The sequence below is a fragment of the Neltuma alba genome, unplaced genomic scaffold, assembly GCF_004799145.2.
Source record: "Neltuma alba isolate B1F8T4 unplaced genomic scaffold, ASM479914v2 tig00011916_pilon, whole genome shotgun sequence".
Classification (NCBI taxonomy): Eukaryota; Viridiplantae; Streptophyta; class Magnoliopsida; order Fabales; family Fabaceae; genus Neltuma; species Neltuma alba.
In genome coordinates this window covers 445,287-506,234 of record NW_021636509.1, presented here as the reverse complement: position 1 = coordinate 506,234, position 60,948 = coordinate 445,287, and the positions used below count along the sequence as shown (strand labels likewise).

At 32.1% G+C, this 60,948-nt stretch overlaps 5 protein-coding genes across 5 annotated transcripts; 4 read left to right on the top strand and 1 right to left on the bottom strand.

Annotated features, from left to right (window-relative positions):
* Positions 1–5,699: 5,699 nt before the first annotated feature.
* On the top strand, positions 5,700–9,170 carry LOC114719436 (monogalactosyldiacylglycerol synthase 2, chloroplastic). Its single transcript, XM_028904941.1, has 8 exons — positions 5,700–6,089; positions 6,530–6,702; positions 7,315–7,476; positions 7,557–7,698; positions 7,888–8,112; positions 8,211–8,273; positions 8,511–8,585; positions 8,760–9,170. The coding sequence occupies exons 1-8, from the start codon at positions 5,805–5,807 to the stop codon at positions 9,018–9,020; spliced, it is 1,386 nt and encodes a 461-aa protein (XP_028760774.1). The 5' UTR covers positions 5,700–5,804; the 3' UTR covers positions 9,021–9,170.
* A 10,607-nt stretch (positions 9,171–19,777) lies between these two features.
* Positions 19,778–24,222, top strand: LOC114719398 (ubiquitin C-terminal hydrolase 22-like). The gene is made up of 3 exons (XM_028904871.1): positions 19,778–20,771; positions 21,098–21,222; positions 23,115–24,222. The coding sequence occupies exons 1-3, from the start codon at positions 19,894–19,896 to the stop codon at positions 23,888–23,890; spliced, it is 1,779 nt and encodes a 592-aa protein (XP_028760704.1). The 5' UTR covers positions 19,778–19,893; the 3' UTR covers positions 23,891–24,222.
* Positions 24,223–26,125: 1,903 nt separating this feature from the next.
* Positions 26,126–26,761, bottom strand: LOC114719471 (ethylene-responsive transcription factor 13-like). Its single transcript, XM_028904983.1, has one exon. The coding sequence runs from the start codon at positions 26,759–26,761 to the stop codon at positions 26,126–26,128; it is 636 nt and encodes a 211-aa protein (XP_028760816.1).
* An 8,473-nt stretch (positions 26,762–35,234) lies between these two features.
* On the top strand, positions 35,235–36,026 carry LOC114719470 (uncharacterized). Its single transcript, XM_028904982.1, has one exon. It carries the CDS (start codon positions 35,235–35,237, stop codon positions 36,024–36,026), a length of 792 nt encoding a protein of 263 aa, XP_028760815.1.
* Positions 36,027–41,909: 5,883 nt separating this feature from the next.
* LOC114719469 (putative F-box protein At3g16210) lies at positions 41,910–43,115 on the top strand. Its single transcript, XM_028904981.1, has one exon. It carries the CDS (start codon positions 41,910–41,912, stop codon positions 43,113–43,115), a length of 1,206 nt encoding a protein of 401 aa, XP_028760814.1.
* Positions 43,116–60,948: the final 17,833 nt, after the last annotated feature.

Here is a 60,948-nt window from a genome sequence, read left to right as displayed (position 1 = left end):
TTTTTTCGATGACCATGTTTCATCTTTTCAATACTCATCTTCAATATTTTTAATACCTATCTTTGATATTTTAAAACCTTGTTCAAGTCAAGCCATAGTATTGCAAACAAAATCTATACATTAAATTAAAAAAAAAAATTCACTGTGTTTTTCTGTTCACTCTACACCTAACAAACACACAATTTTTTATGTGCATGATGGTACAAATATCCAAATTATTGTGAGGTCATAATCTAAGTTTGGACTTTACCAGTACGAATACCCATTTAAAGTTGAGGGCGATGTGAGACGTCTCCCCCACTGCCCAACTTTTTCTTACCTTCATATTGGGCTCCATCTTTGGCATAATCCCCCGCTCATTCGGCATCTTCCCTTGTTATTCTCTTCTCACTTCTAATTTTTTTCTTTTTTCAACAAGATCATACTACTTTCTGTTTTTAATATAAGATCTAGTTAACTAATTTAAAAAGATTAAAAAAATTAGTTAAGTTAGTTATTTGTAATAAATAGGTGTTATCTTTCTTAAAATACCCTTATTAATAATGTGTACTAACTAGAATTATCATTTGATAAAACTTTTAAAATGTGCAAACCACCAGGACTTCCTTAGAAAAAAAAAGATAAATGTGAAAGATAAAATGTACTAGGGTCTTATATTTAGGATTAAATTGAAAGTCAAACAAACTCTTATATTAAGGATCGGATGTAGTACTTAATTCATCATTTGTTTATGGTATTAAAAACCCCCCATTCAGATTAGTGAACCGATTCCCTGACTAATTAATCTGATCAAGAGTTTTGGATAGATTAAATGGATTATACATGAATATTCCATTTACTTGTCGATTAATATATTTTTAATTTAAACATGACTCTTTTTGCATGATTATATATAAATATTTTTCTTATTTTAATTAAATTATATTATTTTGATAATAATTTGGTTGACCCCAAATATGGAAGAAAAAACAGGATCGAACCGGCTTGTTTAATCGGAAAATTGGTGAACCGGCCAGTAGTTCGGTCTGGTTAAAGTGTTGAATCGGCCAAAAATCGAATCAGCATCAAAGCGGTGTAAACTGGTTATAAATTGATTTGAATGGTTATGTTGTTATTGGTTCTATTTTTTTTATCTAGCTTCTAATATCTCAGTTACTATCGATTTGAATGAATTTTAATGATAATTTTGATATCAATAATTATTAATTTTAGTTACTGAGGAATTGTAAAGATCAAAATTTTCAATGTTATTGTGCTTAGTTATTGTTACAATCAAATTATTATTGTATTTCTTTATATTTTGTCATTAGTGATTATTAATATTGTTATATTTATTCTTTTTCATTAAATTATATTATTTTAATATCATCAGTGATCTTGAGTTGACCTCAATCTGACTCATTGATCTTTAATGCACTATCTCAACCGAATTAGTATTTAGTTCGATTTTTTTGTTTCTTGACCCCAATTCAATCATAATTGCCTGACCTGTAAATCAATATCTTGAGTTTTGTACTGTGGTGGTTTTATATTTCTAATCAAATTAATTACTACTATTAGTTTAGTTACTTGCCAGTTCATATCCTCGTGACTAGGAATTAATTAATGTATCGTTATTTTGCAATCTCACACACATATGATCATTTGATGTAACGTTTTTTAATGTCAGATTTTTTTTTCCTTAAAAGAATCATTTGATCTTTAGTGATGAGAAATAATAAGTTGACCATTTTGCCCTGGGACAACAAAGAGCAATCAGGGCATCTTCAACTTTCCCTTTAGCCAATAATACATACGTGCGTAGGCGTTTTTAAATGCGTTCTTGGTTGTTAACACCATCCATGATTCCATTCCCCAAAAGCAAGAATTACTGATAATTAAAATTTTATTTTTTTAAATAAAGATGTTGAATAATAAAAAAAATTACTCCTAATTTATATTTGACATGATTAATCTGTAAGTCCTTACAGTTTTATGCAATTTTTAAATCAGGTTTCTATTTTTTTTATCGGGTCCCTATAGCATTTTTTTTCTTTTTTTATCTAGTCCTTTTATTTTTACCTAAGTTTTAATCAAATTCGCATAGTTTCAATTGAGTCATAAAAAATTACAGAGATCTACTTGAAAACAAATGAAACTATAAGGATCTTATAAAAGAAAAAAAAATTATAAGAATTTCATTAAAAATGAGTAAGGACCTGAGGAAAAAATTATAGAAACCTATTTTTTTTTAATAAGGGAAACAAAGTTAAAAATCAAATAAAATTATGAGGACTTAGAAACTAATTATTCTTTTATATTTTACTCGTGATAATTGAGATCATATGAATATATGTAAATTTATGCCATCATTTGCTGGGTAATCATGTGACGTGTGAAAGGGTGATATATTTTATTCCTTATATTTTTCTTTCTCTTTTACAATATCGTGTAATGTGTGTAAAATTAGAAAAAAATTCAATTTAAAACACATTTAGTGAAGTAGCTACCATTTTTTGATATTGATGAATTGTTTAAAATAATTTATATTGTGGACTGGAGGGTATCTCAAATCAAAGCATTAATTCGGAAACAAAATACACAAAATGGATTCAAACAAAATATATGTTTAAATTATTTGTGTTCATACAAGTAAACAATTATTGCCAGTAATTAACAATAAATAATTGACCCATAAATTCTTCGTCGTTATTGCTGATTAAAAAATTGGCCAACTTGGATCCCGGGGGGGGGGAGACCAACTCATTTCAGCTCGTCTACCCATTCCCACAAATATAATTGAAAATTTATTTTTCAATTAAAAAATGGATACTAATAATTAAAAACAAATTAACAATTATTTGATATTTTATTAGTAATAGTTGAGAATTATTATTTTATTATTATTTTTACCATAAAACGTCATACAGTCTTTTGTTCAGTTTCACTATTGATTCCTCCATTAATTTCTCCAAATAAATTTATAAACAGAAACTTAAATACGAACTAGTTTTTATGTAGTAGCAATCACAAGTCTAAGCCACAAAATTATTTAATTCTTCTCTTCAAAATTATTTTTCTTTTCTTTTTTCTATGGATGGCAAACCAGCCTTCAAGGAGATGCTTTCCCTATCAATGTCCTTTTCTTCGAATTAAAAGTCATTTTTATTAATCCTATCAAAGTTTTAATGGACTCACAAGCATAACATATCATTAGTTCCAAATAGCAGATGGAAATCAATGTTGAAATGATCTTTAATTTATTTTTTTAGGAAAAAATTTGCATTCATATTAATTTGTTAGTTGTTACTGTTTCAACGTGCTTAAATTTGTACTTAATAAATTCTTAGATTTTTATGAAAATTAGTCTAATTGTCGCAGTTATTATAGTTTATTTCTTAAAAATATTTATTTTTAACTTCTTTACTAAAAGTTATATACAACTTTTTATATTTTAAAAGAAATAAATTCATTGATTTTTAAAATAATTCTTTTACAAGTATTGCATGAATATATATTATCTCTCATCCTTGATATAAAAGCCAGTTAACTAATTTAAATAAATTAAGAAAATTAGTTAAGTTAGTTATTTATAATAAATAGGTGCTATCTTTCTTAAAATATCTTTGCTAATCAAATGTATTAGCTTATTACAAGGATTATCTTTAAAAAATAGATAAATATGAGAGACAAAATAGATTAAAATTTTATATTTAGGATCCAAATAAAAATCAAACAAGATCTTATATTAAGGATCAAATGTAGTAATTCTTTTAAAAACAGAAGTGTAAATAGAAAACTTTTATTATTGTGATATACTTAGTGTGGTTCTTCTTGTTTTTTTTAATGGAAATTAGTATTACAGTGAAAATTGTTATAAACTTTATATTCTTTTAGTTCTATTTATAAGGTAATTCTAACATATTTTATTAAAATAAAAAAATTAAATCTCATTATCTACCAATCAATTTTTAATTTCATCTTTATTTAATATATACACTATATTTAATGGCTTGTTCCTCATAAATAATAAATGAAGGGTATAATTACATATTAGTGTAAAAAATTTAATGATATCATTAAAAAATAAAAAAATCTCTTAACCTTATAAATAGAATCAAAAGAATACTAAATATTAAATTATTTTTGGTAAAAACAATAGATATTGTATTAATTGATATATGGTGCATTCATCGGATATATCATTTGTGGAAAAATTAAGAGAACAATATTAATATTTTCAAAGACTTTTCTAACTTTTTTAAGATTACATAAAGAATTTTCCAAAAATCTTATTTCCGGATTACGGAGAGATTTTTTTTTTGAAATTTTATTTTAGGATTACTTACCGTAACCATATGACTATTTCGAAATACTCTTGTCTTGTAGTGATGTGCAAATTGCAATTTCTTGAAGCATTACATCATTTTGCTTCTAAGTGATGATGTTGAGCATAATGATCCAAAACAGTGAAATGAAAAATTATTCCTTAAATCGACCTTTTAAAATTTTTAGTTAAAATCTCTTAAACATAATAACTATTTTCAAAGATTAAAAGTATTATGAATTTTCAATTAAATTTTATAAACACTAACTTTAAATTTATTTTTGTTAAAACATTTAAAATTGTATTTTCCTCAAGAGTTAATATACACCTTCTTATCTTACGCATGGAATTATCAATTTTTTTGAAAAAAGAATGAATGAAAATCGAGACATGCAAAGTATATAGAACAAAATTGATAGTAATTTTGGTTATTTTATTATAAAACCCATTAAAATAATTATAATAATGTCTAAGATTCTGTAAGAGTCTTTAAGGGCCTGTTTTGGTAATATGATGAAACCATAGTTTTGGGACCCAAATTTGCCAAACAAGAGGAATTAACAAACCGCGGTTTTGGGCTCAAAACCATGGTTTCAGAAGAAGTAAATCCATTCTGCTTCTGGCTCAAATTGGAGAGTATGATTGTGCCTGTCAAATAGATTTCAATGATAATATGACTTTAACACCCATCAATTATTTTTTATAAACATATTTAATCTTATATTTTATAAGTATATATATACATATTAATTATTTATTAATTACATTATCTTATATATTATTAATTATGTTGGTAAAAAATATATTATTAACAATTTTATTCCTTCAAATTAAAATATATTATAAAACCTATCTTTTACGTAATTATCATATTAATTTATGTCTTTTTTAGTAATTTATACATATAAAAAGTACTTTTGATAACAGCTATTCAAACACTATCACTTTATCAGAATCACTTTTTCATAAAATCTATTTTTTATAAGAATTTATTCTCCAAACCATAGTTTGGTTCCATCCAAACACTTTCTAAGTTTGGAGGCATGTTAATGAGTCCTTAAAACCTAACTCATATCAACTTTTATATACCCAAAAAAAAAATCAAAATACGAGCCCTTGCATGTAATTTGTCCCGACAACAACAATATCCTGCAACGTAAAGGCGCAAATGAGTCATTTCACCATGCGGCAGTAGATGCAAATAAGCAAAAGCACAAGGGCATCTCGGAAAAAACACAAAGTTACGAAGCAGAGAAGATTCGAATCTTAAAGTCCGAACATTCCAAAACCAAGGCGGATCTGACGGCTATAAGGCACCAAGACCACACCAGCCTGCAATAAAATTCCCAGCATAATTCTGTCTCCAAGCGAATATAACAGCCTCTGCTCTCTTGGCACAGACTGATTCATCATCACCACATTTTTCCACTTCATTTTCCTTTTCATTTTGCCGGAAAATTCACATTTGACTGTTAGGTGAGCCTCCAGGTTCTGCGAAATGGTGATTTCTGTGGCCTCGCCGCCGAATTCCATCGCTGAGAAGGTGTTTCAGAGAGTTGGAGCTTACTACCATGGAAGTAACAGCCAGAGGAGGTGCGTTAATTCCAAGGCTCCCAGCAGTAGTAGCAACGAGGATAGTGACACCGGGATGGAGCTTGTTCAGATTGGAGCTGAAACCACCAAGAACGTCTTGATTCTCATGAGCGACACCGGCGGTGGCCACCGAGCTTCCGCCGAGGCCATTCGTGACGCTTTTCAAATAGAATTTGGCGATGGTTATAGGGTAATTTCTTCTTGTTCTTGGATTAGCAGATTTTAGGAGTCAATGAAGTCGTTTCGTGTTCCATGCACCTATCAAATACTTCAAATCTCATTTCACCACTGTCGTTTTGGTCCTTTCTGCTTCCATCTTCTCTTGATCTGCCATGGTTGCTTTGTTTTATTCTCCAGTGAAGGTCCATTCAAATTATTGTAAAAGCATAGCTCTGTAATTTTCTTAAACCTATTTGGAGTTTTGATTTTCTGGCTCTTGCTTTTGTTTTCTTCCAGGAATTTCTGTGCTCTATTTGATGTCATCACTTTGTCGTTATATCTTTATTTTCTTTTGGGGACTCTTTGGTTTCCATTTTTTTGTTTGTTCTTTATTAATATCGAATCTGGCTTTGCTCCTTCAATTAGCAACTTGATTATCTTGCTCATCAGATGATCTCTTTCCATGTTCAGATATTCGTGAAAGATGTGTGTAAAGAGTACGCGGGGTGGCCATTGAACGACTTGGAGAGATCATATAAGTTTATGGTTAAGCATGTCCAGCTATGGAAAGTTGCATTTCACAGCACTTCTCCTAGATGGATTCACTCCATGTATCTAGCTGCCATGGCTGCCTATTATGCCAAGTATATTCCTTCTCTGTTACAAATCTAGACAATTTGCTAAAGGACAATTATGAACTACTTGTTGAATTACCTAACCTACTTTAGCCTAGTTTGGAATCACATTCGTAATTACTTATAAATATGTAAATCAAGACGAAATTTTTTGAAATAATTATATTTTATAAATTACTATTAAAAAGTTACTTATAAAGCATTTCAAACGAGTTTTTTATTATGATAAACTGTAAAAAGTAGTTTCATCGTAACCTAAAGCAACTTTTTCTTTAAATAATTTCATATACTTTTAACCTCATTACTTCTATTCATTCTTTCTTATGACGACTTTATGGACCGCTTATTACTCAATATCAATTATTTGTTGGGAATTGCAATTATGGTCTTTTACCTTTCTCGCTACAAGCCAATAATTTCTCTTAACTGGAAAACCTTATTAACAAGTTGGGGGCGACGCACTAATGATATTTTCAAAAAGTAGTTTCTTTTTTATTTATTTATTAATTTTCACAAAGTAGGCTCAGAATTTTGTAATGTTTGAGAATAGGAATTGATAACGGAACATGGGTAGGCATCGAAAGATGTTTTCTAAGCTGTATTGCCCTGTATCCTTGTCAGGGAAGTAGAGGCGGGACTGATGGAGTACAAACCAGATATTATAATCAGCGTCCATCCCTTGATGCAGCATATTCCATTATTGGTTCTCAGGTGGCAAGGTTTGCAAAAGAAAGTGATATTTGTCACTGTGATCACTGATCTTAATAGCTGCCATCGGACTTGGTAACTTCTCCAAAACATTTCAATTCTGAAACTTATTTGTATTCTCGTAATGTTAAATCTGACCTTGAAGCTATTCACAGGTTTCACCCTGGGGTCAATCGATGTTACTGCCCATCTCAGGAGGTTGCCAAGAGAGCTTTGCAAGATGGCCTTGAGGAGTCTCAAATCCGAGTTTATGGCTTACCCATTAGGCCTTCTTTTGCCCGTGCAGTCCTCTCAAAGGTATCTACGGATGCCAGAACTATGATTGTGGAGATATACTACAATTAATTAGCATATTTCCACATAATAAATGAGTAATAAAACAATATTAATTAATTAATTCTATCATATTTTCACAGGAAATTCGTCCTAATTGCTGTGTTGGAACTATGAAACTAAGTTTGTTTTTCTCCTAAATCTTGGCTTTAGGATCAAGTACGAGAAGAATTTGGGATGGATCTTAGCTTGCCAGCAGTTCTACTGATGGGAGGTGGTGAAGGAATGGGTCCTGTCAAGGAAACTGCACTGGCTCTGGGCGAGTCACTCTATGATGAAGAAGCCGATAAACCGATTGGGCAGTTGATAATCATTTGTGGGCGTAATAAGACCTTAGCATCCTCACTTCAATCTCTAGAATGGAAGATTCCAGTGAAGGTAATTAATTGAATTCACTCAAACCTCTTGTATCTGAAAAGCAGAGAGCAAAAGGATGGCAGCCATTAAAATTTATTTTTCTGTAACTTTTTGAGCAGGTTCGAGGATTTGAGACTCAGATGGAGAAATGGATGGGAGCCTGTGACTGCATAATAACAAAAGTAAGTCAAACCACTTGAGAAAGTGTTGAATAAACTCCTTGCACACAAAAGAACTTTCAATCAGCTGGTAGAAACTTGCCAAAATAGATGTTATATCGGGTGGTCCCGCCACCTAATGCATCTATTTTGGTAATTGGCGTTTTGATGACGTGCCTGAGAAGCGTACAAAACCAATTTTCCCTCAATAATTTACTTTGTGATTTAACAAAAAACTGATCGTTTCTATGGGATTTGCAGGCTGGACCTGGTACAATAGCAGAAGCATTGATCAGAGGGCTTCCCATAATACTGAATGACTATATTCCCGGACAGGTAAATCAGAGATAATGAATCGTCAATAAACATGTTTTATTTATAAATAATTAATTTAATAATTCAAGATAAAATTTTCTGAAAAGAAGTTTTCATCAAACTGTTATATGCTTTACCAATATGTGGTTCTTCTATTGCCTTAGCACTAATATATAGCTGTGATGGTGACTTCAGGAGAAAGGTAATGTACCTTATGTGGTGGACAATGGGGCTGGTGTTTTTACCAGAAGTCCCAAGGAAACAGCCAGAATTGTAACAGAATGGTTCAGTACAAATTCAGAAGAGCTCAAAAGGATATCTGATAATGCTCTCAAGTTAGCACAGCCAGAGGCAGTTTTTGACATAGTGAAGGACATCCATGAGCTTGCTCAGCAAAGAGGACCTCTGGCGAATTTCCCTTACAAGTTGACCTCATCATTCACTGGCCTATTCTAATTCTTATCTAGGGTTTGCTTCTTCTGGATTAGTTACCTCCCCTTCCTGTTAGAATTAACTTGTACAGTTAGCTTCACAGTTTCATTCTTTAGCCCATTTGCCTGGCTTGTTCACTGAGCTATAAAGTCTGATGAACAAGCTCTGGTATTAGGAAGAATGGGTTTATTTATAATGTGATAATGATATGTATTATCAGTTTCAGTCTGGCCTCTTCTTTACATCTTCCTTTGACCTTTTTTTCTTTTTTAATTTTTTCTTGGAGATGTAAATTAGCTTTGGAACAAAATTTTGGCTCTGTGGCTTTGTGATTTGGATGAGTACTTATTGTCTATGGTTATCTATGTTTTAACTTTTGGAAGCAAGCTGTGAAATTTTCTTGCTTTGAATAGCATCTTGTTACCAGTTTGCTTAAAGCTGAAAAGCAAGGTCACAATAAGGTGATAATTGCCATAATAAGGACAATGAAACTTGAAAGCATGACAAAAGCAATATGTTTCTAAGCAAGGAAATGAATGGTTAAAATGACACTTTGAAAATTATATTAATTAGAGGGATAAGGAAACATAAAAATCCTAGTTTTTATTGACATTCAAAAAATATCAATTAATCAAAATATTCCACTTCACAAAAAAAATACTTGTAGAATTTCTAACTTTTATATTCGGTAATTCATTTGAAAATTCTAGAACTTAAAATTGACAGAACAATAGAATATAAGCATGGCGCGCATATATACAACGCACATATGTTGAAAATTTTGGAATTCAGCTAGAATCATTTTCATTTAATTTTTTTTCATATTTATTCCTCAATTTTAGAAATTTTAAAATTTAAGTTTATGAAAAAAAAAAGATATACAAGTTGAAAATAATAATTATAATATAAAGTAAATAATAGTTTTAAAATAGTTTTCTTTCTCTTCTTACAATCAAATGTATAAACTTTGTTCTACTTCAGTTGACTCCGGAACCAAATTGCATTGTGCTTTTTCTCATCATTTTTTTCTTTTATTTATTTTTTTAATGATTAATTCCTAACCAGTCCATAAGAAGGGGCAAAAGTTGACAACACACAGTTTAATTTTCACTAGGATAAAATGTTTGCACAATTTCTTAAGTGTTTATTTATATTACTGAGTTTTTTTTGTTGAAAATAGAATGTAATTAATAACTGATTTTTAACTCAACATAATGATCAAGTCATTCATTTTTTTATCAATAGTAATTGAAATGAAAAAAAAAGTTGTTACTGCACAAAAAAATGACATTGATTTCTCTTACATTCAAAAAATTTATGTTTGTCTAAATTACACTTGAAATCATTCTTGTTTTAAAAATATCGCTTGACCTATGTCTGATGTATATTCGTCTTGGTCATGAAAAAAGGGACTATTAATTACATTGTTCTAATTGTACCCTTTCACAATTCTCTAAAGAGACTGCTTATGAGGGATAATATGTCTTTAAAAATGATGTATTTAATAAGAATAAATCAGTTTTGTTTTATTTTTAGACAATATCAATAATTTAATTATCCTCCTGGATTGCGGTAAGAAGTTAAAAATAACTTATTAATTTAAACAAACTTCTTACCCTTTATCATCTTTCACTAAATAAATTTATTCTTGACAAAATATAGGATTTGACTGAATTAAACCTGTTTTTCTTTTTGGTTTCAAAAATAGCATCTGCTTTCTTCAAATTGAATATATTTACGAAATGTGTCTTTTTTTATTTATAAATGAATAAGTTAATTTGTACTCCTCCGGTCCTCAATATAAGAATTATTTAACTAATTTGATTAGATTAAGAAAATTAGATAAATTAGATAATTATAAAAATATGACATGTTTTTTTCTAAGATACCATAATTATCTTTCTTAATATCCTTACTCCCTCTTCTATTTGATTATGGTTGAAAGAGTATCCATAGGGTAATTTAGAAAAAATTGATAAATATGAAAAATAAGTCTTATATTTAGGATAAAATCAATTCAATAATTAGATACTATATTAAGAACTGGAAGAGTATATAACATTAGATTTTGATTTTATTTTTATACAACAATCAATGTTTTTGAAACTGGCATAAAACCACGATAAGTTTAATGTCAAAGTAATTGATATGATTGTTAATACCTATGTAGAGTAGCCTAGAATGTTCACTTCACAATAATGAAACTCTCTTTTTCAAATGTGCATATAAATTAAAGGAAGTGTGAAGGAATAATGGATATAGAGACAACTTTAATTTTTCAGAAGATTCCATTTATATAATATGATTCGGATAGCCTTTATGTTTTTCCACAGAATTTGAATCTGAACCATGGTTCAATCATCTTATTCTATATTCTCTTGGGATTAATTATAGCTAGTCGGAATATTTTTTTTTCAACTGAGAATGAGAATAAAAATAAAGAATGTTTAGTTGTTAGAATGATTTTTATGAGAATGTGAAAAAGAAGGGAAATGAGTTTTAATCGAGTAAAATACATTATGTTTGATATGCTCTGAAAATGTATCTAACTATAAAATAATTTAAGAATGGAAAGAAAAATTTATTACATGATTGGATAAAGAAATATTTGCTGGTTAATGGAACAGAGTTTATAAGAACATGAATGCAACTGAAAATGATACTACCTCCTCTACTTAATATAAGAGTTAGTTGACTAATTTGAGTATATTAAAAAAATTTGTTAAGCTAATTATCTGTAATAAATAAGTGATATTTTTCTTAAAGTACCATTGTTACTCAGGTGTATTAGCTTTAACATTTGATAAAAATTTTAACACGTGTAATTACTATAAGAACTATTTTTAAAAAAATAAATATAAGAGACAAAATGGATTGAAAATTTATATTTTATACCAAAATTGAAAGTTAAATTAATTAAGAATAAATAATAAGTTTTGATATAATGAAATAATTATGTTTTTCTTGATAATAGAAAAATAAATACTTGTTGGCTATAAAAAGAATGGAATGGTAGTGTCAAACACGAAAAAGGTAAGAATGCAAATTCTAAAATCATCTCATTATAAACATTAACATTCTATTAAATTTGGACAGGAATATTGAAAATCGTTTTTTATTGGAATGATAAAAAGAAAAGTCACTATGTGGTTTTACGAAAAAAATAATTATTAAAAGGTGAAAGTATATGTTTAATCCTTTAAATTTATATTAATTTTTAGTTTTAGTTTTTTAAATTTATAAAATATATTTTTAGGCTCTTAATTTTAACGTAGTTAGTTTTAATTAAGGGAAAATGTTGACTAGACAAATTTAAACGGGGATTCTATAATTAAATACTGCCAAAGCATGTTTAAATTCTAAATTTTTTAATATAATTATTTTTATACGTAAAAGAAATTGATATTTTGGACAAAATATGTTATGGTACAAAATGCTTCAGAAAACTTATACGAGAATCCATTCAGCTTGATTCATCTTTTCGGTCTCTGATTCTTTTTTATGCCTAATTTAGTCACTGATTATTAAATTCAAGTATTACGATGACATTAGTTTTAAAAAAAATTCCCAAAAAATACTTTTAAATTTTTAAATTTTAAATCAGTTTTGTTCATTACACTTTGATAACAACTAATAACATTTGAAAAGTAAATGACAACATAATTTTGTAGTTATTTCTAATTTAAAATTTTAAAATTTTAGAGATACTTTTTAGATTTTACCCTAGTTTTATTCACTAGCTATCATATTCATGCCGTGGTTTCTAGTCATCAGTATTTTAAAACTTAGGCACCTTTATTAATATCTCAAGCAAGTGGTCGAATCTACCTTCTTTTTTTTTTTTTTAAACTTTCATTTGGTTTTTCTAGTAATTATATTTTTAAATAAGGTTAAGTTTAATCCAACATCTTTTTTTAGAAGTATTTAGCAACCTAAAGTATTTTATGGTTCACACTTTATTTAATATCTTGAAGTATTTTTTTCAATTATGTTTAACAACCTAAAATATTTTGTAGTATAATTTTGTCCTTAAAATATTAAGATGCTGCACGTATATGAAAAACTACTTCAAAATGCTAGATGTAATATAAAATATTTTAAGATGCATGCTAGAAATATTTGAGAATTAATCTAAATGCATCGCAAAATATTTTATGATATTATACATATCTAGAAAAATATTTCAAGATGTAGGATGAATTTTAACCCTTTTATACACACCTCACGTTCATTGCTACAAATATTATTGTTGTATTTGTAAAATCAAGTTTATCATTTGCTTGAAGTTTGTAGATGAAAAAAAAATGATGCTAGTTGAATTACCATTAATTAGATCTGTAAATACTCGAGTATGATTTAATATCAAACAAATGTAAAATGTATAAAAAGTTTATTAATGAAGACCAATATGTCATTATCAATATATACTCTATTAAACTTATAATTAGGGACAAATAATCCCAAATCATAAGCAAATAAAAAGTTTCCCTATTATATTGATGGGGTGAAAAGGGCAAATTAAGGACAATAAAGTTATATGGGTGAATTTAAAATTTTAGAGGTACTCTGAGTCTTAAAGGTTATAAAAATTATTTTGAAATAAATAAAATCCAAGGGTTATACATACTCTGATCTGAAAAAATAAAATAAAAATATCTTATAATATTATATATAAATATAAAGAGTCACCTATTATTAAATAATAAAATAAATAATAAATATTATATAACCTAATAATAAAAGAACCCTTTTCTCTACGCACATCAAATATCCCCTTAATTAATTTTTTCGAACAGATAAAATTCAAAAAAGCCATGAGAATCAAATTCCAAAGCCATATTTCATTATATATTTACAGAATCTGGTTCTCAATTATATGTTTGAACATTGTGGGATAACATATCATTTAGATGTTTATCATATAAATACATGGCTTTTACATATTTGTCAAACTTCCATGTCCCACTTATGTGACTTGAAAAAGATTCTTTATCACTATTTTTGTGAATGAATTGAATAAGACATTAAAAATTTTTGTACATTGAATTAATATTGGATAATAATAAATCAGTATTATTCCCTTTTTTTAAAATACTGTCAAGATAACATTGGATCACATAAAGCTTTCGAATACACGTAGTTCCTATGTAAAAAGTTTTGAAATAAATTTAAATCTTAACCCATTAAAGGTCAGATTTCTTTGAGAAATAAAAACAAGTGACGTACTCTTTATATAGGAGTTAAAGTTCAATACTAAATTTAATTACTTAGAGAGTGTTTGGGTAGAAATAAAACCATGGTTTTAAAAGTGTTTTTACGATATAGGAAGTAAATATGTGGAAAAGTTTGTCTTGATTTGTGGAAAAATACTTTTCAAAAGTACTTTTTAAAAGTATTTTTTGAGCAATCCAAATACCCCTTTAATCTATTCTTTACAACAAGAATGATTTTCAAGTTTGTAACTTCGAGGATATTTGGATGGAATCCAAACATAGTTTCAAAAGTGATTTTATAATATACAAAATAAATATATTAAGGGGGTGTTTGGATAGAAATCAAACCATGGTTTTAGAAGTGTTTTTACGGTTTACGAAATAAATATGTGGAAGAATTTGTCTCGTTTTACGAAAAAGTACTTCTGAAACTATGATTTGGAAGTTGTCAAATACCCCTTAAAAAGCTTGACTCGATTTACAGAAAAGTACTTTTTAAAATCACTTTTCTCCAATCACCCTCTTCGTATCAATTTCATCCATCATCCTAAAATGGTTGGTATTTTTTTTTTGCCAAATCAAATTTTGTCCTCGATATATGTTTCTTTCTTCAGGATTTGACTTCTCATCAATATTAATATAAAAATATAAATTACGCTATAAACTATTAATAATCAATGCGGCTTTCGACGTATTTCATTAGGCTCCATATATATTTTTATTCTCATTTTCCTCACATATTTAACAAAAGACTTTGATTAATCAATGAAAAAACATATTACAAAAACAAGAGAGGGAAAAAAAAAGAGCCTCCCTTTCATATCTAATGTGGTCTTTGATGAGGGTCCAAAATATGCAATCTATATGAAGGGCCATACAGACTAACAATTTGAGGCCTCAAGCATAAGATCACTACTCCCAGCCTCCTAGTTCTTATTTATAAGTTAGAGAGAAAAATAATTTTTTTTGGTATCAACGGGGTTAGGTCTAATAGAAAGGTTAGTTTTCCACAATGTAGTGAATCAAGATTCAAATCTTTGCTATAAGAGGTGTCCATATTTAGTATCTGACAGTACTTTAAATAAGATTACTTCTAATAAAAAAAATATCTGTACCTAATAAAAAAATAATATTTTTTGGGGTCATATTTATGCTACCTCCAATCCTATTTATAAAAGCTAGTTGACTAATTTGAGGAGATTAAGGAAAAAAGTTAATTTAGTTATTTGTAATAAATATGTGTTGTCTTTCCTAAAATATCCTTACTAATCAATTTATGTATTTTTTCTTAAAATAATCCTTCTAACAATAGTAGTTCTAGCTAATACACTTGATTAGTAAGGATATTTTAGGAAAGACAATACCTATTTGTTACAAATAACTAACTTAATTTTTTTTAATTTTCTCAAATTAGTCAACTAATTCTTATAACTGGGATCGGAGGAGGGAGTATATGCATATCAAATTTTGACAAATTATCTGCCCATATGACTAAGCAATAAAAGTAATAGCCCAACAAATTAAAAGGCCACGCTAATGCAGAACCCAATTCATAATGCAGCCTATAACTTCCAAGCTGAAGATACAAACAACGTGCTGGTATTGGGATGCTCTGAACCGGTCCAAAGTTCAGTTTGGGTCAAATTTAAAGATTTGTAATTGAACTAGGCCTTTGACGGGTATTCTTTTTCGCTGTTTTTTTTAATTAAAAAAAAGCCTTGATAAATTTTAGGTCTGCGGGATAAAAAAAATTAACAACACATACTTTTTTTGACCAAAACAGCACATAAATTAATGCAAATATTTTTCAATAAAATTACAACTTTATTAAAATATCAACTTTTGAAATTAACTATATTGTGCAGTAAATATTGTGTGTGGGTATGTAAAAGAAGGAATCATTCTAATATTATTGAAATATTTTTAATAGGAAGAGATGTGTTTTTTGAAAAGTTATGTGCTCATAAATTAGAGAATTTATGTTGATTTATGAATCAACATCTGAGATTCGTGAATATAACATGCAATTAAGATTTTTTAATTGAAGAGATGTACCATTCTGAGAGACATCACTTCATTATTGATAAATATCCTCATCATCACTCTATTTGAAGAAGAAGAAAACTTTTGTTTCTTGTTGAGTTTTTTTACCGCTCATTGTTCTGTCACTCTAATAATCATATAGGAAAGAGTTTGTTTAATCATATATAAAGAGTGCCATTTCTTAGTTCATGGAGGGTTGCGAAATATCTCTTAATGATAGTATTTTTGTTATTTTTGCATGGGTTTTTGGGACATGTTATTCCTGACTTAATAAATAATAATACAGCTTTTTCAATTTTTGTTTTTATTAAAATTTTATAAAATATTAATAAGGTTTATCAGCAAGAGGGGGGGACCCTACAACAATTGCAGGAAAAAAAAAGGAATTAATTTGGCATGCAGCCTAAAAGGAGAGGGGCACTATTTACTAAATAATAATTATTAATAAATATATTGAAGACTGAAAACATAATCATTCCATAAAAAACATGTAAAAGTAAGTGAAATTTTGAAGACTAAAAATATAACTACTGTGAAATTTTATGCATGTACAAGTAAGATTAATTTATTAATTGACAAGAGCAAAATTGTCAGGTTTACGGGAAGATAAATAATTACAAACAACTATAAAGGTTGGCCTTTGGATGAACATAATTATTGTTTTACAATCACTCATCCTTATGGGATTTGGACAAAAGTACTGCAAACATAGCATCACTCCTCAAGTCAAGGCTCTAAGCAAACATGCCACTGTGCTTGAGAGAAAAAGCTAATTATTATGTCGTAGCTTTTGTTTGAGTTAGGTGGTAGAAGCTAATCATAATCACGGTTTGAGTTATGCGGGATTATTTGGAAAGCAGTTTTTTCAATTATAATTTACGAAATATGAGTTGAGTATACGAGAAGAGTTTCGGTTGAGACAAGCATTTACATATTGTCCAAGCATCATTAAAAGAGGTAAACAATAATAATTGGAATGAGGATTGTGATACCACATATCAGAAATTCAAGGCCGTTCTTATGTAATTGAAACAAGGTGTTCTTGAAGCCAAAACCTAAATTGAGGAAAATTGAGATTAGGTGGCCTAATGGAAAAACACTCGCATATGGGCATGAGATGAATAAATGTTTTAAATTTTGAAGCCATCTTTGGTAGAATACAAGCTTGAAAAATATCCTTCCCATAAAGGCAGATCCTAGTCATCAGGGAAAGAGATTGGGGTTTTAATAGCTGTGTAAGCAATAGTAGAAGAGTATAAACTGCAGATTAAAGGCTTGTTCCAACGCAATGGATTCCGGTTAAGTGAGTAAATGGGAGATCTGCAACATGCAAGTAAATTCATCTGCAACATGCCTTAGAGGTATTAACGAGCCATTGCCAGTCTTTCATTTTAACTTCTTGACAATTATATAAGAATTTTTTTTGAAAGCTTTTCCATAACCAAGAAGCATTATATTATTTTTTTTAACAGGATAAACTGTTTAAATATCCCGAAAGTATCCATGAAGAAGCACTCAGCACCTGAAAGTCTTTTTTTTGGCTCTTATATGTCTTGAAAGTTTTATTTCATAGCATTTCTGCTTGTTATCCACTGTTAAGTTTGATTTGTTGAAGATACAGGTTAAAATACGTAATTTAACGGTCAAACTTAACTGCATATAATGACTAGGAATAGATATAAAGAAGAGAAGGAGCTTGTAAGGTTGTCATGCATCATACCACTTTGGCCAATCGTACTTGGTTGATGCAATTTGTTTGTTTCAATTTGGGAGAAATGGAGCATCTTTCCTTAGCAAATGAATTTTCTTGTGATCTCATGTTGAACCCTAGTATCAATTTGATTTCATATATTAAGGCAACTTAATACAAAATAGGGTAAACATGTTGGCTGCTAACAATTCTGATTGCTGCTTGAGATAAAATGAGTTATAAAGAGCAATCTGTTTAATTTAATTCTTATTTGATCGTCATACTCAAGAATATGAGGAACCGAATGGAGTATCATGTAGTTCTTTGTAAAGCATTCTATATTCTATATATAGGATTAAGCGAGATATTAAAAATAAAATCAGTTATTAAATAGGTCAGTGATTTAAGAGTGAACGATTTAGCCATAATTGAATAAAGCATTAAGAGAATATAATTTAATTAAAATATAAACAACAAGTAACATAACAAAACAGAAGTATTAAAATATAAACATGACAAATTACTATTTTTTTAACTCAAAATGACATCAGCTCATGCTCAATAAGAAGAGAAAAAAAAATGTAAAATTCAACTCTATCAATTTATTCAGAATTTTTGGTGCAACCAACGGTTGGCTTCTTCGTTTGACTACCACCCTTAGTTGAGTCTTAATATAAAATGTTAAAAGAAGTCAAAAAGTCGTATGGTACCACGTATAAGATTTGGCGGCTTAACATAAGATGCTAGAATGGAAAACGTGCCATGACCAGCACCAAAACTCAATCAGAAAGGAAAACAGAAGGTATTAAAATAAGGATTAGTGTAATTTTAGGTCCCTAAAATTTAGACATATTTTAATTTTAGTCTATTAAATTTCAAACTAATGAATTGAGTTTATCAAATTTAGTTCGTTTTAAAACGTTAATCCTAAAAAATATAACAGTATTAAGATATATTAAAGGGCCATAAACATCGTTAAAATGATGGTGATGTAAACTCATCAGATAGCACATAGTTAGATTTTGTATAGATAATAGAAAGATAAAAGAGAACATGTTTTGCAAAACATACCTCTTCAGCCTCTTGTTTTTTCTTCTTCACCGTTTATTTTCAGAAGCTATTCATTACATTACATTTTGTTATCCACACAAAATTCAGTTAGACATCACTTGTTGAGTTTACATTGCCACTTTTAACGTTATTGATATCACTTCAGCAGATTTTAATAACGTTACATCATCAAGGACTAAAATTTTAAGATAGATAAAATTATAGGGACTAAAACATCAGCTTTGAAATTTGAGGAGTTAAAATCAAAATAGACTCAAATTTTAGAGAAAAAAAAGCTCAAAAAATGGTGCACTTTTATACATTTTCATTGTTAATCATTTATCTTTCCTTTTATTTGCCTATGTTTTTTTCCTTTATACTACCTCTAGTTATTAATATAAGAACTAGTTGATTAATTTAAGTAAATTAAAAAAGTTAGTTAAGTTAGTTATTTGTAATAAATATGTGTTGTCTTTTTTAAAATATTCTTACTAATTAAATGTATTAGTTAGAATTACTATTATTACACATATTACTTTAAAAAAAATAGATAAATATATAAAATAAAATAAATTAAGATTTTATATTTATAATTAAAATAAGAGTTAAGTGCTATACTTGTTTTTTTAACTGTGTTGTTGGGGAGAAACGAAAAACAAGACCCACAGTGTGGCTGTGAGCAAAGAGCATTGAGCAAATTATAGCAAGCAATCCCCGCGAGGACCGAAGAAGAAGCTCCACACTCTGGAAATCTTCAATCTTGATCAACCTCCATGATACTGTCCCTTTCATTTCTGTAATCTCAGCCGTTGATTTCTCCAATGCTCTGGAGACCATCTAGGGTTACCATCGATCGTCGACCACCACATTATCATCATCATCCTCTTCTTTGTCTTCCAATATGTCTTCCAAGATCAATCGCTCATCCATTGATCCGATTGCTCCGCCGTCATGTACCCACTTGACCGAGTTCCGATCTCGAAATGGGTCCCACCCTTTCCGGGCTTTCCAGAATTGCCTTCGGGTAAAGCCAGGCCGTGCTTCCATACGCCGGGATCCTCACGAGGTTCCACGTTGTTCCGCCTGTGGGGACTCAGCTACTTCCCGCCTATATGCTTGCATTGCGTGCGCCACCGTGTCTTGTCACGCGCCCGCTGGGGGGCTATATCATGCGACGGCCCACGCCTCCGCAATGTCGCCGGGTCATGAGATCGCTGTCGATGTTGATCGGGCCGAGCTCTTCTGCTGCGCGTGCCGTGACCAGATTTACGATCGCGATTTCGATGCTGCGGTGGTATTGGCTCAGACCAGCGCGTCTACTCTTGGTGGTGGGTCAGCCGCGATTCCGTCTCCACGGCCGGAGAATCTTCGGAAGCGTCGCAGAGTGGACTATCGGCCGTGGTTTCCTGATCAGCGCGAGCAGTTTTTGATGGGAAGCGGTTCAAATCCACTGGACGGTGACCATTGTTCTTCGGATCTGCCGCGGGGATTGCGTGGGTTGAACAATTTGGGGAATACATGCTTTATGAATTCTGTCTTGCAGGCTCTGCTTCACACGCCGCCTCTGAGAAATTATTTTCTGAGCGATAGGCATAACCGATATTTTTGTCAGAAAAACAGTAATGCTGGCAATGCGGAGAGGAGAACTGCTAATAACAAGGATGGCGGCAATGGGAATAAGAATGTGCGAGTATGCTTAGCTTGTGATCTGGATGCTATGTTTTCCGCTGTGTTTTCGGGAGATCGGAAACCCTACAGCCCCGCAAAGTTCTTATACAGGTGTGAATCGTGTAAAAAGAAGAATCGTGGAATTAAGCATTTTCAGCTAGGTGCTAACGCAGGACTTTTTTGGGGGGGTTTTTTTAATGTAAATGCGGGTAATATAGGTTGAATTTAGGTCTTCAGTAACTTCTATACGGAAATTTACCGCTGCCTGTGATTCCTTTTGTATTTGTTGGATTATTAATTTTGTGGAAGCAGTGGTGGAATTGGAATATCTAATTTTTATGCCTGGTTGAAATGCTTTGTTGGGATTCCAGTTCTTTAAGTTTACTTCCTATGGGATGGTCTATTCCTTTAACGATGTCTTTGTTTTCATGGCACAGTTGGTGGCAACATGCAGCGAACCTTGCAGGTTATGAACAGCAGGATGCACATGAATTTTTCATCTCCATGCTGGATGGGTTATGTGAAAAGGTGGAGAGGGATCGGCGGAAGCCTCATGGTCAAGGTAATGTTCTGACAGTGACGCCTATTTCTACTCCTTCTCTTGCCTTCTGTGACTAAACTGTCTGTCAATCAAATTATACTTGTGTGGGGTAATTCTAATTTTTAACCTAAACAAATACTAGAAGACAAAAAGGAAAAAAGTTGGAAAGAAAGATAAATCTAGGGAGCTTATTGGAATTTCTCATTGTCCTTAGAGTGGGCTTGTTTTGCTTTCTACGGGTAAATGTGAAAATACAATCAACTTGTCCCGGCCTTTCCTTGTGTGAAAATTGGATGTTTATCTGATCCCGCTGATATATATGTATGTGTGTGTGTGTACAAATACGTAAGACGTGTTTGTTTCTGTGGATTCTGATTGTGGCATTTAAGCTGTTGTGGATTTGCCCCCTTTTCTGTGCAGCCCTTTACAATACTTTCAGATTATTGAGGTTAGTGAATGCCAATGCCATCATATTAGAAAATGAAAATATGGGATTGTGGGATGATGCGCTTACTTTTCTTTTTTATATCTTCAATAATGATGTGGTTAGTCCGTAATTTAGTGGAATTCTTGATGACAAAAATTTACCTTTGGCCTAGCGGAATAATAGGATGCTGATATCTATTGTATTAGTTCTTAAATGTTAGCAATGGGCGGCCAAGTACGCAAATCTGTAGGTGGTATAAGATGGTAATCTGTTGTCATTGTCACCACGTGACGAGTCAATGCATAAATGATAGCTGCTACTGGCCAGCTAATACAAGGTTATCAAAGGAGTGTCACTGTCCTGATGACTTCCATGCCTTTAATATTGCTTTGCATTTAAGATAATTCAAACTACTATTTAAGATAACAAAATTGCCTCAACATTTAACTGCAGGGTATGGGTTTAGGTCTCTTGCTTGTTGCTCTAGGAGTTGACCATTGCTCAAAAAATTAGGGCTAATTATCAACCTCAACCTGCTGGCTTGATGGTGTTAGCTGCTACACACCAGTGAGTCCCTGTAAGTCAACATCTCTCTAGCATGGTTTCTTCAAATAGGATGTTTAGCTGAAATGATGCTCCTGATAACTCGATCTCTTGCCATTTTTAGGATTATAATTAAACAAGGCTTATCCTAGCTTGGAGGAAAAATTGCATTAGGTTCCCATACATTACTTTGTGTTGGAATCGATATGAGCTCTCTCCCACCTGGTTAAGATTTTGGAGGATATTGATATAGTTCTTTTCGCTTGGGAGTTTGTTAGATGCTCCTGAAAGTCTAAAACTCCCCTTTTCATAAGTTGTTCACCTTGCTCCATTGTGGTCTGTTCTAATCTCACTTGAAAGCAGTGATTGGAAGCACATAAATTGAGGCAGATATATACGAGTTCTCTATGAATTTTGCTTTCTTGGACTGACCTTGAATTTTGGAGTGGTCCAAGAGGATAATAATGGAACATTTGCTAAATTGGCTCATGCAAAGTTCTCTCCCTCTCAATTTCAAAAGGCTTTAATAGATAATATGTAACTGTTATTTGAACCAATGGTAAATGTAGACGTCAGTGAATGTCTTTGTACACATTGAAAGTCATTGAGACATACTTAAATGATAATGAAATATTAGATTAGGAGTCGAGTTCATCAAGCCAGGGTGTTAGATTATTTTGTACGCTGCCTCATTTATCCTTCCCATGCTTCATTTTAAACGACATTTAATTGCAAAGATATTATGAATAATTCATTTTTGGTGCGTTTCTGTGGATCAAGTCATAATCTTACACCAAAACTGGTTTTGCAATTGATCATAATCTGTTGAATATTTTGAATGCAACAGCTGAAAGGTAAAACAACGTTGGTAGATGAGCTTTTAAAATGATGCCATTTGATTCCATTGCAACATTTACATGACCCTATCTTCTTGATGGCACAGGCATTGGAGACTGTTGCATTGCTCATAGGGTGTTTTCTGGTATATTGCGATCTGATGTTATGTGCATGGCCTGTGGTTTCACTTCTACAACTTATGACCCTTGCGTTGACATCTCACTGGATTTGGAACCAAATCAAGGCGGTTCTGCCAAGATAACTACCACAACATCAAAAGATTCATGCAATGGTGAGTCGGATTGCATGAAACCAGGTCAAACCTCTGGGACATCAACTCTGAGGGGTTGCTTGGAGCAATTTACAAGAGCTGAGAGGCTGGGGTCGGACCAAAAGTTTTTCTGTCAACAGTGTCAAGTGAGGCAGGAATCTCTCAAGCAAATGTCCATAAGAAAGCTTCCCTTAGTTTCATGCTTCCACATAAAAAGATTTGAGCATTCTTCAACAAGAAAGATGTCAAGGAAGGTGGACCGCTATCTGCAATTTCCCTTGTCACTTGACATGTCACCCTACCTTTCCTCTTCAATCTTAAGGAGCCGTTTTGGGAACAGAATCTTTCCTTTTGATGATGATGAGCAGCCTGATGCTACAAGTGAATTGGCATCAGAGTTTGAGTTGTTTGCCGTTGTCACTCACTCAGGTAAGCTAGATGCTGGCCACTATGTGACTTATTTGCGGTTAGGCAATCAATGGTACAAGTGCGATGATGCATGGGTCACTCAGGTTGATGAGAACATTGTTAGGGCTGCCCAGGGCTACATGATGTTCTATGTACAGAAGATGCTTTACTACAAAGCAACTGAGAAACAAGGCGCTTCGTGATGTTTTGTGGTCCAGAAGATAGTCCTCCAAATTAGTGGGTGTCACGGATAACATGATTTTTTTCACATTTGTGACATGCCAATGCTATATTCATATATACCTTGAGATTGAAAAAGAAAAAAAGGAAAGAGAAAAGAAGACAGTTTTCTGGAATCACAAATAACACCTCTCTCTGATCTCTTGGCTAACACTTGGGGATTTGGGAGTTATTCTATACCTTTTCAGTTGGAGCAAGAAGCAAGCCAGAATTTTTTAGGCACTCCAACTGTTTGGAAACCATATTTAGGAGTATGGTATTGTCAGAAGCAAGTTTCTGATTTCTTCTTTGTTGCCTTCTGCTCTTTTTCTCCTACTGTTCTTCTTCCCTTTAGTTGTTTTTTTCCCCCTTTTGGTTACTGTTCATTTCATCTCATCTTTTTTTTTTTTTTAGCTGCTAGTTTCATTCTTCTTCTTCTTCTTTTTTCGGTGAAAGCCAGTTTCATTCTTTTTCCTTTGGATGCATTGAAAACCATAGTGCTCCTTCCAGGGTCCTGGGGTCTGGCTTTGCCTGGTTTTTCCCTATACTTCCTTTTTGTGACCAAAGTTAACTCCTGCAACAAAGGAGTTTTTTCTTCAACTTATTTATAACAGAGACGTTTTTCTTTCTTTTGTCAGTTTTGTGGTTACATATTATTATTTGGCACGTTTGAAATCAGAAGTAGCAACTTGCAATCTCGTTGTGCATTTTCAACCTATAAGGAGTGTCTTTCGATTATCAGCCTTGTTTAGTGGCAAGTTTAAGTCGGTCCGTCCGGATTTTGCTTTAAGAGAAGGGGGGGGGGTCATAAAATGGTACCCAAAAATGTAAATTTTGATAAAATCAGAAGCTGCAATCTCGTTGACTTAGCATGAATCAGGAATGAGGAATCCACCCGACAATTGGAAATATTTTGTTTACCACAACAACAATGACAAGTTGGTGCGAATTTATTTTGGCAGCGTGTAGGGATAGTAAGTCGAGATATGTTGGGTATCAATAGAGATACGTTGGGTATACTCTCTCTTTTCACATGTGGAGAAAGACCCAATACAAGTTTGATCTTTCGAAATGAAATTGGCTACATGAATGCAGCAGAATTATTGTGATTAAGGTGTAAATTTATTTGAAAGTTTTTACTTGAAGTGATAGGTACTTGAAATACTTTTAGATTTAATATTGTTTTGAAAATTTAAAAATATTAACGGTCAACGTTAAGTTTTTAATGGTAAAAGATAAAAGTGTCAGAATTTTGAACCTTCAAAGTAATATTGAAGTTAAATTTTTTTTTTTGGGTGTTTGATGTTCTTAAGTGAAAATTCAGGACAAATTTGTCCTTTAATCCTCCATGAACATGGACTTTGTCTACTATTGTCATTCTTAATTTTTTTTGGTCCGGATATAATTCATTATTTTTTGCTTATGTTTTTGTCGATGTTTTGTTATGGGGTCAAAATTAGTGGAATGCTAGGGAGGATGTTATTGTACTATCAAATTTGCTCAATGGACTTCGCTCAAATGGTAAAAGTATGTCCTCGTGACATTCATCAAATTCACATTTGTCAGAATCCAAATTCATCCTTGTTACTTGTTTGTGAAATTCTAGAACCCAAATTTGATGATAAGTGAAAGCAGCTGGGCCCAACAATTTTTATGAACAACATATCAGAGAGATCTAAATCTTCTATTGTTGTCCTAAAGCAAGATTTATTCTGAGTCAGATTTGGTGATTTGGATGGTACAAATTAATGAAATCACAATCGACACATATAACGAGAGAGCACAACAAACACTCACACAAAGGTTAATTTGGTCTTTCTCTTAACTTGGATTTTCTTCACGGAAATATGTGAAGAAGTCCATATCAAACGAATATGAAAAATGAAATGAATAAAAATCCGTTATTCCAATTGCATTTCTATCAAATTTGAAGATAAACAAAAGGAAGAATTACAATGAGACTTCTAAGAAGGAAAAAAAAAATTATAAAACAAGTTTTAGAGATTATCATTCTCTATTCTAGAACTTGTCATTACAAGCTAATCAGGTTGTTATGAGGATTCTTTTAATAATTATTTTTTTTTTAAGATTTGATTGTAATTCTCTAGACAAAATTAAAATGAACCAGAGGAAAAAAGTTATGGGCGCTGTCATTTAAAATAATATTTATTAATTTCGGGCAAAAAAAAAAAAAGTTTATGAAACACCACCGAGCCCAACTACAACTCCACATCTTCGCTTCCAATGCTTGGCTCACGGGTATGCCGCATGGACAAGTTCACTAGGCTCTTTCCCCTGTTAACCTCCGTCCATGCGTCCTCCTTCCAAGGCTCCGGGCACCGCCGCTTTACGGTCACTCTCGGTGGCTCCGACAGGTTAGAGCCAATAAGATGAGGAAAATTCAGCTTGGCTTTGGAGCCGCGCATCTTGAACGCGGCTTGATCATAAGCCAAAGCCGCGTCCTCAGCCGTCTCATAAGTCCCAAGCCACACTCTGGCGCCGCTCTTCTTCGGATCTCTAATCTCCGCAGCGTACTTCCCCCACGGCCTCCGCCTCACTCCTCTGTAGCCCCTCCCACTCGGCGGCGCGTGAACTCCACGCTCCGCTGCATCCGCATTGCAAACCTCCGCCACAGTGGCAGTGTTTGCTTGTTCGGACGAGAAAGATGGAGAGCTAATCTCACCGTCGCTGTTCTCCGTCATCCCGGAGCTAAAAATCAGGCGGCAAACCGGAGCGTCGCTGGCGAATGTGGCCGGAGTGGCAATGAGAGCATCGGATTCGTCATCAAGAAGGTAGCTCCGGATTGATTGTAGAAGAACTATGTCGGAGTAGTCAAAGGTAGTCTTGTTATCCATGCTTCAGAGGATAATTGCTGTAAGATGAGATGATGTTTCTGCTTCGCGAGCTATATATATATACATATATGTGTGTGTGTGTATATATGTATGTATGTATCTGTGTGTGTGTGTGATGGCCTTTGTTGCGTTATATAATTGAATTAAAAAAGCCTGTTCATAATTTCCATGAAAGTTCGGATTTTGCATCACCATTCACGTGTTATATAATCGATGTATATAAAATAGTATGGAAATTAATTAAGAATGGGATTTTTCCAGATGGGTTTTGTTATTTTATGAGGGGATTTGGCCAATTTGTTGCTTTGGGTATTTGAATAATAGGGGGGGGGGGGGGGCGCGGGGGTTTACTTTATTGGTGTCTTGGTTGGAAGATGCTCCATTCCGATATGTCCTCCTTTTTCCACGTGGAGTCAATAATGTTATGTTCATACTTCATACTACCTTAAATTATAATTTTTCTGTTGGGTCTTGGATTCTAATAAGATGTTTTGAATACTTAACGACTCTGGACATTGGTTTATCATGTTTAGGCATCATCTTTTTCTTGTTTGAACAAGTGAATAAGTATTCTTTGAGTCTTAAATTTAAGAAATAGTTAGTAATTTTAAATATCAGACTTTAATATATTCTTTTCATATTTAATTATTATTTTTTTCAAACTAGTTTATTTAACTTATAAATTCACATATAATATGATATTATACTATAGGAACATTTTAGAGAGATCCGGTCACATATGCTAGAATTTAGTAATTTATTTAATTTTCTTAAATTACTTAAATTAATTAACTTCCTCTTAAATTAAGGATCAGGGGAATATTTTATATTTTAAAATCGAAAATATCCACTCAAATGTCCGAATATAATTAAGTTGAGAAAATTGGTGAATAGTTGCTCTTTAACAAGTTTATTCACCATAGAAACCTAAATACGATAGTACCGATATTTCCTATATATAAAATCTTGTAGAGTATATATCATGAAGTATTTTTAATGAATAAAATTTCTAAATATGAACTTTTAATTGATTTTCCCTTATAAGTTTAATTGTGAAGGAATGAAATTGTTGGTACAGTTGTTGCCACGCCCGAACACGCTGGGAAAATTCTAAGTGAAATGGAGAATGATGTAACGAACGATTCTTAGTGAAACTGAATGTGAATTGGAGAGTGATCAAGTAGTAAGGACTGCACTATATATGTTTGATCAATCTCACTGCTAATGAATCTAAGATGTTTGTTATCAACAGATGGGGTTTTGGTGATGTTATTAATTATGTAGAAAGCCTTGTTTCAGTTGAAAAGAAGAAGAGGAAGAAAAGAAAGAAAGCCTTGTCCTAATAGGCTTGGCGCAATGGGCAAGTCCCTTACAAAGTGGCGTGGTTCAAATTTTTGCAGGAAGAGATACTTATATTTAGTGTCTCATGATGTTTCAAAAGGATTGCCTCTAAAAATGCCTCATCCTAAATCTTGATTATTGCATATTTACTTTTGTTTAAACACTTTCTTTTTCGCTAGAAATTTATCTTTGACGGGCTAGATAATTTGACTGTGCATATAAAATACTTGCTGCCCTTTTGATATGTTATCCAGAATGATAATGTATATATGCACTATCATTAATTTCTAGCTCTATATGACTGGTTTTTGACTTTTATTTCAAAGACGGATTTATAATTTAGTTTTTGGTACTTGCATTGGATATACTAATAGTTATACATAAAGCAAGTTTAGGTTTCTTACCTCTTCATTGCATTTATGATAGAGAAATGAATTAAATATCCTCTAGACCTATTTATAGGACAAAAAAAAAGATAATTTTTTTTGTTCCATTTATAGGGGGCTTAGAGAAATTTTTTATATGGATGTACAATTTTATCCTTCATTTATTATTGTGTTGACTTCTTTTATATGAGGTATAATGTATATTAAATAGGACAATGTTAGAAAGTTAATAAAGTTTAGGGTTTTTCTTGGTCTATATGAAACGTATTAGAAGTAATTTATAGATGCGATCAGAGGAGTGCATTGGTTTATTTGAAGAAATCATGATTTTAAAAATGATTTTATGATATACAAGATAAGTATATGAGAACAATTTTACTTCAATTTGTATGAAAGTACTTTTTAAAAGTACTTCTGGGCTATTCCAAATACCCCATAAAGGCCTGTTTGGCTCAGTGAGAGGAAGGGAAGAAAAGAAATTTTAATAGAGGGAAGAGGAGGGGAGGAGAGTGGAAGGATTCTAATATTATCTTGTTTGGATTTATAAAAAAAGAGGAGAGTGGATGAGTTTTAATATTACGTTGTTTGATTCATGAGGGGAGAGGAGGAAGAATATTTTAAAATTTTAGTTTTAAAATTTTTTTTCCCACAAATGAGTGTTATAATAAGAATCCGGTGGCTATTCAGGTTAGTTCTACAATTACAGTGGATATTGTCCCATTAAGGAGTATTCTGCAGATGGAGACGTCTTGATGGTTGGGCCTCATAAAAATCTGGTTCAAGATAGTTCTATAATTACAGTGGATATTGTCTAGGGAAGGGTCATTGAAGCTTCTCCAAAACAATTAAATGTTTCCCTACGAATTACATGATATGGAATTCTAGTGGAACCGGCGCGAAGACTTTTCCCAACCTAGTACAAGAATTGAAAAAACATTTTTTCTTGGATTTTCTTGCTATAATTGAGACTTGTTCGAATAAACAAAATATAGAAAAGATAATTAGTAGTCTTGGGTTCCAAGATTATGCTTTTATTGAAGTTGAAGGTTTTAGTGATGGTATTTGGTGCTTATGGAATGTGGGGGGTTTGTAAAGTGGAAGTTGTTGAGCGGCACCGTCAATATATGCATTTATCCATTGAGAATACTAGACACGAGCGTTGGTACATGACTGTGATTTATGCAAGCCCACATTTAGTGGCTCGACGTAATTTGTGTACTGAGCTCCTTTGTCTGGAACATGACATGCATGACCCCTGGGTGACTTCAATGCTACATTGTACACTGCAGAAAGATGTTGTAATGCCAGGCATGGTATTTCTATTGATAGAGATTTCTGTAGATGGTATGAAGACTCATGCACCTCGAATCTTGGTTTTGTGGGGTCATGTTTTACTTGGAAGAGGAGTAACTTTGAAGCATGGCTAGATCATTTTCTTCCTAATGATGCTTGGAGCCAACTTTTTCCAAATGCAAGAGTTTTTCATCTCTCTTTCTATAAATCTGATCATTGCCCTATCCTCCTACAACTTGATCATTATGCTGAGGTCTCCCATCGACAGTTCCGCTTCATCACAGCATCGGTTTTGCATGAAGACTTTAATAGTTTTGTCCTTGATAATTGGAATGATGGACTTGGGCAGAGTAATAATCTGAACCATTTTACAACAGCCTGTTGCACTTGGAATAAGCTGGTATTTGGGCACATCAAAGGTAGAAAGAAGAAGCTGTTAAGATGCATGGATGGTGTGAACAAATCAATTGAGAGAGGGTAGAATGTGCATTATTATGAAGATATCCAGATTGAGTTATGGAAGGAATTTGAGGATGTTCTAGCTCAAGAATCTCTATTATGGTCCAGAAAGCAAGGATGGATTGGAATATTTATGGAGATAGGAACACTAAATTTTTTCATTCCTGTGCTAATGGGTGTTAGAAGGCAAATAGGGTGGATGCCATTTGGTTAGAGGAGGGGGATTGGTGTTATGATCTTGAAGCCATTAAACGTGAAGCCACACCCTATTATGCTTCATTGTTTACTAAGGACTTGCCTAATAGAAGGAGTTATCTTTTAGTATTACTTACCCTTCTATTGATGAGGCTTGCTTATGGATTTGTGATCAAAAGGTTGATGAGTTTGAAATCAAAGGGGCAATTTTTAGCATGAGATCTTTGAAATCTCCTGGGCCAGACAGCTTTAATGCTCTTTTCTGCCAAACTCAGTGGGATACTGTTGGAAAGTCTCTTGTTAATTTTGTTAAACACATCTTTGATAATCCTCAAGAAGTTAGAGAGATTAATGGAACTTCAATGGTGCTGATCCCTAAAAAAGATCCTCCTAGAAATTTTAAGGATTAGACCCATTAGTTTGTACAATGTTGTCTATAAAGTGATTACTAAGATCATGGCTAATAGAATGAAGATTTTTTTACCACAAGTAATTTCTCCAAATCAGTGAGGTTTTGTGCCAAGCCAACATCGATATGATAATATCATAGTAGTGCAAGAAGTTATCCATTCAATGAGAATATGAGAGGGAAAAAAAAGGCTACTTGGCTATTAAAATTGACCTAAAAAAGGCCTATGATAGAGTCAATTGGCAATTTTTGAGCCGTTGTTTGAAGGAGTTGAAGCTACTTTCTATCTTTGCTAAAATTATTGATTATTGCGTTCAAACGGCTGAGTTGCAATTATTGCAGAATGGCAATAATGCACATTCATTTAAATGTTCTAGAGGGGTTCGACAAGGAGATCTAGTGTCACCATATCTGTTTGTGATTTGCATGGAGAAACTTGAGCACCTCATCCAAGAAAAAATGCGTAATGATGAATGGAGATCACTTCAGCTAATGACAAATGGGCCAACTATTTCCTACTTGTTCTTTGCAGATGATATCATCTTATTTACGGAAGCGTCTTTGTAGCGAGTGGAGTTGATTAAACAATGTCTAGACATTTTTTGCAATTGTTCCGGTCTCAAGGTAAATTTTTCTAAAACCTGTGTGTTTTTCTCCTCTAATATCAATCATAACAGATGTATAGAAATTAGCACCAATATAGGGTTTACACAAATAGCAGATTTGGGGAAATATTTGGGTATACCACTTCATCATAAGAGAGTGAGCAAAGTTACTTACAAGGAGGTTGTTGACAAGGTTAAACAACGTTTGGCCAAATGGAAGACTAATTCATTTTCGCTTGCTGGGAGATCTACTCTAATCACCTTAGTGATGTTAGCAATCCCAAGTAACACCATGCAAACATCTTTGCTCACAGCGACCTGTTGTGAGACTCTTGACAATCTTAATAGAAGCTTTCTGTGGGGAAATACGGATGATCAGAAGAAGGTTTTGTTGGTTATTTAGGATGCAGTTTGCAAGCTGAAATCAAAAGGAGCACTTGGGCTGAGACATACCAGATTTCAAAATCATGATCATCTAATAAAGCTCGGGTGGAAACTTGTTAATTGTCGTGATGATTTCTGGGTTAAAGTTGTTCGCGATAAATATCGACCTCATCCCCGAGATTTATGCTGAGCGGGGTGGATCTAATGTCTAGTTAGGTATAAAGAAGAGATGGAAGAAGGTTGAAGAAGGACTAGAAGTTGCTGCCAATGGAACCACTGCAAGATGGAAACATGAACGTAGCGGATTGTTTTCAGTCAAGTCAGCTTACGAACTTCTGTCAACTGCTGGTATGGAGTCAAATTCGCTTTGGGAGAAAATATGGAACCTTTTTCTTTACGAAGGAAAGAGGGTCTACAATGAAGATATTATTGTCAACACTACTGCTATGTTGGCTAGTACTAATCGGCATCAGAAATATCTATCAGGCATGTCACTTCCAGGAATTCGACTGACTGCTCCAGAACATGGTTGGCAACCTCCGACACAAGGGTGGATCAAACTTAACTTGGATGGGGCTTATTCCTTTGTTAAACACAACTGTACTTGAATTGGGTTACTGCAAAATTCAGAAGGACAGTTTATACAGGGATTTATACATAATTTGGAAAATGGAGATGCACTTCATGCAGAGCTTTGCGGGTGCTTACTTGGATTGAAGCTTACTGGGGATTGTGGATACCGCAAAATTATATTGGAATCTGATTCAAGCAGTGCCATTAAGCTTATTACAGATGATCCAAAGGAACATCATTATGACCACGGCGTCATTCACAAAATCCGTTCGTTGATGAGCAGGGTTTTGGGAGGTGAATATTGCCTATGTGAACAGAGAATTTAATAAAGCTGCAGACTTCTTTGCCAAACAAAGGCTTGCCGCTGTGAGTGGATTCCATGCAGTTGTTGCTGTCCCTACGGAGCTGTCTTCTATTTTGGTTGCTGATCGCTACGCTATGACAAGTGATCGTGTAGGCTTTGGTTAAGGTTTTCATATTGTTATTTAAAAAAAAAAAAAAAAGAATCCGGCGGGTATTTGATGAGTTCTAACGTAGTATCCGTAGATACATTGTTTTACCTGGTTTCTAACGTGGTTTTTGTAGTTCTTTTCATTAAGTTTTAAAAAAAATTTTAAAAATGGTTTTAAGAAGTTAAAAAATATCGAATAAAACTTATCTATTATTAATATAATAAAAATTATTCTATTTATAATGATTTCTTTGCATATATATATAAAATATAGAGTCTCGTTGATTTTAATTTTCTTTAAATCCACGTAACAAAATTAATCCAGTTATATGTTTGAGTGAGAACTGAAAAAATGCCTAAAACTGAATAAAGGATCTAATAAAAAGGAAAAAAAAATTACAAAGACTTAGATTAAAAAATCAGTTAAACTATAAGAACTTACCAAATGATTATCCCAAAAATGATGCGACAAATTTTATTTAAAGTTGTATAAAATTAGTATAGATATTGGTGCATATATAAAATGAAGGGATATAAGATTAGTGTAGATATTCAAATGATTCACATGTCAATCAAACGATTTTCTTTGATAGAGTTATCTTAAAATTAGAAATAAGATTTGCCTAGGCAAAAAAAAAAGGGAGAATCCCAATTAAATCCAGCCGAAATACTTAAATTCAGATTTAGGCTTACACTTTTAGCAAATTCCTAATTAGGCCATGAGATCTAATTAGGGATTTTTGAATGTTGTTAAATCACCAAAATGCCCCTCTTCAATTAAAAGAAAACTTGATTAATATACCTCTACCAAGTAATTCCTCATCTCTTATTATTATTTTTAGACCAAAAAACATATAAGTAATTTTACAATGTTTGAAATTTGTATATATAACTTATACTATTAAAAATATTTTAATAAAACATGTTAAATTACAAATATAAGTAAAATTATAAATATTTTTTATTTTCAGTTCTTGTAATTTACGTTAGTTTTATTTATTTAAACAATGTTGGATTGAATTGAAAACGTAAATGATTACGATTTAATATTAAATTTTTATTATAATTAAAATATTTTAAAATTTTAAAATAAATATTTACAACCTGAAAAGAAAAAAATATTAAAAATATTTATTTAAAGATTACATATATTATAATTTGAAATGTTTTATGAAAATATTTTGAAGGTTTTAGTTATATTACAAAATTTCAAACACTAAAAAATTATTTATATTTTTTTGTCTAAATATTAATAATAACAGATGATGAACCACTTTAGAGGGATAAAATAATCAATTTTCATTTTTAACTAAAGAGGGGCATTATAGTTACTTAACAATATTTAGCAATTCCTAATTAGGTCTTATGTCCTAATAAAGAATTTGTTAAAAGTGTAGGCCTCAATTTAATTTTAAATATTTCAGCAGGATTTAATTAGGATTTTCTCAAAAAAAAAGTCAATACCATTTTTATTTCCTAAAATTTGTTATTATTTAAGTCTTAGTTGTTAAAATTTTAAACCAGTAATTTTGATTCCTCAAATCCAATCTCATTTTGGTTTCGGCAAAGGTACAAATTTATCACTTATCTTATTTTTTTAGATGCATCTAACACTCTAATATTTGGTGTAATTTTATCTCTTTTTTTTTGCATGCAATTTTATTTATAATTTTTTTGTTACATTTTTATCCATGATCTTTCAATAACAAAAAAGAAAAAGGTTGGGGCTAATATCACACCACTAAGATAGTATTAATCCTAGAAATAAGATTTGAGTAGAGAAGGTAATGGAATAAGATCATAGTAGATATTTTGTGATTGTTATATTCAGTTCAAGGACGATGCTGAAACAACTCATAAATGATGCAGGAACTCTCTAGAAGCTGAAGCCAACGAACCCTACCGATCGAGAACACCTTTAAATCTCAACCGCCGTCTCTTTCGTCTGCGAATTCTGTTAAGTGTGAAGCGACGAGAATGGAAGGCACTTTTCCGCCCAAGAGATCATCGTCAACATTCTCAAGAGGCTTCCCATAAAATCCCTAATCCGATTTCAATGTGTCTGTGAAAAATGGAAAAATCTCTTGAAGGATCCATTGTTCATTGCGGATCACCTCCACCACTCCAGTCATCGACCTTCTTTTCTCGTCCAACAACTCTATCAGAGAAACAATTCGTTGTACTTGTGTTCATTCGATCGCGACTTTCAACTCCGTGAAGTTCACAAGCCACCTGTGATCGATTTCTACTTGCCGAGTTTTGATTTTGTTCAAAAGTTTGGATCATCGGTTCCAGCAACGGCTTGCTCTGCGTTCAACTCCGTGATCATTATAGATCTCCTCATAAGATTCTAGTGTGGAATCCAGCTATTAAGAAGATGAGAGAGGTCCCCAGAACCACTTATTCCAAGAGCCACTTGTCTATAGGATTTGGGTTCAGTTCTATTGCTAATGATTACAAGATAGTTAAGTTCTCTGTTTCTGGGTCTTATTTTTATGAGAGTAGGGGTTCGTATAGGGCCTACAAGAAGGGCGTGAATGGAGTGTTAGTGTATTCATTACACACAGGGTTGTGGAAAGATGTGGAATTTGGGAACATAAAGGATCTATATATTTATTCTGAAACAGCCACTGATAATAATAATGGAACCATTATTTGGCTTGCTCAAAATTTGAATGATGAGAGTGGCATAATGGTCTCATTTGACATAGAAATGGAGGTGTTTACATTAATACCAAGGCCTGCTTTATACACTAGCTCAATTTGTATTCCTACTTTTCATGAGAACAAACCAGCTATTCTTTCTTACAGTGTGATAGGAAACTCTCAATCTGGTTTCATTCATTTGTGGGTGGTTGAGGAGAATAGATGTGCATTTGGAGGGGGGATATGGACTTGGACTAAAAAATATAGCAGCAGCCCAAATCTCTATCCATACTATTTAATTCCGCTGAACACTTGGAGGAATGAAATTGTTTGCACAGTTAGTCTTCAGAGTGAATTCGTTCGGAGAACTGAAAAATATGGTGAAGCCTTGAAGGATCGAGGAAGAACTTTATATTTGTTGACTCTCGCCACTAATGAAATTAAGAAGTTTGTTATGATAAATAATAATGGTGGCTTTGGAATCTTAAATTATGTGGAAAGCATTGTACCAGTAGGTACCTAACATTCACGTTGAAGAACTTTCATCATAAATCCTAGTTATTACATAGTAAATTTACTTTGTTTAAGTACTCTTGGTGGAAGATCATTTGATTGCTCATAAACTTTTGAAGCCCTTTTTAGATGTTATTCTGATGAATGCGGCCGGCACATGTTCACTGACAAATATTTTTAGCTTCGTTTGACACACACACACATATAGATATAAGTGCTCATGCGTGTGTGTGCGCGTAATTTCATTGTTATCCTTATTTTTCGTAAATAAGATCGCTGATATATATGGATTATCTAGAATTCGTGGATTGTATCAATAGTTTTATATCAGGGTTTTTCTTTCCTAATAACCTATAAACAGTTAAAAGAAATTCTCCAAATACTACATGGTGGGAATTATTTCCCCAGATGCTATAGTCAAACTTGTTCAAGACTTGAATAACTTCTAAAATTCATCCAACCAAGAACAATTTTTTCAATAAGCTTCGTTTTCCATGTAACTGAAATTCATTTTGATCTGAACAACTTTTAAATTTCATCACTCCTTGAACAACTTCTTTATCCGTACAATGATTTTAATAATGATTAGTTATATTTGAATAATAAATTAAGAATAAATAATGCTGAGTGTTAATCATTATATCATAGTAAGAGTAATGAATGATATTATATTAATTACAAAGTGATTAATGAAAATAAGTAATGATTAGGTTTTAAAGAAATTAATAATTAGTAATGATTAAATTGACATGAACAAAAAATGAAAAATTAATTTGGTTACAAATGATGACTCTTGGTAACACATCTTGTTTTATTGTTGTATATTCACTTTTTTTGAGTTTGATCAAATGTCTCATTTGTCTGGGTAATTGCCATGTTTAAATCAAATAAAGGTGATTCAACTAAAGAAATTGATTGTTGAAAATGCTTCATTTGATGGATCATCTTACTCAAAAATAGAATATTATATTCAACCGTAAATGATGTGGGATTATCAAATGAGGACTTGAATGACTGAAATTCAAGAGGATTAGTAAGTCAGAATAGGATAATGTTGATGGAAAGAATTAAAATTAGAGACAGTTGTCAAATGAAGAGCTTTTCTACAAATAAGTATTGTGATTAAATATTCTGATAAATTTAATAAATGAAATACTATATCTGATATTTAATATAAGAGCTAGTTGACTAATTTGAGAAGATCAAGAAAATTAATTAAGTAGTTACTTATAACAAATAGGTGTTATCTTTCATAAAATGCCCTTGCTAATCATTTGTATTAGCTAAAGCTATCATTTTATGAAATTTTTAACATGTGTAATTAGACTACCTTGGAACAAAAAAAGAATAGATATGAGATACAAAGTGAGTTGGGATCTTATATTTAGGATCAAATTAGAAGTCAAACTAACTCTTGTATTAAAGACTAGAGGTAGTATATACTAGTATTTAGAAAATTTTAAATATGAAATTCAATGTATACAAAGTGTACCAGCTAGCATATAAAACTTTAAACAAACTCAACATATTAAAAAAAATCGTGTTTCAAGATGAAATAAAATGCAGCACACACTACCAACTCTGCTGAAAGAATGGAAGGATGAAAAGCTTGAAGAGAATGAAGAAGAATGGAAGGATAGAGGAGTTAAAGAAAAAAAAAAGGCGGACTCAAGAGTAGGGGTACTAAAAGACAAAATCAAAGCTGTTCAATGTGTGAAGAAATTCACTTTGTTAGTGTGAGGCCAACTAAACTGGTTCCTAGTAAAATGAGTTCTTCAATTTTTAATATGAGACCCACTGAACTTGTTCTTAACAAGAACGAGTTCTTTATAAATTTAAATTCGATCACTACCTAAATGACTTTGAAGTGTAGCATCTTAGTAAACATTATTAATGCTATAGCATTTGAGTAAAATAAATTACTGTTGATAGTATATGAGTTAAGAAACAAAAAAAAACCATGAGAGCAAACAAAAGCAGGTGAAATTAATTTTATGGATGTGTTACGCTTGGGAATGTGAGGCCTCTCATATTCCGCGCTGATCAACTTCAAGTTAGGGCCTCACATGAATAAATATATAATAGAAGAATACTTGTGCTTGGGGGGAAAAAAAAAAACAGGCGTCAGTGAGGTTGGGAATGAGACGAAGAGGATGAGAGATTCCAATGAGTTCAATCTTAAAAAATGGAGAGCACGGATGAAATTTTCAATTAATTTTTGTTCGCTCTTTAATATCTTATATTTTTCTCTTTATTTAACTTTTATAACCTTACTTATCTGATTTTTTTTTAAAAAAAAAATTTGAACTCATTCCTCCCCATCCGCCTCATTTTCTTGAATCGAACCAAAGAGAGAATTGATTGTGCACAGGGTGTAAAATCTAGTTAGATTGATAGGTTGATGTTTGTGAGGTATGCGTTCTTTTCAATCTTTTCTATGTGACTTTTCCAACTAAAACAAACGGATTGAAAATTGCTTAAAATGGATTGCTCTGGCATCATCTCCTTGTATCTATATGTAATCTATAATCTTCTTGATTTTAACTTTCTTTAGATTCGTGTGGCAAAATTAACCTACGTGTATATTGAGTGAGAACCACATCACTGGTTACTAACATTTTTTTTTTTACAAATTAACAAATTATGGGTATAGGGATTTATGCTTATAATTGTGTAAAATGTAAGGAAGCAATAAAAAAATTACAAAGCCCTCACTACAAGAAATTGTTGAAGTAGCAGCGGAACATTTCTAGCGGTTAAACAAAACCGCTAGAAATTCCAGATATTTCTAGCGGTTCCTATAAAAACCGCTGCAAAATACAGACGGTTTGACCATTACCCGCACATTTCTAGCGGTTACCCCTAACTGCTAGAAAATTAGAGCTAGAAAATTCCCCGGGCTTTGGCGGGAACTTGGCGCCAAATTTGTAGCGTTTACTTTCTAGCGGTCAGGCTAATAAACCGCTAGACACCGAAAAATTCTAGCGGTTGATGCATGAAGCGCTAGAAATTTTTTTCATTCCCCGAGGAGTTTAGAAATTTCTAGCGGTTCTGTCCTGAACCGCTAGAGATTTCTAGCGGTTATGGACCGAACCGCTAGAAATTGTTAGCGGTTCAGGACCGAACCGCCAGACTTTCTAGCGGTTCTCGGACGAACCGCTAGAAATTGCTAGCGGTTTGGACCGAACCGCTAGCCAATTCCCAACGGTCATATGACCGTTGGGAATTTCTAGCGGTTCGGCTCAAAACCGCTAGAAATTTCTAGCGGTTTTGGGCCTAACCGCTAGAAAGTCTCGGTCTATATATACCCCCCCACACTCTCACTTCTTCAATCGTTCTGGAAGCGAAGCTCTGCTGAATTTTCTTCACAAACATATTCGAGTTCTGATTCAGTTGCAGATCCTTATTTTCAGGTAAAAATAGTAATTTATTGATAAATAATTTTTATTTTATGTTTTATTTTATTTATTTTATTATGTTATAGCTTATAAATAAATTTTTTTTTATTTCATTTATAAATAATTACTATTTGTTGTTATTAGGATGCCTCGTCGACACGGGAAAGACCCAGTTGATCCTGAGAGAGCTGGACCCAGTGAGGTTCATCATGATGCTGATGAGCCATTCCCCAGCATTCATGACTACGATCTGAGCGAGGAGGATATCCTCAGTTTTATGGAGCAGGATGGTGTTGAGCGGACTGAGGAGGCTCATTTTACTTGGCCTGATTAAAATCAATTGAAATTATGAGGACTTGTGGATTAATAATCATCCCAAAAATAATGAGACAAATTTTATCTAAAGCTATAATTGCTCCCAACTTGAAAGGGATTAGCTTGAAGTCTGATGTGATATGGGGATTTCCTAGTTTCACCTAAAATTTTTTTTATAAAATTAACGTAGATATAAAATGAAGTTATGTAAGACTAGAAAGATTAAAAAAAAAGTTATATAAGATTAGTATAGTCACATAAGATTAGTATAGCTATACAAATGATTCACATATCGATCAAATTATTTCCTTTGATAGACTTGTAAATCGGTATAATTAGAACTAAGATTTGGTTAGAGAAGGTAATGGAAGAAGATCATAGTAGATTTTTTATGATTGTTATTGAGTACGGATAAATTAATAATAATATCTTATGTTACTGGTAATTTATGATATTAAATTTATTTATAACGTCTTAGTTAGTAATAACCATCGAAAAAAATGTTAAGATCAATTTATTTTGATATTGTTCACATCATACTTAGATATAGCCAATCAAAGCTAAAAACTTGCATTAACTATACTATTTTCATACTAATAATTTAAAATCAATTATTAAACCTCTAGCCAAAAAATCAATTATTAAATTTGATTTCGAAAGCACAATATGTTGTTACAACCTGCAGCTTATAAGCACCAAATTGTAAAAGCTCTTTTCACGATGGATTTTTTTTTTTTCGTTTCACAATAGTTCAAACCATAGTCTACTTTTGATTTATATATAATAACAAGTAGATTGAATGCTGGTTACTTAACTTCTTTTGTTTTTTTTTTAAATACATATCTAGGATTATAATGAATAATATGACATTTAAATTTGCAACCCAATTGCTGAACCACAAGGAATGACGATAGGTGCGCCTGAAGAGATCCTCAAGAGTAGTAATTGAGTCCTTCCTCTTCTTTTCTAATCATTGAATTAATATTTTAACAGTTGAGATTTAAATCTTTTTAACACTATTATTAAAATATTAAATTATAAAAATAAATAAATAATAAATTACAAATTTTATTAAAATTTAATTCTAATGGTTTGCAAATGTACTAAATATTTGTAAAAAAATTTATAAATAGTTTATAAAAATTAAAATTTTAACCATTGAAATATGTTAATCCAATGGTTAGAAAAGAAAAAAGAGGTAAGAGGACAGGAAGAGAAGAGAAGAGATTCCAAACCGAGTAATTGAGGAAGTTCTCGGGATTTGGATTCTCTCCACTTCTTCTCCCATCCTCTTCCTCTCCACTATCCTCTTTTTCCCTTCACACCATTGGATCAAAATTCTAATGGTTCAGATTTGACATCTTATAAAAATAATATTATTAAAAAAAATAAATAAATAAATTTAAACTGTTAAAATCTGGTCTAAACAGTTAATAACTGTAATAAAAAAAAGTTGAAAAAAATTTGCTCTGTAATAATAATCTGTAGATATGAGCTGTTCAAATTAGATTTTAATAGTTTAAATTTATTTATCTATTTTTATAATTATATTTATTTTTATAAAATGTTGTAAAATATTAAATCTGGACCATTGAAGTTTTGATCCAATGGCCGTAAAGGGCCAAAGAGGGTAGTGGAGGGGAAGAGGATGGGAGAAGAACCGGAGAGAATCCAAGTCCAAGTTGTCGCAATGTATAAGGCGTCTGGCAATGCCTTAACCTATGACATTTATGCTTTTATTTTTTTTTTAAGCAAAGAAGGATCATCTACTACTGATTTATAGACATATAAGGGGATTTAAAATGAAAATAAGATAATTTACAATAAAAATAAAGAAATTAACAATACATAAGAAAATCAAAATAAAAATTAGGTGATTTAAAAAAGGGGAATTAGAACAAAAAATAGGCCATTTATAAGAAACAAAAATTACTTTTGTTTGCAAAGCAAGGACACAACCATAAAAATATCTTTTCACCTATAAAATTTAATTTACTTTTTGTTCAAGGGGTACAGTGAAATTTGACAATGCTTTTGAGGGGAGATTTTGGATAATAAATAGCCGCCGGGGGTGTTATGGTGAAATTCTTCCATTTATTAATTATTAATACACTGCTAATCAAACCGCACTCAGATTCCCTAAACCCTAAAACTACCCAGCACACTCTGAAGCGTCGGTAATGGAAGGCGGCAATGCTTATCTTCCCCGTGAGATCATCGTCAACATTCTCAAGAGACTTCCCGTGAAATCCCTAATCCGATTTCAAAGTGTCTGCAAAAATTGGAAAAATCTCTTGAATGATCCCTTGTTCATTGCAGATCACCTCCACCACTCCCATCATCGACCTTCTTTTCTCTTCCAACAGCTCTATCAGAGAAACAATCCGTTGTACTTGTGTTCATTCGATCGCAACTTTCGACTCCGTGAAGTCCACAACCCACCTGTGATCGATCACTACTTGTCCAGTTTTGAGAATTTTTCAAACGTTCGGATCATCGGTTCCAGCAATGGCTTGCTCTGCGTTGAACTTCGTGATCATTATATGTCTTCTCATAAGCTTCTAGTGTGGAATCCAGCAATTAAGGAGGAGCGAGAGGTACCCAGAACTACTCATTGTAAGAGTCTGGTCTCTATAGGATTTGGGTTCAGTACGATTGCTAATGATTACAAGATAATTAATATTTCCTTTTTTGGATCGTATCTTGATCCGAAAAGGGGTTCATATTGGGCCTACAAGAGGGGTGTGAATGAAGTGTTAGTGTATTCATTGGGCACAGGGTTGTGGAAACGTGTGGAACATGGGAATACATTAAAGGATCTACGTATTTATTGTGAAGCAGTCACTGATAACAATGGAACCATTATTTGGCTTGCGCAAAATGATGATGGTGATATGATAGTCTCATTTGACATAGCAATGGAAGTGTTTACATTAATACCAATGCCAGCTTTACACCCAGGGTCAACTTCTATTCCTACTTTTTATGAGGACAAACCAGCTTTTCTTTCTCACAAAGAGACAGGAAACTCTAAATCTGGTTTCATTCATTTGTGGGTGGTTGAGGAGAATACATTATGTGCATCTGGAGGAGGGAGATGGATTTGGACTAAAAAATATAGCAGCGGCCCCAATCTCTATCCAGACTATTTAGTTCCACTGAACATTTGGAGGAATGAAATTATTTGCACAGCTGGTCTTCATAGGCAATTCTATTGGAAGACTGAAAAATATAGTGAAGCCTTGAAGGATCGAGGAAGAACTTTATATTTGTTGAATCTCACCACTAGTGAAATTAAGAACTTTTTTATGAACAATTTTATTTGCGGCTCTGGAATCTTAAATTATGTGGAAAGCCTTGTACCAGTTGGTAACATTCACATTTAAGAACTTTGATCCTTAATCTTAGTTATGACTGCTAAGACCTCATTTTTAGGCTCTAATTATAAGACATCGTTTCTAAACTACAAATAAGATCTTATAATTAGGGTCAAAGATAATACATAGTAAATTTACTTTGTTTAAGTGCTTTGGTGGAAGATCATTTGATTGCTCATAAACTTTTGATGCCCTTTCAAGACGTTTATTCAGAATGACGATGAACGCGGCAAATATTCACTGCCAAATATATATTTTTGGCTTTATTTGACACACACACACATATAGATAAAGATATGTGCACATGCGCGTGCGTGTGTGTCTAATTTCAGGTTGTTAGATCAATATTTTACTGGAATTCATCATATGCTCATTTTTTCCCCTTGCACATATATGTTCTTCTTGTTCCGGATGCTATTACTTTTTCGTAAATTTATATAATATAGTATTCACTGAGTATTTAAACTTAATTAGTTTTTAGGGCCTGTTTGGTTTGAGGCTAATAAGAGAGAGATAATGAGATATTTTAATGAATTTGATTTTTAAAAAAATGGAATTCTTTTACTTTTTCATCTTATATATTATCTCTAATAAATCTTTCTAATCCTACTTATCCAGTTTTTTTTTTCTTTTAATAACTTGAACTCATTCTTTCATTTCTGCATCATCTATGTTCAGTGATGCACGGGGTATAAAATATAGTTAGATTAATGGGTTAGCTGTCTGTGAGACGGTGAGTTAAAGCTCATTAGTTATGCATCATTTTCAATTGTATTTATAAGAATTTTAAACAAAATCATGCGGATGGAAATGTGCTTAAAATTGACTTTTTTTGTGACATTAAAAATGAAGTTCACGAGGCACCTTCGACGTTAGGATAATCGGTTCCAGTAATGACTTCATCTGTATTCGACTTCCCTTGTTCTGTGGAACCCAACGATTAGAGAGGATAAATTGGTACTCAGAAATATTGATTTTTTGGGTGATTGCTATTTTGGATTCGGGTTCAGTCTAATTGTTAATGATTACAAAATAAATAGTTAAGATTTATGGTTCTTAGTGAAACTGAATGTGAAGTGGAGAGTGACCATGTAGTAAGGACTGTGCTATCTTTGATCAATCTCACTACTAAGGAATCTAAGATGTTTGTTATTGATCAACAGCTGGGGTTTAGTGATGTTATCAATTATGTAGAAAGCCTTGTTTCAGTCAGTAACATACATATTGAAAAAAATTTTTTGGGGGGGGGGGGGAGAAAGCCTTATCTGGAATGAAGGTTCCAATCTCTACTTAGAGAGATGCTCACATTATGTGGCACAATATCTCAGATATGATTGCCTTAAAGAGAAGAATACGTGGCGTGTGCTGATAAGAAAAATCGTTATCCTAAATCTTGATTATTGCATTGCATATTTATTTTGTTTAAACACAGTGTACTAGAAATGAACCTCTGACAAGTTAGATTATTTGACTGCACTTCTAGTTCAAATGAGGAGTTCCACCCTTGATTTGGAGTTTATTTGTTCTTCTTTCATTACCATAATATGATTCTAAAGCAACCTTGATCCTCAAATACTTTCAAAAGCTTCCCAAGTGGCTTGAAATAATTGAGTAAAATGTAAGAACCCAATAAAAAAAATTATAAAGACTTGAATGTTAACATCTGGGTTTTATGTCATCTCAGCACATTTTTTTTGAGTTTTATATACGTTTGAATACATTTATGCATATTTTGGATATTCAAGATAGGAAAATGCGCATTTGATTTTTTGTTGCATATCATTGCTCAATGGTGCATCTTTTGTTAATTCTCCTCGTTAGTTTTCATGCTTTTGATGTTATTTATGTAGGAATATTTTGATACAATGATCAAGTGGTAACAACTAACTTGTCAAGCTTGGAAGATTTATCAGCAAAGAGAGAGCCATGGAAAATTAGTGCAAGCATGGAGAAACCGAGTTTAAACAGAGAGGCCAAGCGCCTAGGCCATGACTGTAGTGCCTGGGTCGCACGTGATCAATGCAGAAAGGAGACAGAACATTAGTGCTTAGGCGCTAAAACGAGGGCGTGGGCACTTTGTCATTAACAGCAAAATGCTAAGTCCTAGTAAACCAGAAAGTTTAAGGTTTTGGAGCTATGTTGTCCCTCTTCCTTTTGTTCAATGCTTGTGCTAAATATATGTGGCTAAACCTTTAGTTCTAGAGTTATTTTGAGCCATTGTATGTATTGACTTTTGATTGCTCATCTCATTTTGTTATAAATTAATGATACATGTGTTCATTTTACTTTGTTCTATTGACTTTTGATTACTCCCTTCATTTTGTTATTAATTAATGATACATGTGTTCATTTTACTTTTATTTTTTGGAATGCTTCTAAGTGCTTAATCACTATTTAGTTGTTTGATTCACTTGATTGAAACTTGAGAGAGTTAAATTGAGATAGAACTTGCGTAAAATTGTGGAAGAACTTGAAATTTACTTGTTGAATGGATGGTTTTATTAGTAAGATAGAGATATAATTATAAAAATTGCATAGTCACTTTGTGATTGGAATTTAAAATTGGGTTTTATTAATTATAACAAGAGATTGAGCAATTAATAGAATTGAACACTTTGTTTTTGATTTGGAAAAGCTTTTACAAATATATTTTTGAATCACAGATCATTAAAAGGATTTATGTGAGGAAAATTGAATGTTAATAAATACAAGGATGATAAATAATCATAGATCCCATTTTATCCTTAAATTCCAAGTATCATATGCTTTTATTAATTTTCAATTTTATAAATATTTTTCCTTCACTCTTTATATTTGTGTTAGTCAAATTAAATGAAAGTGTATTTGATCGGGTTTTGAAATGAAATCCTCGTGAAAATGATACTTTACTCATCAACTTTATTATTTATCACGACTGATATACTGGCAGTGCGAGCATTGATTAAAATTAGTTGAATAAGGACCTATGGATTTATTATGCCCAAAAATTAAATAATGTTATATAAAATTAGCCTAGATATAAAATGAAGTTATATAAGATTAGTGTAGTTATTCAAATGATTCACATGTCAATCAAATGGTTATCTTTGATAGACTTATAAATTTGTAAAATTAGAAATAATATTTTTTTTTGGAAGATAATTAGAAATAAGATTTTCTTGGAGAAGGTAAGGGAAGAAGATTACAGTAGATATTTTATGATCGATATATTAAGTCGGAGATATGGATAAATTAATAATGAAATATCTTATGTTATTGAAAATTTTTGATATGAAATTTATTTATAACGTCTTAGTTATTTATAACTTATAAGCATCCAAAAATATATATATCTTATAAATATTGTGTGTGTATATATGTGTATGTGGATGTCCATAACTTCCAACTCTCAGGATTATTTATCTTTGAATGTTCTTAATCCATAACTTTAGGATGTGTTTGGTACGAGAGATTTGGGAGAGAGGGGAGGGGAGGGATTATAATCATTTCCCCTTGTTTGGTAACACACAAATTTTGGGGGGAGCAGAATTTTTTTAAAATTTTCCCTCCCCTCCCCTCCCGAACTTCCCCTCCAAAATTGGAAGGATTTAGAGAGAAAGGACAATATTTTGTCATGTTATGATCATTATGTCCATATTTTGCCATGTTGTAACCATTATGTTCATATTTTATTATGTTGTGATTATTATGCCCATATTTTAAATAAAACAAGAGCAAAATTATCCATATTAAAATATTTTTCCTTACTCTCCCCTCTTTTTTTATAAATTCAAACAAGATAATATTAAAATCCTTCTACTCTCCTCCCCTCCCATTCCCTCTATTAAAATCCCTCCCCTCCCTTTTCTCTCATTGAGCCAAACATACCCTTAGAAATAATCCCTTGGTTTTTCTCCCAATTCTTGTCTTGTTATTTTCTTTCTACTTTCTAACTTTAAGAATAATTTATTTTGTTATTGTTCACATCATACTTAGATATAATGAATCAAAACAAAAAACTTACATTAACTACTCCTCCGGTCCTAATTATAAGACCCAATTGACTTATTTGAGGAGATTAAGGAAATAAGTTAAGTTGGTTATTTATAATAAATAAGTGTTGTCATTCCTAAAATATCCTTGCTAATTAAGTATATTAGCTAAAACTATCATTATTAGAAGGATTATCTTGGAAAAAAATGCATAAATATAAGAGACAAAATGGATTGGGGTCTTATAATTAGGACCAAATAAAAAGTCAAACGGGGTTTTATAATAAGGACCGGAGGAGTATATTATTTTAGTACCAATTTAAAGTCCTTTATCAAACTTAATTTTGAAAGCATATTGTTATAACCTATAAGAAACAGCACTTGAAGCACAAAATTATAAAATAATATTCGACATTGAAATTTCCAACCCAATTACTTTTTATATATATATATATATATCTATATATATATATTCTATAAATATATATCAAATTATTTTTATAATGGTGGGATTATGTTTTAACTATTTAAGGAATGAGAAGTATTTAAGATATGATTCATATAACTCTTCTAATGTATATATAACAATTTATTGAGGGATTTAATATTACTTAGTAGTATTAATTAAATAGAAATATGCGGAAACAACTCTTATATTCCTGTTAGTTACTGCACCAACTCTCCAGAAGCTGAAGCCAACAAACCCTAACCATCAATAATGCCTTTACACCTCAACCGATATCTCTTTCGTATTGTAAAATCTGCAATATTATTTGTAAAATTAGAAATAAGATTTGATAGAGAGGGTAATGGAAGAAGATCATAGCAGATATTTTAATAATAATATCTTATGTTAGCGATAATTTATGATATGAAGTTTATTTTGTAGCTAAATTTTGGAGGGGAAAGACATTTATGCCTTTATTTTATTTTATCTTAAAAAAGGATTATTTATTGCGGATTTATAAGATACATAATGAGATTTATAATGAAAATTAGACAATTTATAAAAAACATAAACTAATTAACAATACATAAGAAAATTACAACAAAAATGAGGTGATTTATAAAAAAAAAATAGTGAGGGATTTACAATAAATAACCACAAAAATATCTTTTCACCTGCACATAAAATTTAATTTAATTTTTGTTCAGGGATACAGTGAAATTTGACAATGTTTTTGAGGGGAGGTTTTGGATAACAAGTGTCCAGGGGGTTTGGTGGGGAATTCTTCCATTTATTAATACTACTGGTCAAAGCGCACTTAAATTCCTTTGATACTAATATTCTACTACCTACCTCCGGTCCTTATTATAAGACCTCGTTTGACTTTTTGTTTAGTCCTAATTATAAGACCCTAATCCATTTTGTCTCTCATATTTATGCATTTTTTTCTAAAATAATCTTTCTAATAATGATAGTTCTAGCCAATATACTTAATTAGCAAGAATATTTTAGGAATGACAACATTTATTTATTACAAATAACTAACTTAACTTACTTCCTTAATCTCTTCAAATAAGTCAACTGGGTCTTATAATTAGGACCGGAGGTAGTATTATCTTCCTATTATTTTTAATATAAGACCTAATTTTTAATTTTTTTAAATATAAAATCTATTTTTTATATTTATTAGTTTTTTTTAAATTATCTTTATGAATACTTTGATAACCATAATCAAGTATAATAGGGAGAAAGGGTATTAAGAAAATTGATTATGGTGTTTTAGGAAAAATATGTCACTTTTTTTATAATTAACTAACTTACTTAATTTATTTAATTTAATCAAATTAGTTAAATGAGTCTTATACTGAGGGTAAGAATAAATTGAAATTGCAATTCAAATTAAAATTAAATCGAAATATCAAATATTTACGCACCAAACACTTCAAGCTAAAACCCATAAACCCTACACCAACCGCCGTCTCTTTCGTCTGCGAATTCTGTGAAGCGACGGTAATGGAAGGCAACAGCGCTTTTCTGCCGCAAGAGATCATCGTCAACATTCTCAAGAGACTTCCTGTGAAAACCCTAATTCGGTTTCAGTGTGTCTGTAAAAACTGGAAAAATCTCTTGAAGGATCCATTGTTCATTGCAGATCAACTCCGCCACTCCAGTCAACGACCTTATTTTCTCGTCCAACAACTCTATCGGACAAACAATTCGTTGCACTTGTGTTCATTCGATCGCGACTTTCAACTCCATGAAGCCCATAACCCTCCTCTGATTGATTACGACTTGTCCAGTTCTGATAGTTTTTCAGTTGTTCGGATGATCGGTTCCAGCAACGGCTTGCTCTGCGTTGAACTCTGTGATCATTATGTGTCTCCTCATAAGCTTCTAGTGTGGAATCCAGCTATTAAGGAGGTGACAGAGGTACCCCAAGCTACTAATTGTAAGAATCAGTTATCTATAGGATTTGGGTTCAGTAAGATTGTTAATGATTACAAGATTATTAAGATTTCTGTTTCTGAGTTTTATTTTGATATGAATAGGGGTTCATATTGGGTACACAAGAGGGGTATGAATGAACTTTTAGTGTATTCGTTATGCACAGGGTTGTGGAAAGATGTGGAATTTGGGGACAGAAAGGATATACGTATTTATTGTGAAGCAGCCACTGATAATAATGGAACCATTATCTGGCTTGCACAAAATTTGAATGGTTATCTGATAGTCTCATTTGACATAGCAATGGAAGTGTTTACATTAATACCAATGCCTGATTTACACCCCAGCTCCACTTGTATTCCTACTTTTTATGAGAACAAACCAGGTATTATTTCTTACAAAGAGATAGGAAACTCCAGATCTGGTTTCATTCATTTGTGGGTGGTTGGGGAGAATGCGTGTGCATCTGGAGGAGGGAGATGGACTTGGACTAAAATATATAGCAGCAGTCCCAATCTCTATCCATACTGTTTAATTCCAAGGAACATTTGGAGGAATGAAATTGTTTGCACAGTTAATGAATTCAGTCGGAGAACTGAAGAATTTGGTGAGGTCGTAGAGGATCGAAGAACTTTATATTTATTGAATCTCACCACTTATGAATCTAACAAGTTTGTTATGAAGAATTATAGTTGTAATTATTGTACTAGAATCTTAGATTATGTGGAAAGCCTTGTACCAGTTGGTAACATTCACATTTAAGAACTTTGATCCTTAATCTTAGTTTTACATTGTAAATTTACTTTGTTTAAGTACTTTTGGTGGAAGATCATTTGATTGTTCATAAACTTTTGATGCCCTTTTGAGATGTTATTACATGTGGAAGAATTTATGCAGAATCTCTCTTTTCTTTTCTACTCTCCCTGTGACTCTTTCCATCTGAACCTGTGACTTTCTCCTTTCTTTCTGTGATTTCCATTATTTTCTTAGAATCCCTATGACTGCACTTGAGTACTATAACTGATATTTCTCTCTTTGCGATTGTACTGGGAGTCTGTGATGAATTTTGAACTATACGTTACCAGATTCGCATCCATATTTCTGTTCTATTTTCTTGTGCATTTCTGACTATAATTTCAAGTAACACCACTGCTACATTGGTGTTTTCATTGCCTTCCGCTACCGTGATAGATTCTTTTCTAAAGTCTGCCACCACTGATTTTGATTATTTAGCCGCCAAAACTAAACAATTTGTTGATTCCTTGGAGCGCCGACTTTCTGCAAACATAGCTCACTATGACCGTGTGAACGCTATGATTGATTCTATCAAACACAAATTGGAATCACTACATAATAAATTCAATCGTATGTTATCCCCCACCTTCATGGATATGAGCTCTGTTTCTGCCATAGTTGATATCCACCCCAAATTTGACATTGTGTATTCGCCGACCATGATAGTTACGAGTTCGGCTTCTACCATCAATTCTCCCATTTTTGACGGCTTGGATTTTGATATGGCGGAGGTTACAATTGGGTGTTTGTTTGATGAGTGGTTGGAGTTCCATGTACTGCGTTCTGATTCAGCACATTTGGCGAATTATTCAGTGCTTACTGGCTCCATGGCGAGTTCTGATCCTATAAATGGGCTTGGTGCTTCAACTGTTGTGGATTCTGACACCTTATTGATGACAATGAGCAAGATTTGTGTTGAAGATGACATTCTCAAAAAACACGATGCACCCCACCTTGTGAAGCCAACTTGCAGTCGTTACGACTCTGCTCAGTGACTCTTTGATGCACTTACTAATGCAGCTCTATTAAATTCTTTTAAGCTCCCAGGGCCTATGCTTGGTGCTTTAAAAAACCATGGGTACTTCCTCAATTTATTAAATTCTAAACCATTGGCTTTCGAATGTTATGCCTATGCCTTACCTATTCCCATGTTGTCTGGTTTTACAGATGTTGGTCATTGTTGTTTATCACATAGTTGCTTACATATACAGTTGGTGTTTGATCTCGGGCCCTCAATCCTTGTTCAATTCTTAACTACTGATTTGTGGCCATGCCTTGTACTTTTTGGGTATCATACTTTGGTTTCACCTCTGCAGCATTTTGTTTTGATGGCAAAGAACTACAGAGGCAATGATAAATGTTTTTATTGACATTGCACCTATCTGTGCATTAGTTATGAAACTTGAATCCAAAATTCTGAAGTGTTGTAATGTCTCAGTTACTGGTGTGATTATTTTTCCGGATAAGAATATTCTGCCGCAACTAATTAGCGGTGATTTTTGTTCTACTTTTTCGCCTCTTGTTACCTATAAGAGCTTGAATGATTATAACAGACACTTGTTAGAATTATTGCATATCAAAGGACTGATTTGGAGGGGACATGAGCATTTTGCTTAACATGTGCTGCATGCAAACTTTGAACAACTACCTATGGAGCCAAGTGCCGACAATAAATGGATAATAGAGAGTATTGATCTGGACATTACTGGATTGGTTCTCAGTAAATTCAGTGCATATGGATTAAGTTTACATCAGTTTGAAGGTCTTTATCATTGTGGACACGATAACTGTTGGCTAGATGATTAGATTGCATATGAATTTGTTGCTCTTCATCGCCGCCTCATGTCTACTGTTCTTAAAAACGACTAAATTACTAGCGTTGTTTTTCCACAAGCAGCTAGTACCATGTTGTGATGCCTTGGAAGCCCTGCCTTGGAAGCCCTAAATGATATTTGTATTGTTATGAACTTATATACAAGGACCCATATAAGCAAGTCAATTCTTCCTTTGCCCATAGTGCAGAGGGATTTTGCAGTTAATTTCATCAACTTATTTCCTTTTGCTTGGGAGCAAGTTTCAGTTCTTTTGGTTGTCCAAATGGAGCTGTGTGGTATTATTGTTGAAGAAAAACATCAAGACCATGTTTTACAAGTTTTCAGTTCGATGGGTGAATTGCCTGTCGCCCTCGTCAAAGCTACAAGTCAGTTATGCTTTCAACACCGTGTTTTTGGGATCTATTATATTTAACTTCCTGGAATGGTTTGGATCCTCCTGTGAAGCATATCCTTGTTTGGCTTATGATTACCTTTTATTCTCCGGCTTGGCTTGCTCCACTTGGGTATCCTAACACTTATTTGCTCAGCATGCTGTATTCACCAGTTATTTGTAAATTCCCTTTGGCTACTGCACTTGAGAACTGTCATGTAGCTACTGCATTGGCACTTTATAATGAGATGATGCTCGATGTTTGCTATCCGACACTAATTCATACCTTTGACCTTGAGGACAAGGTCAATTTCAAGAGGAAGCAATGTTATGGTCCAGAAATGTGTGGGCCTTATGGAAAGAGATGGGCCCAAAGCTCATTTACATGGACCCAAATAGGTGGAATCCAAATAGGGTTGGAGATGGAAATACGAGGGAGAATAGGAGGCAGTGTGGGGTGTGGAAGAATTTATGCAGAATCTCTCTGGCTTCTCTTCTCCTTTACCTGTGAATCTTTCCCTATGAACCTGTGCCTTTCTCCTTTCTTTCTGTGATTTCCGTTATTTTCTTAGAGTCCCTGTGACGGTTCTTGAGTTCTATAACTGTTATTTCTCTCTTTGCGATTGTACTGTGAATCTGTGATGAATTTCGAACCATACGGTACTAGATTTGCATCCATATCTCTGTTCTATTTTCTTGTGCATTTCTGACTGTAATTTCAAGTAACATCAGTGCTACATATTCACTGCCAAATATTTTTAGCTTTGTTGGTATAGATATGTGCACATGCGTGTGTCTCTAATTTCTGGCTGTTGTCCTTAGTTTTCATCAATAAGATCGCTGATGTATGGATTATGGATTATACCAATAGTTTTATATCATATGAGAGCACACAAAAGCAGGTGAAGTTAATTTTATTTTCTTTCCTGTTCATTTCATTTAAATTGATTTTATATGATCATTTGAAAAAATGGTGTGTGGATAAAAGATTTTAATTACTTTTTTAACCTTTTCATCTTATATATTTTCTCTATTAAACCTTTCGAACGCTGCTTATCCATTTCTTTAAATTGAACTCATTCCTTCATTTCCCCTTCATCTTTGTCTAATGATGCATAGGGTGTAAGATTAATAGGTGGTTAGATATCTGTGAGGCCATGGGTTGAAGCTAATTAGTTACGCATTATTTTTAAATTTATTTATATGATTTTTTAATTAAATTATGTGGATGGTTAAAATTGATATTTTTTTCGACTTCAAAATTGAAAGTTCACAAGGCACCTTTGATGCATAGCTTGTTGCGGGTTAGGATCATCATTATTCTTTTTTAAAATGGGGTTATATGATCTTAGAGTAGTTATTCAAATGATTCACATATCAATCAAATGATTTTGGAAAAATCGCATAAAAACACCTTTGAATATATAAAATAACAAAATGAGTTCCTGAATTAACATAATTTTTTGAGAAGTGTGGGTCTTAAATTGTAAATATAAAATGAAGCCTAAAAGATTAAAATGCTCCTATGTTATTTAGAAACATTAATGAAGGTAGGGAAAGAAAATTTATGGTGGGGTCTACCTAGAGAAGGAAAGGTCGACATATTTTGTAGCTTCCAACTGTGGTGATCAAGTGGGTAAAGTTTCTAACTATATTCTTCTATTCTTCCCTCTAAAATCGAGCAATGTGATTCTCTTCTTCGTTTTGGTGAGTTGCATTATGGTTCAATGTGTTATAAGTTAGGAGGGGGTGAGAGATGAAATTGATGATAAAAGATATTAGTTGGAAGAGGTTGTGATTAGTTTGAGATAGAATATTTTTGCTTTTGTAGTCTGATTCCTAATCTTTAATTTGCATGGGTTGGTTGTGATGGACAAGGGTTAGGAATGTTAGAAATGGTAGAATGTGGGGGAAAAATGGAACTTGGAGCAATGAATACTGTAGAAATGTAAATGGTTATGTTTTTACAATTAAAAGTTGTTATTTGCTAATGCATTGTTGTTAATTTCCTTGAAAATGTTGTTATTATGCTTATAGTGTTGCAGTTAAAACTTATTATTTTGCCAACAAATTGATGCTAATTTACCTACTAGACTTATAATTTTTATATCTAGACTTGTGGTTTCACTAACTGAAGTTGTAATTTTTACATCCATGCTTATTACTTTTTTAATTAAACTTGTAATTTCTATATCTAAACTTGTTACTCCCCCGATCTTTAATATAAAACCCATTTAACTGATTTGATTAGATTAAAAAAATTAGATAAGTTAGTTAATTATAAAAATGTGACACGTTTTTTTCTAAAATACCATAATCATCTTTCTTAATACTTCTTCTTCCTCTTCTAGTTGATTATGGTTGATGGAGCATTCATAGGGATAATTTAGAGAAAACTGATAAATATGAAAAATGAGTCTTATATTTAGGACCAAACCAACTCAACAATTGGGTCTTATTTTAAAGACCGAAGGAGTATTTCATTTGCTAGACTTGTAATTTTCATATTCAGATTTTTTTCCACTATCCAAACTTGTTTTTTTAACTTGTGAGACTTGTAATTTGTAATGTTATTTCATTAATCAAACTTGTAATTTGAATATATGCATCCCAACTTATTATTATGTTGGTAGGATTGAAAATTTCCTGGGACTATTACAAGAAATGAATGAAGTTCTAATGACCTTGATAATGAACATGTGTCAATGAGTGTTGAGAATAGTGGTGAATGCCTAACTTATGAGGGAGGTGGTTTAAGTCAAAGAAGCATGTGTAATGGTTTAGAGTGAACATTAAGTGGATAGACTATTAACTGAATGTCTAACTTATGAAGGAGGTGGTTTGTAAGTAATATGTTTGATGATAGGGGAACATTGAGTTGTTATATCATTTTAATGTGCACTTGTCATTAAATATTGCAAAAAATGATTACTGTTAAAGTAATACTGATTTTCCTTTTGTTATTTGGCTATACCATTGTTGTAATTTTTCATGGTAATATTATAACTATAGACTTCATACTATAATGGCAGCAATACTACATGACAATATTGGTATTCTGTTGGTGACTACAAAAATGTTAACATTTTATATTTATCAGTTGTAAAAGATAACAATATAAACATATTACATGTTCTAAAGTGTGTGAAAAGTTGTTGCATTTACGTAGTCCAAAATTGTAATTTGGCATTCACAATTTATTATTTGGTATACTACGCTTACTATACATTAGAAAAGAATGAGAGGCAAAGTCGATGATGGGAGATGTTAATTGAAGTAAGTTATGGTTAGTTTGAGGTGCACTTGTTGTCAAATCATTCAAAAACTGGTTGCTGCCAAAACATCTTTGGTTTTTTTGCTTTTTGTTTTTTTTTATTTGGCTTGCTGATAGTGTTGAAATTGCGGACTTGTTACTATGATGGTAGTCACATGACAATACGTTTTGAAAATATTGGTCTTTTGTTTTTTGGACAAAACAATGTTAACATTTTGCATTTATCAATTTTAAATACTAATAATGTAAATCTATTTAATGATCTAAAATTAATGAGAAATCCAGTCACAAACATGTAATTTTACTTACGAAACTTGTTATTTGACTTACCACTCTTGTCAGTTAGCTTACTGGTTTTGTCATTTGGCAGTGAAATGTGAAAATAATGATAATTTTTTTATAAAACCTAATTTTATCAAAAATTTGATTACATAATTGTTATTTTACTTATTATTCTTGTCATTTGGCTTACTGCTCTTGTCATTTGACAGTGAAATGTGAAAATAATAGTAACTTTTCATGAAACTTGATTTCATGAGAATTCAATCATATAATTGTTATTTCACTTACGTACTACTCTTGTCATTGGACTTACCATACTTATCATTTAGTAGTGAAATGTGAAAATAATAATAAATAAAATATTTCTCACTATTAGTATACTGATAACAACACTTATTTTAGAAATAATAATATTCTTGTGGCTAATAACAAAATACCAATATGACCATGACATCGACTATTTTTTTAATGACAACAAAATATTCTTCATCACTAGTATACCAATAACAACACTTGTGTTGGAAATAACAATATTCTTATGGCCAATAACAAAAAAAATCAATATGGTCATGACAGCAAAATTTAGAGCTTGCCATTAATTTTATTTTCCCTGTTTGTCCAGCCACGTGCATTGCTTCCTTCACTACATGTTGCTAAACCAACATTATTTTTCCCGCTCAAAGTCAATAAAGTCACAACAAATCTTTATTCATATCTTTATTTCAATTTCACAGTTTGCTTCACTTTCCAGCGAATGCTTACCACCAAAGCTCCAAACATGAGACACACATAACACCACTTTAACAAATTTTGTTTTCTTTCTAATATACAAGCCAGTTTTTTGAACGATTGTAAGTGATGAAAAAAGGTTAATGCTAAAACATCTGACGCTTTATTCATGATAATCTTTACATAAACCCAAAAGGAACATAGAGAGAGAATTTGCAAAGCTTGCAAATCTCCCATTCCAACCATGTGTGCATTAGATTTTGCAGTTGCCCTTTGCATATTCATTCAGTTTTGCTAAAGCTTCTTCAATCGTGTTACCCCGCTTCGTCATTGGCTTTGCTGCACAAGTAATTTGGGGCCGCCCCCCGGGGGGGGGGAGAGGTAGGGTGGGAATGGGGAGATATGGTGGAGGGAGGAAGGTGAGGTTATGGGAGAAAGAAAAGGAAGATGGAGAGGAGAAACAGGAAGAGAAGAAAGAAGAAGAGAAGAATGGAAGAGGAGAGGATGAGACGGTAGAGGAAGAAACGAAAAAGGATATTTTTGTCTTTTTATAAATGTTTTATAATTCATATTTAAGACTCAGTTTCTAAAAGCAATTTTGTGATTTGAAAAACCCAAGTTACAATTTTATATTTTTAGGGTCTTTAGTTGCGATTTTCCAAATGATTTTCTTTGATAGACTTATATATTTGTAAAAAGGTTAATATAATCTTTGGTCTTTCAAATTTGTTCTCATTTTGGTTTTGGTTCTTTAAGTTTTAAATTATAAGTTTTGATCCGTAAAAGGATAAAATGATCCAAGAGCTAGGTGCATGGTCGGCCCTTCAGGGCCTTAGGCTTAAAAGGGCCGGCTCTGTAGGGCCAAAGTTTCAAAAATATCCCATCTTATTAGGCCTGACCCTTAAGCTGATGGTTCATGGCCGGCCTGTTTAAAAAAAAATACAATTTTTCATATTTTTCATATGTTTTATCAAAAAAATAAAAATAAAGCAATAAAATTATTAATAAAAGGCATATTTGAATAAAATTAAGTTATAAACATAAAACATCATCATATCTAAATATCTATCAACATTTAAAACGTCTATCAACAAGACAATATTATCCAAAAGTTTCATCAACAGTATAAATATGCAATAGATAAATATTATCATTAATTTTTTGAAATTTCATTATTACTATCATCAACTGTTTTTTATATGAATATACTCTTCTTTAGTGGTAAAAATATCAAGTTTTTCCTCTTCATAGAAATTTCACTTTTAAATCTTGTAGTCTAGCTATTATTTTACTTTAGTTTGAGATATATTATTGTTGAAACTCATAAATTTTGAAATTGTCGAATCACAAGTTATATAAGTATAAAAATACACTCTTATTAAATATATATCATTTAAAAAATCAACACATATAATGCAAATCAAATCATTATTAAGGATCACATTAACGTTTCTTTTAAAATTTAATTGAACAAATTATTGCCCAAAACAAAATAAAGCAAACAATTTTATGAAATTTAATTTCACAATGATAATAACAATTAAATATTTAAAATATTATTAACAATATAAAAAATTAATAATATTAGCATTATATAAAATTTTTTAAATATGTACATAAAACAAGATCAGCCTTTTTAAACTAGTTTCCCATTTGAAGAAAAAAATTTTAAGCCCGACCCTCACATTTTTTCCGGCCTTGGGTTTAGGCTTTTTTTTAGATAATAGGAACCAATGTTATAAATTGAGGGGAAAAAAAAAATAAGAGACTAAAACTTATAGTTTGAAACTTGAAGGACCAAAACTGAAATGAAGGCAAACTTGAGAGACCAATGTAACGCTTCCTTTATTATCCTATTATAAGTCAATTGAAACCATTATAAAGCATTTCCTAGTGTTTCCGAGCAAAAAATTTTAGTTTCAAAATTTTACATTTAATTTTGTCCATACACTGTTCATCCGAATTTAAGCTAATTTTGAAAATTCATAACTAATTCTAGAAAAATCAAAACGAGGCGGTTCTAATTTTCACGTGAAGCTTGATAATATTTCTATAGGAAAAAAATATTCATTAGACTCAATTTCATCTAGAACAGCACCAAAGAATTCAACAATGTGTACTGTTCATATGGTCAATTTTCAAATTTTCAGGATTTTAGCCCAAATTTGAAAGGCTATAACTCTTAGCACAAAACTCCAATTTTAACGATTTATCATTTGATTTAAAGCTAAAAATGAGATCTATTTGCCTATAAAATTTCGTGCTCTAATTCTAACAATTGCTCTTTATTTTATGTGCCACAAATTTATCATTATTTAGGAAGATTTATCTCCTAATTCCCTTTTCTTTGAGTTTTGTTTCCCTTTTCCCTTGTCCTTAATCTTGTGTCATTGTACCATTCAATATTTCAACATTAGGGCATATCAGAATAACATAATTTACATCAGAACTTTATCCAAGATGCATTACAACTTAGCATAAAGTTCATTAAAAACAGTACATAACATAACATCATGACATCAATTCCATAATGCTCTTCTATCCCAACACCAATTTCTTGTCTTGATTCATGGATGAGCCACTCCTTATTGAGACATAATTTGACATAGGAGGAATGAAATTTTATAGAAATCTCAGCAGCATTTGAATTACAATTATCATGCAAACCAAGCAAGTTATCATGTGACACATTATAGAACTTCAAGACATCCTCAAGTCACATAAAATCTGTCACATCCTGGGCCTAGAAGTATCAAAATCAGCCTAAAATAGGCAGGCCACCAGACCCTTTTTAGCAGAGATCCCAAAGATTTCTTGGAAGGATAATAGGATTCCTAGGGACTAAATTGTAAAGGGAAAGTTTTTTGAGATTAAAAAAAAAGGAAGTTAGAGACTCAGAAGAAGTCTATGGATCCAAGAATGAGAAAATAGAGATAAATATAGGCCAAAGGTTATATTAGAGGCATCAATGTGGTGAATTTTGAGGTTAAGTCAAACAAGGGATGAAGTCATAATTTTGCAAAGTTTTGAGTTGGTAAGGGCAAAAATAGAAATTATGCTCGAAAATCCCAGAAAAATTCTAGAAAATGAGAAATAGTAGGTTAAGGCTTGAACACTTTAGAAAATTCCAGAATAATGGAAATAAGGTTCAAAGGCCTGTATGAGGTTTAAAATGACGAAAATGCCCTTGGAAGGAATTTGTGGAATTCCCAGGGTTTTGATTGATTTTGAATATTATTGAAAATGAATTATTTAAAGTGTAAGGAGGCCTCAGATAATTGAAATAAAATGGGAGAAAATACTTGAAAAATTATCATAGGTTTTAAAAATAATTCCGTCCCCAGAAAGCGAAGAGGTTGGCTTTAATGGAATTTAAAGCTTATTTATACACTACCCAAGAAAAGTCAAAGTCAAAGGTCTAAAGGTTGACTTTGGACTTAAGAAAAATTAGAGGAATTTCCCATGATGAATAAATAGTATCAGTACCTAGAGACAAATTCTCGAAGTCGTAAATCGGTAGAAAGAATTCGGTCAAGTTCACTCCAAAATAGATATTATTAATTATTTTAATAAAAGAATAAAGGAAGAGCATCACCCTCTCTTTAGGCATGTTATATAATGCCATGTGGATTTATTTCAGGTGAGAAAATGGTGCCAAAACATGTCCCAGTAGTCCTAGGTAAGTCAGGACCCGAAAAAGTACTCTATACGATGCAGAATGACAAAATAGGTGGAAAAATACCTAAGAGTTATATTTTGCATGAATTTTATATTAATTTTCTCCCTATTTTAATGTGAAAATGATGAAGGAATATGGAAGAAACAAGTATATGGCTAGATAGGAAAAGAAGGCATTACGTGTATGGTCAGATGCAAGACACGTGTACGGTTGGATTAAAGGCATGTGGCTTGATGATGTAAGCATGATGTCATCAAGATGATGTAAGCATAATATCATAGGACACATGTCATCACAAGATAAAAAGAGAAAACAGACGGTCCAGATCAAGCCACATATTTTTAAGATCAACGGCCCAGATTCAATCCTGTTTTATATAATACCCCCTCCCCACCCCTCATTTTCGTGCAAGCCATGGACCTATGGGAAACTCTTACAAAATGAATTCTAGAGAGAGAAAGAAGAGGGAGAGAGAAAGGCTAAGTGGTCATATACAAGATCAAGCTCTAAAATAA

Excerpts from the sequence above, each read along its gene's own strand:
- LOC114719471 (XM_028904983.1), bottom strand. The coding sequence starts at position 26,761 with ATGGATAACAAGACTACCTTTGACTACTCCGACATAGTTCTTCTACAA.
- LOC114719470 (XM_028904982.1), top strand. The coding sequence starts at position 35,235 with ATGAGAGAGGTCCCCAGAACCACTTATTCCAAGAGCCACTTGTCTATA.
- LOC114719469 (XM_028904981.1), top strand. The coding sequence starts at position 41,910 with ATGGAAGGCGGCAATGCTTATCTTCCCCGTGAGATCATCGTCAACATT.
- LOC114719436 (XM_028904941.1), top strand. The coding sequence starts at position 5,805 with ATGGTGATTTCTGTGGCCTCGCCGCCGAATTCCATCGCTGAGAAGGTG. Across the intron at positions 7,699-7,887 it reads CCCGTGCAGTCCTCTCAAAG|GATCAAGTACGAGAAGAATT; the intron begins GTATCTACGGAT and ends TCTTGGCTTTAG. Across the intron at positions 8,586-8,759 it reads ATGACTATATTCCCGGACAG|GAGAAAGGTAATGTACCTTA; the intron begins GTAAATCAGAGA and ends TGGTGACTTCAG.
- LOC114719398 (XM_028904871.1), top strand. The coding sequence starts at position 19,894 with ATGTCTTCCAAGATCAATCGCTCATCCATTGATCCGATTGCTCCGCCG. Across the intron at positions 20,772-21,097 it reads CCCGCAAAGTTCTTATACAG|TTGGTGGCAACATGCAGCGA; the intron begins GTGTGAATCGTG and ends TTCATGGCACAG. Across the intron at positions 21,223-23,114 it reads GCGGAAGCCTCATGGTCAAG|GCATTGGAGACTGTTGCATT; the intron begins GTAATGTTCTGA and ends TTGATGGCACAG.